Source organism: Pagrus major, chromosome 15, assembly GCF_040436345.1.
Source record: "Pagrus major chromosome 15, Pma_NU_1.0".
Taxonomy (NCBI): Eukaryota; Metazoa; Chordata; class Actinopteri; order Spariformes; family Sparidae; genus Pagrus; species Pagrus major.
In genome coordinates, this window is record NC_133229.1 from 1,578,069 (window position 1) to 1,639,016 (window position 60,948).

General features: G+C 42.6%; 4 protein-coding genes across 6 annotated transcripts; 1 reads left to right on the forward strand and 3 right to left on the reverse strand.

The window, feature by feature from the left end:
- The first annotated feature begins 18,904 nt into the window (after window positions 1-18,904).
- On the forward strand, window positions 18,905-22,041 carry cart4 (cocaine- and amphetamine-regulated transcript 4). The gene is made up of 3 exons (XM_073481679.1): window positions 18,905-19,051; window positions 20,778-20,861; window positions 21,934-22,041. Exons 1-3 carry the CDS (start codon window positions 18,911-18,913, stop codon window positions 22,039-22,041), a joined length of 333 nt encoding a protein of 110 aa, XP_073337780.1. The 5' UTR covers window positions 18,905-18,910.
- A 2,448-nt stretch (window positions 22,042-24,489) lies between these two features.
- On the reverse strand, window positions 24,490-30,387 carry LOC141009203 (uncharacterized). Of its 3 annotated transcripts, XM_073481673.1 has the most exons (10): window positions 29,896-30,387; window positions 29,258-29,572; window positions 28,874-28,939; window positions 28,465-28,633; window positions 28,001-28,136; window positions 27,688-27,781; window positions 27,133-27,349; window positions 26,732-26,906; window positions 26,501-26,622; window positions 24,490-26,254 (listed from the first exon to the last, which is right to left on the reverse strand). In XM_073481673.1, the coding sequence occupies exons 7-10, from the start codon at window positions 27,187-27,189 to the stop codon at window positions 25,940-25,942; spliced, it is 669 nt and encodes a 222-aa protein (XP_073337774.1). In that variant the 5' UTR covers window positions 27,190-27,349; window positions 27,688-27,781; window positions 28,001-28,136; window positions 28,465-28,633; window positions 28,874-28,939; window positions 29,258-29,572; window positions 29,896-30,387; the 3' UTR covers window positions 24,490-25,939. The 3 variants fall into 3 exon arrangements, with proteins under 3 accessions (XP_073337774.1, XP_073337776.1, XP_073337775.1); XM_073481675.1 differs by having other exon boundaries at window positions 26,732-27,349; XM_073481674.1 differs by lacking the exon at window positions 29,896-30,387 and having other exon boundaries at window positions 29,258-29,662.
- Window positions 30,388-31,481: 1,094 nt separating this feature from the next.
- On the reverse strand, window positions 31,482-37,140 carry LOC141009197 (uncharacterized). The gene is made up of 2 exons (XM_073481666.1): window positions 36,458-37,140; window positions 31,482-33,553 (listed from the first exon to the last, which is right to left on the reverse strand). The coding sequence occupies exons 1-2, from the start codon at window positions 36,648-36,650 to the stop codon at window positions 32,592-32,594; spliced, it is 1,155 nt and encodes a 384-aa protein (XP_073337767.1). The 5' UTR covers window positions 36,651-37,140; the 3' UTR covers window positions 31,482-32,591.
- A 3,523-nt stretch (window positions 37,141-40,663) lies between these two features.
- Window positions 40,664-60,371, reverse strand: LOC141009660 (uncharacterized). The gene is made up of 8 exons (XM_073482347.1): window positions 59,722-60,371; window positions 54,205-54,994; window positions 53,746-53,782; window positions 51,195-51,426; window positions 48,240-49,072; window positions 46,681-46,763; window positions 45,292-45,734; window positions 40,664-44,047 (listed from the first exon to the last, which is right to left on the reverse strand). The coding sequence occupies exons 1-8, from the start codon at window positions 59,912-59,914 to the stop codon at window positions 43,086-43,088; spliced, it is 3,573 nt and encodes a 1,190-aa protein (XP_073338448.1). The 5' UTR covers window positions 59,915-60,371; the 3' UTR covers window positions 40,664-43,085.
- Between the last annotated feature and the right edge of the window lie 577 nt (window positions 60,372-60,948).

Consider the following 60,948-nt stretch of genomic DNA (forward strand, 5'->3'; position numbering starts at 1 on the left):
ATCATCTCCTCCTGATGATATAAAGTCAGGCTCAGCCATCATCTCCTCCTGATGATATAAAGTCAGGCTCAGCCATCATCTCCTCCTGATGATATAAAGTCAGGCTCAGCCATCATCTCCTCCATGATGATATAAAGTCAGGCTCAGCCATCATCTCCTCCTGATGATATAAAGTCAGGCTCAGCCATCATCTCCTCCTGATGATATAAAGTCAGGCTCAGCCATCATCTCCTCCTGATGATATAAAGTCAGGCTCAGCCATCATCTCCTCCTGATGATATAAAGTCAGGCTCAGCCATCATCTCCTCCTGATGATATAAAGTCAGGCTCAGTCATCATCTCCTCCTGATGATATAAAGGGGTTCTGTGGTGTTTTCAGGTAACGCCAGCAGCGAGGACCTCGACAAGTTCAGTGAGCGATTCATCGACCAGGAGGACGGCGGAGAGGACGAGTCAGGGGGACGGCAGGAGGAAGAGGCCACTGTTACCATGACGACCACCGGACAACCCACAGAGAAGGGGAAGGTCGAAGTTCATAGTGCCGCATCACTTCCTGTTTCTCTGGTAAGAACGTCATCTTAAACCAAAGTTAAACCAGGTTTACAGCGACACACACAGTGACACACAGCGACACACACAGTGACACACAGCGACATACACAGTGACACACAGCGACATACACAGTGACACACAGTGACACACAGTGACACACACAGCGACGCACAGCGACACACACAATGTTTCATTAGTTTCAGCAGAACAAACGTGGATCAGAACCTGAAGATGAGTTCTGTCGGGTCAGGACTATTTATAAACCTGCTGATTCGACACATTATAGCTGAGAGCAGTGTGTGTGTGTGTGTGTGTGTGTGTGTGTGTGTGTGTGTGTGTGTGTGTGTGTGCGCGCGCGCATCTGCTTTCTATAAATGTGAAGCTGATCTCTGCCAGCAACAACAAACACACACACACTCTTTAAATCAAACACTGATTCAGACGCTGTTATGTGTGTGTGTGTGTGTGTGTGTGTGTGTGTGTGTTTGTGTGTGTGTGTGTGTGATACAGAATCAAACATAAATACAACAGTAATTAAAAGCAGGTGGAGAACAGACCTGTGGTTTGTGGTTTCATCGTGTTGTTGTGTGGTTGTGTTGTTGTGTTGTTGTGTGGTTGTGTTGTTGTGTGGTTGTGTAGTTGTGTTGTTGTGTTGTTGTGTGGTTGTGTTGTTGTGTGGTTGTGTTGTTGTGTAGTTCTGCTGTTGTGTAGTTGTGTTGTTGTGTGGTTGTGTTGTTGTGTGGTTGTGTTGTTGTGTAGTTGTGTAGTTGTGTAGTTCTGCTGTTGTGTAGTTGTGTAGTTCTGCTGTTGTGTAGTTGTGTAGTTCTGCTGTTGTGTAGTTGTGTTGTTGTGTGGTTGTGTTGTTGTGTTGTTGTGTAGTTGTGTTGTTGTGTGGTTGTGTGGTTGTGTTGTTGTGTAGTTGTGTAGTTGTGTAGTTCTGCTGTTGTGTAGTTCTGCTGTTGTGTAGTTGTGTTGTTGTGTGGTTGTGTAGTTGTGTTGTGTGGTTGTGTGGTTGTGTTGTTGTGTAGTTGTGTTGTTGTGTGGTTGTGTTGTTGTGTAGTTGTGTAGTTCTGCTGTTGTGTAGTTGTGTAGTTCTGCCGTTGTGTAGTTGTGTAGTTCTGTTGTTCTGCTGTTGTGTAGTTGTGTAGTTCTGTTGTTGTGTTGTTGTGTTGTTGTGTGGTTCTGCTGTTGTGTTGTTGTGTAGTTGTGTTGTTCTGCTGTTGTGTTGTTGTGTAGTTGTGTTGTTCTGCTGTTGTGTAGTTCTGCTGTTGTGTTGTTGTGTAGTTGTGTGGTTGTGTAGTTGTGTAGTTGTGTTGTTGTGTAGTTCTGCTGTTGTGTAGTTGTGTAGTTCTGTTGTTGTGTAGTTCTGTTGTTGTGTAGTTGTGTAGTTCTGCTGTTGTGTAGTTGTGTAGTTCTGTTGTTGTGTAGTTGTGTAGTTCTGCTGTTGTGTAGTTGTGAAGTTCTGTAGTTGTGAAGTTCTGTTGTTGTGTAGTTGTGTTGTTCTGCTGTTGTGTAGTTGTGTATCCAGTAACAGGCGACATGTTGGGTCAGAACCTCCGGTGACCTGGAAGCGAAGGGTCTTCTGGTGCAGTTGCCGGGGCGACCTCACACTCCTGCGATGTTCCTGAGCTGCTGAATGGACCCAGACGGGTTCCATCTGCTGCAGTTCTGCTTTAACGATGTGTTCACTGTCTGCAGGACATCAGGACGCTGCTCTGGACTCTGTTGATCCTGATCAGCCTGAACACGCAGCAGCTACCACGCACACTATGAGATGGACACACACTCAGCAGGTGAGACACACACACACACACACACACACACTCAGCAGGTGAGACACACACACACACACACACACACTCAGCAGGTGAGACACACACACACACACACACACTCAGCAGGTGAGACACACACACACACACACACTCAGCAGACAGATGAATGAGTGTTGTTGTGTCTTCAGTGTCCAGCAGGAGGCACTGCAGCCTCACAGCTTGTTCTGACCCGATTCTGTGAGACAACGAGTTTATTTTAGTTCAGATTTCTGTTCTGGACATTTACACAAATAAGCTAATTAATTAAAAAGCCTCATTTGCATATTGAAACATAAAACATGAGAGCCGATGGAGTGAACTAAACTCAACTGATCAGTGAAGGAAGAGAAACTCGACTCCGTCTGCAGACGTCCTGATAAAGTTAATGTCACGTCACACATTAATGAGCTCATTTTATTCTGAAAGGTTGTTCCTGTAGTCAGAAAACACACGCAGAGTTTGGACAGATTCACTTTTAGGATTTAATCACAAATGATTTTAATAACTTGGTGGCATTTAGAAACAGATGTCAGATAAAAGCTGCTGAAGGAAAAGTGACTCACACACAAGTTTTATTTCTCAGAGCTGAAAATGAAACCGAATCACATTTGGACCTGAACAGATGATCACACACTGCCTGGTTCTGACTGATGGCAGAAATCATAAACTGTGATTTAATATAAAAGTATAAGATGTTCTGTTCTGGAGAATGAAACACAGAACGTTTTGTGTTTTATTGTGACTGTTCAAACATTTCAAAGTATTTAAGTTTATTAAATCATTTATATTTAGATGATTTCAGACGAGTGAGAAACAAAAAGCTTTAATATCAATATTTTAATATCAACCAGGTCAAAATAGACTTTATTAAACCGGCTCAGAGGTCCAGAGGAAGAATCCTGCAGCGCCACCATCAGGTGTGTGTGTGTGTGTGTGTGTGTGTGTGTGTGTGTGTGTGTGTGGTGACCTTCCTCACATTAATACAGTCAACCGACAGAACCGTCTGATTCTATCAGTTCTTCACAGTTTTAACTTTGACTTTAACAAAGTCGTCTGGTTCTGTTGTCGTCTGGTTCTGTTGTCATCTGGTTCTGTTGTCGTCTGGTTCTGTTGTCATCTGGTTCTGTTGTCGTCTGCTTCTGTTGTCGTCTGGTTCTGTTGTCGTCTGGTTCTGTTGTTGTCCTCTGTTTATCTCCATCAACCAATCACCTCACACAACAGCAGACAAACATTCAGGTTTCATTTGGATGATTTTCTGGATATTCAGTTAAAGTTGAGTTAAACGTAGCTGGAAACTTCCCTTCAGAGCAGAGCGGCCCAGACGTCTTCCCCTGCAGGGTCAGAACTGAACATGAAGTCTGTCACAGCTTTGTGTTGAGGTGCGGTCACACTTCATGTTACAGGTGTGTAAACGTCTTGGGTTGCAGGTGTTAATAACAAAACTAACATGTTTATTTCAAATTAGCCGAAAATGACCACGATAACATCGAGACCTGCAACATGAAGTCGTAGCCGAGCGGTGCGACACAGAACCACTTTGTGACGATCCAAACTAACGTGTCCTCTGGTTGGTCCGTCATCAGTGTCTCCATCTGTCAGACCGTCTCCATGACAACAGTTCATAACGAGCTTTAATTCATATTTTATTTTGACCATTTTCTGTAGATTCAGTTAAATTTGAGTGAAGTTTGGTTGAAACGTGACGACCGATGTGTTACAGAACCCTTCTTCTCTAATCTGTGTTCTTATTGGCTTGTTTGTGTTTTGCAGCTGATGTCGGATCAGTTCCAAACCAGCGCGGGTCAGCTGATCAGAGGCGGGAGGGGTCGCCGTCACCTCTGTGGCCTTTGACCTCTGCTGAGTGTGACACCTCCCGAGAACGTCCGAGGAGCCACAGTTTCCCTCAGCGCGGGTTTACAGGTGTCCACCTGTAATCACCCATCAGCCAATCACAAAGCTTTATCAGCACCGCAGTTCACAGAGCTATGACGTCTTCCCGTCACCATCACAGTCCTTCACTGTTTGTCTGAAGTGACCCAACAGAAGCCAGAACTTCTCTAAATACTCAGAGTTTATTTTTTTTATTTGGTGGAAATCTGAACAAGTACGGAAGTTTATTATTGCCTGAAGAAGAGACGCCGAACACAAAGTTCACACAGGAAACAAAATGATGCCGGCACAACAATGAAATGTTTGAACATGAGACACGAAAATATTAAAAATATCCAAAATATCAACTCTTCATTAGAAACTACAGGGAAAAAAAACAGTCAGGAGTTTTTATTATTTTGTTTTTTTTTCCCTCCACAAGATTTTTTTGAAATGTTAATTTCTCAGTTTCTTGAGAATTTGTAAAACGATATTTAAATTTTTTTTATCTGGAAAATTAAATCCGGAAAACAAACTAAATTTGTTTGTTTTGTTTTTTATCTAGTCAAAATGTTTTTTCTTTATGTGTGAAACCAGGTGGAAAAAAATGTTAAGAGAATGTTTTAATTTTCCTGAAAATATCTCCTGAAAATTTCTGTTGATATTTTCCCTGAGATTTTTTCCAGTTGGTTTCACACGTCCAAAAAAATCCAAATGTTTGTTCAGGAGAGATTTATATATATATATTCTCCTTGTTTGTTGTCTTTGTTGTTGACACATTCTTAATGAAACTGTTTAATTTCTAACAAAACAAAATATTTTATGAAAAATCCATGAAAACTTTGTTTCTTAGACTCTCAGCTTCTCATTAATGAACTTCCTACATGTTCGGGTTTATTTAGAACTTTTTTAATGGTGCTGAAAAATGTTAAACTTCAGAACAGCAGCGCCCCCTAACGTGTGAAACACAGAAACACAGAGTATATTTTCTGATATATCTGATGATGAAACATGTTAAAGTATAACAGAGAAATAAAGACGGCTCATATTATAAATCGTCAAACAGCAGCACTTTGTCAACACGCAGCACTTATCGGACTCTTGTTCTCTGTGATCGATTGTTCTGACGACTCAGTGAAGATGTTTTGTCACCAAACCAGCTAAAGTTCATATTTTTAAGGTTTTGATTCTCCAAAGTGTCCAAACGGGTCAGCAGTCTAAAGAAATACGGCTGAAAAAAATAAGGTAAAGATTTTAAATATTAAAGTCATTAACAGAAGTTCTGTTTCATCACAACACATGGATCATTCGAGGACTTCCAGAACAATCCAGAACAGATTTTTTATTTGTTTGTGTTTTGCAATAAAACGTTTGAAAGTTCTGAGCAGCTTCGTGTTGATCATTTAACTTAATGTAGTTTTTATCTTTTAAGAGATCCGTCCGAGGTTCATGATTTCAGTTGTTTTTGTGGAATCCTGCTGACAAACTGACAAACCAACAAACGGACCGGTACCTCCTCGACAGACGGAATAATACACAGGGATTACATGTAACTAAGTACATTTATTCAGTATGATACATCAGGAAAGTACAAGTTGCTCAAAATTGTACTTGAGTATTTCCAGTGTTTACACTCCACCACATACTTTTTACTCCACTATATCGATTGGATAACTTTAGTTACTAGTTACTTTGAAGACTACATGTGAGAGACAAAGTAGCTAATTTTATGATTGAAGTGGAATTCACTTTGACTTGTACTTTTGATACCTAAGTACATTTAATATCAGATACTTTAAGACTTTTACTCGAGTACTGTTCATATGGGTGACTTTCACTTTTGCCAAAGTAATATTTTAACACCATATCTTTACTTTTACTCGAGTATGACTGTTGGGTACTTTTTCCAACACTGAGAAACACTCATCATTTAAAAGTTGATTATATTTTAATAATGTGAATCTGTAAAGTAACTGAAGTTATCAAATAAATGTAGTGAAATGAAAAGTGACAAACTGCCCTCTGAAATGTAGTGGAGTATAAATATTAGTACAAATACCTCAAATTTGTACTTGAATACAGTCGTTTCTGGCGGTTGTTACTCTCCACCAGAAACCTTAATAAAGTCCAGATGTGTCCGGACCTCGTCTCACTGAGCTCCTCTGAATGTTGACAGCTGTTTGAATCTTTATATTTCCAGATGAAAACAGAGTGCAGACAGCAGAGAGCCCTCAGGCTTCACATTGTCGATTTATTTCTGGTGTGCGGCAGAGTTTTGATCGTGATCGGAGACGAACTCCAACAGTGTTACCAACTCACAGCAAGTGTTGACGGAGTGATGGACGCCTTGGGCTCCACGTTTATTTCAGTTCGGGAAGATCTGCACGACACGCCGACAGAAACCCACCGACTGACTGCTGGACTTCAACATCCTCGACAGATTCACGCCCACATTGTTTTGTTTTTAGAGGTTTTTATGATCTGAACACAGAGAGGAGTCAGAACATGTCAATAGTAATGAGGATCAGTCTGAAAATGAGTCTTTTTCTTTCTGTTGGGTTTCTGGTGAGTCTATCTATCCATCTTTCTTTCTTTCTGAAAAAAAATTCTCCTGAAATGTTTTTTTCTTTCAGTTTCACACATTAAATAAACAAAACAATCCTAAAAAATGTTTTCACACATGAAAGAGAACGAAAAAAATTTCAGGCCTTACAATTTCCCCTGAAATTTTTTTTTCACTTTGCGAAAAAATACATCCAATCAAATTAATTTTTTCTCTTTCATGTGTGAAAACAATCCACCATGGCCATTTCAAATTTTATCCGCCACAAAAAGTGTTTTGGAGGCAGTTCAGTGTTGATAAAAACCCAACAGAAAGAAAGACTCATTTTCAGACTGACCCTCATTACTGTTGACATGTTTTGAGTCCGAGGACAATGTCAGGGGGAAAATTTCGGGAAAATTCCCGGAAATCTTTGGGAAATTTCGAAATTCCTGAATTTTTTTCAGGAAACATTTTCATGTGAGGTTTTCCTTTTGCCTTACAAAAAATTGGTTTTGTTATGCCAAAACTTTTGCAGGAAAAAAGAATTCTCCTAATGTTGTTTTGCTCAGTTTCTCACAAGAAAAAAGTAATAAAGGGATTAAAGATGATGATGAAGGTTCTCAGTCATCCAGGTCATGGTAATTCTAAGTCCTGTATCATAGGTAGCTGGACTTGTTTCAGTTTGTTGAAGACGTTTCACATGTCATCCAAGAGGCTTCTTCAGTTCTAACTACCTGGAGGAGTTGCAGGCTTTTAAACTCTGAGTGTCCTTACAGTCATTAAGGACTCTGAGTTTCAGAGTCATTAGGGCCACCTGTGGGTCGTTGGTCAGACCGGCCTTCATGCTAGGTGAGCTCAGATGTGAATGATTGTTAAGTTGTCTGGGAGCATCAAATGTGATGCATCAAGTTGTTTTTTCCTTGTCAAAACTGGCATTGCTGTACCAGTCTGTCTGCTTCCGTGTCTTTTTTCTAACTGCTGACCAACAGGCTGACTTAACCCAGTTAGAAACTGATTTTTAAAAAAAAAAAAAAAAAATTCTGGGGGAAATTTCGGGAAACTTTCCGAAAAATTCGGAAACTTTCCGAGAACATCCGAGAAAGTTTCCGGGGAAAGTTTCCGGCAATTTTCCAGGACTTTTGCGGGAAAGTTTCCGGCAATTTTCCAGGACTTTTGCGGGAAATTTTCAGATAAAATTTGGGAACATTCCTCGGAACTTTCTGGGGAAATTATTATTTTTTTCCCACTTGAGTTATTTTAAATTATCAGGAAAACACATAAAACTCTCATTGCTGTACCAGCCTTTCTGCGTTTGTGTTTTTTTTCTAACTGCTGACCAATTATAAACTGGATTAACACACACAGGCACACAAAATGATGAAATTTCATTTTAACAGGTCATTTATTTTGACCACAAAAAAGGTTTTGTCAGGAGAATTTTTTTTCTTTGACAGCTCAAGAAAGCAGAAACTCAGGGAAACTTTCGGAAAAATCCCGGGAAACTTTCAGGGAATTTTCTTATTCAAGTTTTTTCAAGCCTTACAAAAATTTGTTTTTGTCCTGCCAAAACTTTTTCAGGAGGGAAAAAAGAATGTTTGTTGTTTTTTTGCTCAGTTTCTCATGAGAATTCTCCTGCTGTTGTTTTACTCAGTTTCTCACAAGAAAAAGGTAATGAAGGCATTAAATGATGCATCAGGTTGTTTCTTCCTTCCTTTTTGACCACAAATCTTTTTTTCTCAATCAGTTTCACACAAACAAAAGTGATTTCCTTTTTAAAAAAACTTGAATGAAAAGTAATTGAGGAAAATTAATATAGAAATTATTTGGGAAATTTTCTGGGAAATTCCGGGAAATTTCCGGGGAAATTCTGGGAAACTTTATTTATTTAAGTTTATTTAAGCCTTACAGAAAAATAGCATTTTTTGTCTTGCCAAAACTTTTGCAGGGGGAAAAAAAAATTCTCGTAATGTTTTTGTTGTTTTTTGCTTAAAAGTTTCCCGGAAAGTTTCCCGGAAAGTTTCCCGGATGTTCCCGGAAAGTTTCCCGGAATTTTTCGGAAAGTGTGAAGTTATTTCTTCTTTCCTTTTTGACCACAAAAAAAATCTCAATCAGTTTCACACATCAAACAAAAGTGATTTCTTTTTTTTTTCTATTTTAATTAAACATAGTGAAAACAAATTCAGGAACATTTGGGGGAAAATTCAGGGGAAATTTCGGGAAAATTCCGGAGCACAGTTTTGGTAAACTTCCATGAAAAATTGTTGAAAAGTGAATTCTTTTTCATTTTTTTGTTGGGCTTATAAGCCCAACAAAAAAATGAAAAAGAATTCTCCTAATGTTTGTTGTCTTTGCTCAGTTTCTCATGAAAAAAGTTGTTTTTTCCCTGTCAAAAGCATCGGTGTACCAGTGTGTGTTTTTGTACCTGCTATAAACTGGATGAACACACATACACACATAGAATGATGAACTGATGATGATGATTTTCTTATTCAAGTTTTTTCAAGCCTTACAAAAATTTGTTTTTGTCCTGCCAAAACTTTTTCAGGAGGGAAAAAAGAATGTTTGTTGTTGTTTTTTTGCTCAGTTTCTCATGAGACAAAAAGTAATAAAGGCATTAAATGTGATGCATCAAGTTGTTTCTTCCTTGTCCAAAGTGTCATTGCTGCACCAGTCTGTCTGCTTCTGTCTTTTTTTCTAACTGCTAACCAGTTATAAACTGAATTAACACACAGACACACAACATGATGCAATTTTATTTTAACAAGTCAATCATTTTTGACCACAAAGAAAGTTTTGTGAGATTTATTTTCTTTTGAAAGCTCAGAAAAAGCATCTCCTGCCAAAAACTTTTTTCACTGTTTCACAAATTGCAACACATTTGTGATCATCTCCTGAAAAGTCTCAGAAAAAAAATCTGCAATTTTTTTTCCCAAGTCAGTTTCAAACATCAAACAAAATGAATATTTTGGGGAAAATTTCGGAATTTCCCCCGGGAAACTCCGAAGATTTTCCGGAAAATTCCGGGAAATTTTCACGAAAATTAAGGGAAAATTTCCGGGAAAATTGCAGGAAACTTTCCGGGAAAATTACGGGAAACTTTCCGAAAATTTCCGGGAAAGTTTCCGGGAAAGTTTCCGGGAAAGTTTCCAAAACTTTCCGGCAATTTTTCAGGACTTTTGCGGGAAATTTTCAGATAAGATTTCTGGGGAAATTATTTTTTTCCCACTTGAGTTATTTTAAATTATCAGGAAAACACATAAAACTCTCATTGCTGTACCAGCCTTTCTGCTTTTGTGTCTTTTTTCCGGGAAATTCCGGAAATTTTCCAGGACTTTTGCGGGAAAATCTCAGATAAAATTCGGCAACATTCCTCGGAACTTTCTGGGGAAAACTTTTTTTTTCACTTGAGTTATTTTAAGCTTTACAAAAAATGTTTTTGTCTTGCCAAAATATTTGCATGGGGAAGAAAAGAATTCTCCTGCTGTTGTTTTACTCAGTTTCTCACAAGAAAAAGGTAATGAAGGCATTAAATGATGCATCAGGTTGTTTCTTCCTTCCTTTTTGACCACAAATCTTTTTTTCTCAATCAGTTTCACACAACAAACAAAAGTGATTTCCTTTTTAAAAAAACTTGAATGAAAAGTAATTGAGGAAAATTAATATAGAAATTATTTGGGAAATTTCCAGGGAAATTCTGGGAAACTTCTGGGAAACTTTCCAGGGACTTTTTAATGTGTTAATTTAAGCCTTACAGAAAAATAGCGTTTTTTGTCTTGCCAAAACTTTTGCAGGGGAAAAAAAAATTCTCCTAATGTTTTTGTTGGTTTTTTGCTCAAAAGTTTCCCGGAAAGTTTCCCGGATGTTCCCGGTAAGTTTCCCGGAATTTTTCGGAAAGTGTGAAGTTATTTCTTTTCCTTTTTGACCACAAAAAAATTCTCAATCAGTTTCACACATCAAACAAAAGCGATTTCTTTTTTTTCTATTTTAATTAAACATAGTGAAAACGAATTCAGGAACATTTGGGGGAAAATTCAGGGGAAATTTCGGGAAAATTCCGGAGCACAGTTTTGGTAAACTTCCATGAAAAATTGTTGAAAAGTGTATTTATAAGCCCAACAAAAAAATGAAAAAGAATTCTCCTAATGTTTGTTGCTGTATCTTTGCTCAGTTTCTCATGAAAAAAGTTGTTTTTTCCCTGTCAAAAGCATCATCGGTGTACCAGTGTGTGTTTTTGTACCTGCTATAAACTGGATGAACACACATACACACATAGAATGATGAACTTTCATTTTAACAATTTATTTTGACCACAAAAAAGGTTTTTTCAGTAGTTTTTTTTTAAATGACAGCTCAAGAAAGCTGGGAAACTTTCGGGAAACTTTCGGGCAATTATCGGGAAAAATCCTGGTAACTATCTGGGGATTCTTCTTTTCATACAAGTTTTTTTTTAAGCATTAAAAAATAATTTGTTTTTGTCCTGCCAAACTTTTGCAGGAAGAAAAATGAATTCTAATACTTCTTGCAAATTTTTTCAATCGCTTTCAATCACCAAACAAAAGTGATTTCTTTAAAAACGTATTTTTCCTTTTTTTAGTTCATTTCTTTTAACAAAAAGAATTCAGAAATTTTTCAGAACATTTCGGAGAAATTTTCGCTAAAAAATCTGGGAAAATTCCGGGAAACTTTCCTGTAATATTCCGAAAAATTTCCTGGAAAATTCCGGGAAATTTTCACGAAAATTAAGGGAAAATTTCCGGAATTCCAGGGGAAACTTTCCGGGGAACTTTTGGAAACTTTCGGAAAGTTTCCCGGAAAGTTTCCCGGAAAGTTTCCCGGAAAGTTTCCCGGAAAGTTTCCCGGATTTTCCCGGTAAATTCTGGAAATTTTCCAGGACTTTTGCTGGAAAATTTCAGATAAAATTTGGGAACATTCTTCGGAACTTTCTGGGGAAATTATTATTTTTTTCCCACTTGAGTTATTTTAAATTATCAGGAAAACACATAAAACTCTCATTGCTGTACCAGCCTTTCTGCTTTTGTGTCTTTTTTCTAACTGCTGACCAATTATAAACTGGATTAACACACACAGGCACACAAAATGATGAAATTTCATTTTAACAGGTCATTTATTTTGACCACAAAAAAGGTTTTGTCAGGAGAATTTTTTTTCTTTGACAGCTCAAAAAAGCAGAAACTCAGGGAAACTTTCGGAAAAATCCAGGGAAACTTTCAGGGAACTTTCTTATTCAAGTTTTTTCAAGCCTTACAAAAATTTGTTTTTGTCCTGCCAAAACTTTTTCAGGAGGGAAAAAAGAATGTTTGTTGTTTTTTTGCTCAGTTTCTCATGAGACAAAAAGTAATAAAGGCATTAAATGTGATGCATCAAGTTGTTTCTTCCTTGTCCAAAGTGTCATCGCTGCACCAGTCTGTCTGCTTCTGTCTTTTTTCTAACTGCTGACCAGTTATGAACTGGATGAACACACAGACACACAACATGATGCAATTTCATTTTAACAAGTCAATCATTTTTGACCACAAAGAAAGTTGTCAGATTCTTTCCTTTTGACAGCTCAGAAAAAAAATTTCCTGCCAAAATCTTTTTTCACTGTGTTTCAAAAATTGCACCACATTTGTGATCATCTCCTGAAAAGTGTCGGGAAAAAATCAAATTCGGCAATTTTTTTCTGAATCAGTTTCATACATCAAACAAAATGGATATTTCGGGAAAATTCTGGGAAATTACCGGGAATATTCCAGAAAAATCAGGAGAAAATCCAGAAAATTTCCGAGACATTTGCAGAAAAATTCCGGGTAAGATTCGGGGAAAATTCCTGGAAACTTTCTGTGGATATTTTTTTCAGGTGAGTTTTTTTAAGCTTTTAACTGCTGACCAGTTATGAACTGAATTAACACACATAGACAGACAACATGATGAAATTTCACTTTAATAAATAATTAATTTTTTACCACAAATAAAGTTTTGTGAGATTTATTTTCTTTTGACAGCTCAGAAAAAGCATCTCCTGCCAAAAACTTTTTTCACTGTTTCACAAATTGCAACACATTTGTGATCATCTCCTGAAAAGTCTCAGAAAAAAAACTGCAATTCTTTTTCTCAAGTCAGTTTCAAACATCAAACAAAATGAATATTTTGGGGAAAATTTCCGAAATTTTCCCGGGAAACTCCGGAAAATTCCGGAAAATTTTCACAAAAATTTCCGGAAATCACGGGGAAAATTCCGGGAAAATTCCGGGAAACTTTCCGGGAAACTTTCCGGGAAACTTTCCGGGAAACTTTGGGAAACTTTCCGGGAAACTTTCCGAGGAAACTTTCTGGAAAACTTTCGGGAAAGTTACGGGAAAGTTTCCGGGAAAATTACGGGAAACTTTCCGGAAACTTTGCCAGAAATTCCTGGGAAATTTCAGGGACTTTTCATGGTTTTTCCCTGGAAATTCCGGAAATTTTCCAGGACTTTTGTGGGAAAATCTCAGATAAAATTCGGGAACATTCCTCGGAACTTTCTGGGGATTTTTTTTTTTTTCACGAGTTATTTTAAACTTTACAAAAAAAATGTTTTTGTCTTGCCAAAATCTTTGCACGGGGAAGAAAAGAATTCTCCTGCTGTTGTTTTACTGTTTCTCACAAGAAAAAGGTAATAAAGGCATTAAATGTGATGCATCAAGTTGTTTCTTCCTTCCTTTTTGACCACAAATCATCAGTTTCACACATCAAACAAAAGTGATTTCTCTTTTATTAAATTTGAAAATGAGAAAAAGAATTCAGGAAATTTTCGGGAAAATTACGGGAAATGTTCAGGAAAATTCCGGGAATTTCTGGGAAATTTTCCAGGGATTTTTTTTATGTGAGTTTTTTTAAGCCTTACAAAAAAAATTTTTTGTCTTGCCAAAGTTTTTACAGGAGGGGAAAATAATTCTCCTGTTTTTGTTGTTTTTAATTTGCTCAGTTTCTCACAAGACAAAAAGTAACAGATGTTGATGTGATGCATCAAGTTGTTTCTTCCTTCTTTTTTGACCACAACATTTTTTTTCTCAATCAGTTTCACACATCAAACAGAAGTGATTTCTTTTTTCTTTTTAATTAAACATAGTGAAAACGAATTCAGGAAAATTTCAGGAAAATTCAGGGGAAATTTCAGGAAAATTCCGGGACAGTTTTGGGAAACTTACAGGGGAATTTTTTTAAGGAAACAATTTCATGTGTTTTTTTTATAAGCCTTACAAAAAATGAAAAAGAATTCTCCTAATGTTTGTTGCTGTTTTTTTGCTCAGTTTCTCACAAGAAAAAAAAGTAATAAAGGCTTTAAATGTGATGCATCAAGTTGTGTCTTCTTTGTCAAAAGTGTCATCGCTGTACCAGTCTGTCTGCTTCTGTGTCCTTTTTCTAACTGCTGACGAACATGCTGACTTGACTCAGTTATAAACTGGATTAACACACAGACACACAGAATGATGAAAGGCATGTTTGATGTCTGATAGTGTGAAATGGGTTTGAGTTGGTTGTGACTTCAGTCTATGAGTGAAACTCTGCTGTCAGCAGACAACAGACACACAACACTGCACAAAAATGCACTTGTATTACAACATAATCATAAATGTAGGGCTCAGTGGCGCTCCTAAAGTCTGTTTTCTTTTCTAAAAACAGAGTTTTCAGTTTTTTTAATTTTAAATATTTCATCATTCTTATGCAGCAATTGTTATTGTCTTTATTGTTCCAAGCTACAGAAACTGACTTATCAAACATTTTTAAACTGGAATTGATAAGAGTCTCACAGCGAGGATCTCAACACATTTCAACACTGAAACATTGATATTTTCAGTATCAGTATCAGTGAAGGCGGCAGTTTCTCCTCCTCACAGGATCATTTCTCTTCTGAAGGTCATTGAAGCGTAGAAGTTACAGAGACTGAAGAGGACGAGGTCATCCTCTGTCTTCTTCTTCTGTGGTTTTTCTGAATAAACAGCGACTGTGTGACGTCACCTTCAGCCTCGACTGTCGACTCCGTCTTTGACGTCTCCGACTGGAAATTTATCTTCACCTGTTGTTTATACAGAGAGAACAGAGGTGCAGATTTATAGTGATTCAAACACTTTGTGTGGAGGCTCAAGAACCAAAGTAAATACAGTCAGAAGTAAAATCTGAGCAGCATCACAATCACAGCCCCATAGTATCATGATGTTTGGATTTTTCTTTGTTTTTAAAGATAATAAAAGTATTTTCCTAACCCTAACCCGGTCCTGTTCTGGTCTATTTGTCTCCTGTTTTCTTAAATATTTCTTTATAATAATTGTATTATAAAGAGGCTCAAAACAACCACAAATAGGCACAAACTGAGTACAAAAGGACGCAAAATGAACACAAAGATATGCACAACAACCACAAATAGACACAAACTGACAAGAGTGGGAAGCAAAATGCCCACAGAGACTCAAAACAACCACAAAGAGATGATTAACTGAAAAGATGCTGGGAAACTACAGAGAAATCTCTTTGAATCATGTCAAGTTATACACATTTGTCTTTCAGCTCGGGTACATTTACTCAAGTCCTGCACATCAGTACAATTTTAAAGAACTTAACTGGAGCGTATATTTCTTGTGGTACTCGACTACAATTCAGAATGAAATATTCTACTTTTGTACTTCCAGACGGTGGTCAGTGAAATGTTGCAGCTGCAGTTTGACATTTGGCTGTTAATGAGAGAGGAGATGAAAGCAGCAGACACTGAACTCTCTCTGAGCTGCAGGTCACCTCATGATGCAAATCAGATGAAGAAAAGGGCACAAACTGTTTCCCCTGCGTCATCATTAACACCTTCCTGATCTGAGGTCGGTCGGGTGAAATCAGACCTGCTGCCTGCAGCTCAGGTGGATGATGGGAAATATCTCAACAAACGACAGTCAAATAAAACAAAAACAGAATTGCCCGAGGTCTTCACCTCTGACACGAGGCAGCCGTACTTTAATCAGCAGGTGGAGAGTGACGGCGTTAATGAATCAGTCTGATCCTCTGAGTCACTCTGCTTTTACCAACTGGAAATCCTCACAGTCCTCATGAGGATTTCTGCAGCAGGTCAACAGTCATTAGACCAAACTCACAGGCAGTATACTGCCCATATGAAGCAACGTGTTGCTTCAGGTCTGTGTTCACCTCTGCATGAGATGTTATTGTGAATCATTGACACCACCAACAGGAGCTGCATGAAACAATTGGAGAAGCTTTGCTTTTTAAAAATAAATTGCAATTTTAAAAATACATAAATGTATTTTGTTGAGAGAAATCAGAAAGCAAACTAACACAAAGAGACTCAAAACTAACACAAAGAGCGTCAAAACTAACACAAAGAGACTCAAAACGACCACAAAGAGATTCAAAACGATGACAAAGAGACACAAAACGACCACAAAGATACACAAAACTACCACAAAGAGACACAAAACGACCACAAAGAGACACAAAACTACCACAAAGAGACACAAAACGACGACAAAGAGACACAAAACGACCACAAAGAGACCACAAAGAGACACAAAACTACCACAAAGAGACACAAAACTACCACAAAGAGACACAAAATGACCACAAAGAGACACAAAACGATGACAAAGAGACTCAAAACGACGACAAAGAGACACAAAACGACCACAAAGAGACACAAAACGACCACAAAGAGACACAAAACGATGACAAAGAGACTCAAAACTAACACAAAGAGACTCAAAACTAACACAAAGAGACTCAAAACTAACACAAAGAGACTCAAAACGACCACAAAGAGATTCAAAACGATGACAAAGAGACACAAAACGATGACAAAGAGACTCAAAACGACCACAAAGATACACAAAACTACCACAAAGAGACACAAAACGACCACAAAGAGACACAAAACTACCACAAAGAGACACAAAACGACGACAAAGAGACACAAAACGACCACAAAGAGACACAAAACGACCACAAAGAGACACAAAACTACCACAAAGAGACACAAAACGACCACAAAGAGATTCAAAACGATGACAAAGAGACACAAAACGACCACAAAGATACACAAAACTACCACAAAGAGACACAAAACGACCACAAAGAGACACAAAACTACCACAAAGAGACACAAAACGACGACAAAGAGACACAAAACGACCACAAAGAGACCACAAAGAGACACAAAACTACCACAAAGAGACACAAAACTACCACAAAGAGACACAAAATGACCACAAAGAGACACAAAACGATGACAAAGAGACTCAAAACGACGACAAAGAGACACAAAACGACCACAAAGAGACACAAAACGACCACAAAGAGACACAAAACGATGACAAAGAGACTCAAAACTAACACAAAGAGACTCAAAACTAACACAAAGAGACTCAAAACTAACACAAAGAGACTCAAAACGACCACAAAGAGATTCAAAACGATGACAAAGAGACACAAAACGATGACAAAGAGACTCAAAACGACCACAAAGATACACAAAACTACCACAAAGAGACACAAAACGACCACAAAGAGACACAAAACTACCACAAAGAGACACAAAACGACGACAAAGAGACACAAAACGACCACAAAGAGACACAAAACGACCACAAAGAGACACAAAACTACCACAAAGAGACACAAAACGACGACAAAGAGACACAAAATGACCACAAAGAGACACAAAACGATGACAAAGAGACTCAAAACGACGACAAAGAGACACAAAACGACGACAAAGAGACACAAAACGACCACAAAGAGACACAAAACGATGACAAAGAGACTCAAAACGACGACAAAGAGACACAAAACGACCAAAGAGATACAAAACGATGACAAAGAGATACAAAACGACCAAAGAGATACAAAACGACGACAAAGAGACACAAAATGACGACAAAGAGACTCAAAACGACCAAAGAGACACAAAACGACCACAAAGAGACACAAAACAACCACAAAGAGACACAAAACGACCAAAGAGACACAAAACAACCACAAAGAGACACAAAACGACCTCAAAGAGACACAAAACGACCACAAAGAGACTCAAAACGACCTCAAAGAGACACAAAACAACCACAAAGAGACACAAAACGACCTCAAAGAGACACAAAACAACCACAAAGAGACACAAAACGACCTCAAAGAGACACAAAACGACCACAAAGAGACACAAAACAACCACAAAGAGACACAAAACAACCACAAAGAGACACAAAACGACCTCAAAGAGACACAAAACGACCACAAAGAGACTGAACTACTCTTTGTTTGTTGTGTTCAGTCTGGATGTGTCACTGTTCTGTAGGGGGCGCTGTTAGATTTAAAGCAGAGAGCAGATTTAAATTCTCACTTTGTGATCAGAGTAATCTAAAACCGATCTGTTATCTGAATGAGATCTTTATAAAAGAAGATGATTCTACATAATGAAGTGACGGCTCGTCTCTCTGCTCCTCTGAGGTTAATCTAACCTTCAGCTGTGAGTCACAGTCTGACCTTTGACCTCTACACAACAACACACAGGGCTGCAGGGTATTTACATGTAAACACTCAGCATCGACCTCTTTAATATTAACCACGCAGATACATCATCAGTGACAGGAGAAAACACGTCCGCACGCTTTTATCTGACGCACTGAATACATGAATAAAATGTGAGCGAGCGGCTGACAGCAGGAGGAGGAGGAGACGAGTATAAATACAGGAGGAGGAGAGACCAGAGCGCACATGTGAGGAGGAGGAAGAAGAAGACGAAGAAGAAGACGAAGAAGAAGACGAAGACGAAGAAGAAGAAGAAGAAGAAGACGAAGACGAAGAAGAAGAAGAAGAAGAAGAAGAGCTCACGAGAGAAAAACAAGAAATCGTTCCCCTCAGAAAGAAGCAGCTGGAGGAGGAAGCGGCTCTGGGATTAGTCACCAACGAAGAAAAGAAACAGAATATTTGTAGAATATTTCTGTCAGATCTTTCATAATTTCCCCTGTGAGTTCACGTCTGTCTAACAGAACTTCATTAAGTTTTTAATGATTTTAACAATAGTTCTGAAACTGATTATTTGTGGAAGAATATATGCTGTTATGTGTTTACATTTTTTAGGCTTTTAAAAGTATTTTTGGTGATGGAGAGCGTTCGAGCCGTCGTCTACCTGTCCGTCTGTCTGTCCGTGCTGACATCACTCTGTCAGGGTCAGAGGTCGACCGACAGCCGTCTGCCGTCCGCACCGGACGAGCCCATCATGGGACTCACAGCCAAAGACCTGGTGAGTCATCCGTCCTCATAGAGGATCTCTGAAACATATTTAGGTTTTATTATGAAACAGTCATTAAAGATGGAAAATGTTATTCGATTAATAACTGAAGAACTGAAACGTGTCCAAACCTCAACTAATGATTCAATTACAACTAATGAAGGTGGTCAAAATAAATGAATTGTAATAATAAAAACTAATCAAGAAAGATGGTTTAATTATAATGTAGCTGCTGAAGGAGTAAAAGCTGTTTGTGTTATTAAATGATGGAGAAAACAACCTAATGAAGTTTGAATTATGATCAAATTAGAAACAATAATTTAGCTGTAAGATCATTAAAATAACAGCATAATTAGATAAATGGAACTAGTTAAGGTGCAAACGTCTTCAAATTAAAAGTAATTAAGGTGTTAAATGAGGAATTTGATTTAAATTAAAAGCATAAAATGGATGATTAATTATAATTAGTGTAATTAAAGTTAAATGACTCAGGAGGTTCTGAGATTATCATATTAAAGGATCCTGAAAGTTGAACTGATGTTTTCAGATTTTAAATAATTAAAGCGTTCATTAAGGTTCAAATGAAAACTAATAAAGATGACAAATAATTAATAAACAATAAAAAATACTGAAGTGGTTAAAAATGACGAAGATGTTTTCATGTTTGTAGTAGTGAAGGTGGAAAATTGTTTAGTTAAATTATTTAATTTTATTTTCACAAACAAAATTCAATAAAATCAGATCATTAAAGACACGATGATGACATCACTGACTAATTATCGCTGATTAAGATCATCAAAGTAAAATAATGTTGAAAGAGAAACAATCATTTAAACTAACGAAGGTGACGAGAGGATCCAATTAAACAATCAGCGGTCGTTAAGACTAATCAATGTGATCGAGCTGCTTCATTAACAAACTGAACTGTGATCAGTTTAAACTGTCGCAAGTTTTCAGACGTTAAAAGAAATTAAATGTTGACCGAACTCAGTTTGAATGTTTTGTTTCATGGTGCATTTTTCTCAACAGCAACAACATCAATCAATCAATCAATCAATCAATCAATCAATCAATCAATCACATGTGCAGCTGTAGAGTGCAGCACAAAATATGAGTTATTTTAAATAACTCATAAATTATTATTACAATAAACTTTACTGATGCAGAAGTTTTAAAACATCTGGAGCTGAAAGCTTCCTGACGACACGTTCGCTCAGATTTCATTATTGTCAAACACATATTATTGGTTAAATGCAAAAAATGGATTTACTGAAAAATTTAAATAAAAAGTAAATATAGAAGACAAAAGTAGAAAAATAAAAATAAAAAAAGGGGAATTAAAGTAATAAAGTCATAAAGTCATGTCAACAGTGGGATTAGATCTGATCTTAATAAGTACATTTCAGGATCAGCCGAGAAAGATAAATAAACAATGAAGTGCAACACGTCGTCACAAACGGCCAAACTCTCTCAAGTCTCACGTCTGAGTCCTGAAACCAGAACCACCAGAACCACCTGAGAGATTTAACCGTTTACCTGTTGGCGAGCTCAGCGCTGATCACAGGACCGGAGACAAACCCTCCTCCCTCCGACTGTGACCCGGAACAAACTCGTCACCGCTGGAATAAACAGCAAATATAAACCACGACGCTGTCAAACTTCACAAGCTGATATCTGTGTGTGTGTGTGTGTGTGTGTGTGTGTGTGTGTGTGTGTGTGTGCGTGCGTGTGTGTGCAGGCTGAAGCTCTGCAGGGTTTCCTGGACGAGGCTGACAGCAGCGTCGGTCTCTCTGTGGAGAAGAAGGCCAGCGTCATCCCGCGGGTGAGAACATGACGGACAGCTGTCAATCAAACGCCAACTCACCTCCTTTTTCTCTTTCAGTTCAGTGTGTGTGTGTGTGTGTGTGAGTCCTGATGTGTCTGTGTGAGTCCCGGTGTGTGTCTGTGTGAGTCCTTGTGTGTGTGTGTGTGAGTCCTGGTGTGTGTGTGTGTGTGTGTGAGTCCTGGTGTGTGTGTGAGTCCTGGTGTGTGTGTGTGTGTGAGTCCTGGTGTGTGTGTGTGTGTGAGTCCTGGTGTGTGTGTGAGTCCTGGTGTGTGTGTGTGTGTGTGTGAGTCCTGGTGTGTGTGTGTGTGTGTGTGAGTCCTGGTGTGTGTGTGAGTCCTGGTGTGTGTGTGTGTGTGTGTGAGTCCTGGTGTGTGTGTGTGTGAGTCCTGGTGTGTCTGTGTGTGAGTCCTGGTGTGTGTGTGAGTCCTGGTGTGTGTGTGTGTGTGTGTGAGTCCTGGTGTGTGTGTGTGTGAGTCCTTGTGTGTGTGTGTGAGTCCTTGTGTGTGTGTGTGAGTCCTGGTGTGTGTGTGAGTCCTGGTGTGTGTGTGTGTGTGTGTGAGTCCTGGTGTGTGTGTGTGTGTGTGAGTCCTGGTGTGTGTGTGTGTGAGTCCTGGTGTGTGTGTGTGTGTGTGTGAGTGGGCTGACTCATCCGTCACACGGGCGTCTCCTGATGTGACGGGTGGACCAGCAGCGCAGCGCTCACACCTGAACCTGGTCCAGACGACGTGTCGGCTGCAGAGGAGCTCTGAATCTTAAAGGAACAGTTCACCCAAACATGAGCTTCAGTCAGTCAGGCGATCGCAGCCTGCTGAGGAGGCCGTGTAACCTTTGATTAACATGAAGTCTTCATGTAGCTGCTGAGCTAACAGTGTTAGCATGCGCCTCATCTGAAGTGTGTGTAGCTAACGTCTCCTCAGATCCGTTTGTGATTTCGCGGCTTCTTCTTCTTTTGTCTGAAACTTCAGCTGACTCTCCACGAGCATGTGGGGGGAGAAATGAGTGAACTGTTCCTTTAATATAAAGTTTGGCTGTTTATCGCTCAGCTGACTCTTCTCTCTCTCTCTCTCAGTGTGACGTGGGCGAGCGCTGTGCGATGAAACATGGACCTCGAATCGGTCGACTGTGCGACTGTCTGAGAGGAACAGCCTGCAACACCTTCTTCCTGCGCTGCTACTGAACACACACACGCACACACACACACACACACACACACACACCTGTCTCACCTGGCTGTCTCTGCATGTTTCTGTCTTTGTTTTCAGGTTTCTGTGTCCGTCCCTCAGATTCATTTATTTTTGTTAAATAAAGATTGTTCATAAAGCTGCTCGGCTCCGATGACCTCATGATTCAATCGTGACTTTGTGTCCTGAGTTTTGTCTGTCAGGCGGGTCTCCTTCTAAGTCGTCTGATTGGTGGGGCGTCACGTCACACGTGGCTGATGATTGGTTCACTTTGGGTCTCACTGTTTAACTGAATGTTTGCCTTCAGAGACGAACCCGACAGGAGAAGGAGATGATTTTTACCTTCAGTTGTTTTCACACGCGTCTCTGTTGGTTTGTCACCATGATTATAAAAACAGCTCAACAGATTTCCACTAGACTGTGATGGACGATGAGTCTCGGCCCAGAATAATGTTGTTGATTCAGATAAAGAGACGGATCCGGGAATTCTTACCTTGAGGGACATGTTTCCACATTTTCATTTTGTTGTCAGGGAATAATTCCTGGATGTTGATGGAAACAATCAGTCGGCTGATATCTACCAAATAAAACTCTGGATCCTGGATCTGGATTCAAGGGGCTGTTGGGCCTCAGCTGAGTGTGGTTCTAGCTTACACTGCAGAAACAGCAACCGGACTTCCCTGTATGTTTCTAGACGACTGTCGATAAATGAACCATCGTGAGGCGACCCGACCCAGAGGAGCAGGAGGCACCGGAGGAGCAGGAGGCACCGGAGGAGCAGGAGGCACCGGAGGAGCAGGAGACACCGGAGGAGCAGGAGACACCGGAGGAGCAGGAGACACCGGAGGAGCAGGAGACACCGGAGGAGCAGGAGACACCGTAGGAGCAGGAGGCACCGGAGGAGCAGGAGACACCGGAGGAGCAGGAGGCACCGGGGGAGCAGGAGGCACCGGAGGAGGGACTGAAAACTTTTAAAGAGTTAATTTGGCTGAAGAAGGAAAATGTTCTCAACACACAAAGAAAAAACACTTCATCCTTCAAACATTCAACATCAGGAGCATCGGGAGATACAAGGTTTCACTTCACAGAGAAGTACTAAAGTAACTACGGCTGTCAGATAAATGTAGTGGAGTAAAAGTATCAGGCTGAATAAACGTACTTACAGTCCAACAGCGCTCTGTTTCATTTTTAAGTTTCAGTTTAGATTCAGTCTGAACTTCCTGTCAGTTTCCTGTCACGGCGTCGAGCTAAAAATATGTTTCACAAACACGATCATCAATCACCTCTGATCGATCAGTCCTAGTGATCAGCCCGAGGCCAGCAGGCCTCAGTCTGCTAAAACAGATGGGACAGCAGCAGCATGTCGCCGCCGCATCAGCCGCTCTGAGACACGGACGCTGAGGACAGCAGCGACGCTCCGTCCGTCTACATGTGGAGCAGAGAGCAGCGGGACGCGTCACCACTGCTCTTCTTTTCTCTATTTGTCACCTGATGAAGGAAAAACTGAATTTCTGGTGATTTTCATTTTTCCTTCTCTGCTGCCGAGCGTGATCGTCCAATCAGAGACGAGCTGCGTCGATCAGACGGACGGAGTTTATCGCCGAGGATCACAGAGACGGGATGACATTCAGCTCCCAGCATCCAGCCGACAGATAACACATGCTAATTACAGCAGCTAACACACACACACACACACTCACACACTCACACACAGACACACACACACACACACTCACTCACTCACACACACACGCACACACACACACACGCACACACACGCACACACACACACACACACACACACGCACACACACACACACACACACACACACACGCACACACACACACACACGCACACACACGCACACACACACAGGTGGGGGGTCTGTGTGTGATTAAATGAGGTGCTGTGAGTCAGTTCAGATTAAAGTCTTGATCAGCTGATGTCGGGTGTTTTGTCTGACATGTTGAAAACAGGACGATGCAGTAAACACTGTTAGTTCACCTCAGTGCTAAATTTAACTTTTTCTGAGTTTATATAATTCTCACGGATTCTGAGTTGAAATGACACTTCGAACAGTGTTAATATTTTAACTGTTTAATAGTGTTAATTATTTGACACCCTCGGTGTTGTTTTATGACATCACATAAGTGCACTTTTAACTCGAAATTGTGTTATTTTATGACACAAAGTGTATTTTTAACACTAAAATGGTGTCATTTCCTTTCACTAGTGTGTTCATTAACATTCGTTGTTTTGTTTTACGATACATTAAAAGTGTAATTGTGTGTTTACTAGCCTGACACACGTCACCAAATCTGGAAATTCTTGTAGTCACCTGCAAGAAAGTTAACATACACAACACACTCTTTACTGTTACATCACAAGTTCAAATGTGTTGCCCAGCAACAGTGATCAAGTAATAAAATCATTCAAACAAACATCTGATCTTCTTTTTATTCAAAAAATAAAAAACTTCCCAGCACCATAGGAATCAGCACAATAATGAGATCAGGCACAACTGAAACATTTAGAGAAAATAATGGCACAATATATTGGCTCTCATCTCCACCAGAAGCACTCTGTCAGTCGAAGGGCTTATAAATCACAAGACTGTCTGCTTCAACATCTTTGTCATTACTTTCAAATACTTTGTAAGCATGAAAATGTTCATTGAAATGGTCAACCATAAGCTTGTTCACAAGGAAGCAGATAACAGTGTCAACAACAATTATTATTTCTATTCTGCAAAACACAGTTCAATCTCACTGCACAGGATGGATCCTGCCCTGCACTCTGTCCCACTGACTGTGACCCAGTTAGTTGCAGGGATGTCTACATCACTATAGTCCTCATTGTCCACATTAATAGATTTCATAGGTCCATACTCAATACATTTTGAACGTGATGTCTCCCAATGACGTGAGAGATTTTGTGATGTTTTGAAAATCCTGTGTTTTGCCTCAAATCTCATTCTCCACATATGTATTAGTGGTCCAATTCTTCGGATACAGGATGGATAGTGTATCATAAAGTGATGTTTCGGGATCAGGTTTCTATCGGGATACAGCTCTTTGAACAACTCATGGTGTTTCATTATCAAATGCTTAAGAAGTACAGTCATGCCAAGTGTAACAGATGGAGAAAATATAATGTTAATTATCTGCAGTAAAAGCAGCAGCAAAAACCAGTTTCGGTTTCCTTTGGTATGTAAACAAATGCATCGTTCACTGGGACTTGATCAGAAGTACCTGTTTGTTTATTTCGCCTTGTATCAAATCGAATTCCTAGAAATGTTTCTACTGGCTCCACAACACCCCGTTTCTTGTTGAAATAATTCAGTCTTTTACTTTCAGTATTGAAGTTAACAATGTCGCTCTTACAGGATTATCTTTAGGCCCAGCAGACAGTACTCGCTGCTTAACCTGAGCGTGCAGTCCACTAGCAAGTTCTTCCAAATCACCAACAACTGGTGAAACAACACTATTTGCTACGCCACTTCCTTGTAGTTTAGCAATAATTGAAGCACAAATATTTTCTGTATTTTCTTTGTTCCTTTGACCTGATTGTCCCTTAAAACACTCGGACTCTGGGTTCTGCATGGCACTTGTTCCAGAAGCTTCTGAGGTATCTTGGGGCGTGTGGAAATGAGTTTGAGATGACTCTGGCCTTGCTGCATCTGCACTTTGACAAGAATCCTTCTCATGAGAACTAATTAAATGTTTTTTGAAACCTGAATATGTTGAAAACTGACGCCTACAACGATCTTGTGCACAAACTAACTTAAACCTGGTGCTAGGATAAAAACTGTGATCAGGTCTTAGATGAGAGATCAAGGACTGGCAGGGGACATGCACCGCTTGACAAATGAAACACTTAAACATTTAAGTACTTCAGTTGAAGACTTTAGCACGAAACTCTCGAACTCTGGGAGACTCATTTGTTGTTGCTACATCAATATTGAAAACTGTTGTTTGCACGAAGGTGAAGAGCTGGCCCAGGCACTCATCGTACGACAGGTTGAACACGTAGTGGGATTTAAACAGTTCGTCAAATGCACCCAACGAGCTAGTGGCTTGGCAGGGGATGAGCTGTTTGTCCACGACAATGTAGAAAGTGTCAATCCTGTTCCTGGTTCGACCAACAGCAAGGATGTATGGTTGTCTACCATCTCTTCTCCGGAGGAGTTCATCCAAGCTGCAGCGTGACTAAACACAGAGCGGTAACATCAGCACCTCACACTGTCAAGTTTCAACTGCTCACCGGTCTGTTGAGAGTTGAGTTGTTAAACAAGCCATGACAAACTGTGTGTGTGTGTGTGTCTGTGTGTGTGTGTAGCCAACGTGAAGGCGTTCAGTTTAGTCCTTTTGTTTGACTTTGCCTTCCCAACTCATTTCTAATTGAGCTCATACATATAAAATTCTGGCTAACTGGACAAAGAACGACATGCATACCTTGTGAAAGTGCAACATTTTGTCCACTGCATCACTGGGGCTCATCTTGGTCCTCTTCCGTCCAGCTGTGGGTGGCAGGAGACGGAGAAGGAGCAGCAGAGAAGCCATGTCACCGTCCCAGGCTATCGGGAGGATAATGAGGGGAAACGAGCCATTAGCATCGAGCTGGAATGCACAAAGTAACCAGCACTTGCTGTTAGGAATAAAAATCCATCATGGCGATTAGCTCACTGGTGTCATCGTTCTCTGTCAGTTTCTCAGCAGCTTTTAGAAGTCGGCACAGCTCAATTGACTGAGTCAGGTGTCTGGCCCCATTGATAACTTTGGGCCTGAAAGTTGTGTCCCACTTCTCAAGCATCCTGGAGGCTGTTTCAGCTCCAAACAGCAGAAGGAAGTCTTGATTCAGCTGTTGATCACACGAGCAAATAAATACACAAAATTCAAAAAGGTCAGAGTATTGTACTTACATTCAAGCAACAAAACAATGAAGTGTAAATAAATGAAATGGACAGCTCAGCAGCCCTCTGACATCTAAAAAGCGTGGGAATGTTTTAAAGACATCTGTGGTTTCTGTGGGTCATGCACTAGGTCTTGGCGATATTGAAAGGTCATCTTCATCTTCTGAAACACACTTGCTTCATCATGAGAGTGAATGAGAAATGATATGGCTTCCCTGCAGGCATCTCCATCAAGCTGCTCGGGCAAAGTGGCTGCCAATCTTCGGCGCTTTGGTCCTTGTGCTTGAGCCACTGCAGCTGCCTTGGCCGGTCTTTTTACCGCATTCCTGGACATGGTCTTAAGGCGCCATGCTAAATATCCAGTGCCTTTCTCCGCATCATAGAAGTGCTCCTGTTAAGATATTTAGAAAACATCATTACAAAAGTCTTATTATTCCTTGATTTTACAAAAAATGTGGTAACAGTATTAATGAAAGGATAATCACTCTCATGTGTAGCATCCTAATGACAATCTTTATGGCAGAGTTGAACTTTTTGTAGCATACTCAAGTTTAAAATATTTTGTTAGACTTAGGTGGTGTCAATTATTTTTTACAAATACAAGAATGTAGAAATGTCAACACTATTTTGATTCGTATCTGTGATGCATCAATCATTTTAACTAAAATCATAAAACCACTGTCAGTAAAACTGCTGTGTTTTCTGGAAGTAATGATTTTTTAACCTTACATAGCCCTTTGGAGAAAAAGGATCCTTCAGTGAAGGAAGGAGTGTTATAATTCCCAGGGCACACTTCTCCTTATGTTCACGGGAAGGCATCCTCCTTTAGAAACAAATCAGTTTATACTGCGTCAAAGCCCGACAGATGTTATCTGATGACACTGCTCATATAAACAGGTCAAGACCATATTCTTAAAATACAAAAACATACAACTGAAAAATGCCCCACTTGCTATGTTAATTCAATGCAATGTATTTTGAAAATTCATGATAATCTTTCTTAATATAATGTTTACAACCTAACAATTCACTGAACACTTACCCATGCCTCTCAGTCATATGGCGAGCCAATATGTTGACAAGCTGTCTCCGGGTGCGGTGAGTGAGTGACTTTTCTGCCTCGTACTCGCCGATGACATCCTCACCCCAGGTTTGCAAAGCAAGGCATTTTTTACCATCTATTTGTGTCAAAGAAAATAAAGTTTTCAGTGTACAAATCAGTCTTTCAGGATAAAATCATTTTAACAATATACCACAAGAGTAAGAGTTAAAATCACTGATTCAGGAGGGTTTCTCACACACAAAAATGGATCAGCAATTTCAGCTAAAAAATGGAACCAATTGTTTAACTGATTATGCTGAAACTGAAACGTTAGCTTACTAAGTACAGAGCTGTTAGCCGAACCCAATCATTCTAAATGTCACAAACGCTCTGATGAGAAACTCATTTAGTTTGACACTTTATGATGGTCAACAATGTAAACTACATCTGCTGCCCTTGACTACCTCTTTTGCAGCCTCTGACTCAGAAAGCTCTGTGGTAGGCCTGGTGTGACTTCAGAGCTGGACGTACGTCTGCCTGTGGGAACCCCATGTTCTGTTGGACTGGAGTGGTCACTGTCACTTGAAGAAAGTGATGTGTTCGTATCCGTGAGGGAGGATGGTGTTGAATGATCTAAAGGAGAGAAGTGTAAAAGAAATAAAACGTAACTGTGACATGCCTGGTTAAAAATCACACTTGAGCCCACATTTTCAAACTGTTTTTGCAATTAGACACAGATCTTTCTTTTAAATATATTTTTCTATAATCTACTTTGTTACAGTAGTCAAGGCAGAGACATGAGATCTCAACTGATATTTGTGAAGCAGAAAAACCCTGAACATTGATTACAACTGATTTTATAATGAGACATACCTTCCTCTGGTGTTGGACCAGGATCGATCTGTATCTCAAGAACGATGTCTTCCTCCAGTGTCTGAGCTGGGTAGTTAATAGATTTCATGTGTTCAGAATCAGGTTACAAAAAAAAACTACACGCTTTTTCAAATATAAGATGGAGCAAAGATTACAGTTAGATTATAAAGGACTACACTTCATTTTAAAACACAGCTATTGTCAAGGAATGAAAAGGTATAATCATAGACAGCAGTTGTTTTCATACCTCATTGATTTGGTCAATTTTAAATGATGATTATGTTCTAATGAATATCAAAGTAAGTTACTACTCACTTTTCACTGATGGTGACTTAACCAATATCTGATTTTTTAACGATTTATGGATAACAGAAATGTACCTACCTGCATCAGGAGTCCTGTCACGTACTGTCAGGCATAAATCCGGACTGGCCTCTATCGGTTCAGAAAAGATGTCTTCCTCAACTACTGTGTTGGTTTCATCAAAAGCATCAAGTTCAGTAGCATCAGGAAGCCCAAACTTGTATTTGACTGTAGGAAGATAATCATGAAAACAGATTAAAAAATACATGATGCTGATCTTAAGGTGCAGTAAGTGATTTGCATTTGTGAATTTAAGTGTTGAATAGCTCTACTTCCCGACAGCCGTCAGTGCTTTAGGGTGTTTGTCAGTAACATGGATCTCCCAGTATCTCTGCTCTGCAGCAAACAGAAAATCAGTCACAGTGTAGACGACAATGCTAACACTTTTTGGGGGGATAGATGCAATTACTTACACCACCTTTAAACTGCACTTTAAGGATGCCTGATCAAACTTTTCTCTTTACGATCTCTGAAACTACATAATGCTTTCACTGCAGTAACTGCAGCGTCAGAATGCTGCACTTTGGTCAGGACCAACACCAGTGTGTACAATACAAAAAGCTTTCCTTTTTTGCAAATTGAAAACCAAAAGTGCCATCCTAAATACATAAATCCTTGTCTTTATTTGTTGTGAGGGCAACTATGAGATGGCTACTCACCTTGAGCGATGAAATCCAAAAAGGTGAACCCTGACAGTAATCGGATGTACTTCTTGATATTCTGGTACTTCACCTTGAGCAACATTGCCACAATTTTAAACTGCACCTGGTAGAATAAGTGGAGAAATGTGGCTGTTAAACTTCATCAGGTGCAAGGGATTAATTTTTGAGACTAAGATGGAACCAATGTGGTCCCTGTAGGAAAGTGATGCAACGGACAGCACTCAAGCAGAAAAAACTGAGTCTCTTCTATGAATTGTAACGTTTTTTAACGTCCAGACGGGAGCAGGCGGCGAGATGTCCGCTGCATAATTTCTGCATCCTGCTAGTGATGTTACGTTCACGAACGATCCGATTCTTTTGAACAGCTCTTTGGTATGAACGAGGGGAACCGACTTATTTGAGAGCCGTATATTTAACCTCTTATCTTGAATAGCCATTCGTGGCTATTCATCATCTTTGCATTGACTATAAAAATAAATAAATTAAAGGGCTCTTGGAAAGGAACGGAGCCATGAGATCTCCCTTCAAAGAGCCGTAAATCTCATCACTTCTGCCTGTTGCATGCGCCTTGCCTTGCCTGGTTCAAACGGTATATTTTCAGTGAGTGTGAACACGTATATCACAGACAATGTGTAGTTGTGTTTGTGTGAATGAGTATAAACGGGTGATGTCCGTGCCTGATTAAACAGAAATTGTCTGAAAAGGGCAACAATTTCACTACGACAACGACGCCACCCCTCCCCCACATTGATGCGCAGATTTAAATTTGACAAAACACTCACCATCATTTGACTTAAAAAACGCTAATTCATCCACCACTGGTCACCTTAGTACATCTTAACACATTTATTTTAGCTTAACACTTGATATTTGGCCGGATAAATAAGTTACCGCTCAATAACTTTGTTTTAAACAACCACTTGTTGTCAGCAAACGTGAACGTATTTAACAGCTTGTCTCAACCAGGTCAATGACAATTCAGTCGCTTCACACCCCATGATATGTTAACACTTCATACAGCGATCACCATCCCGTAGAAGTAAATATATTCGGTTCTTACCTTATTTAAGCCGTTTAATCCACACAGGGTCTTTGCCCGCTTCTCCTATTACCAACCGACGTGAGTGAAAAAGGCGCGCACGTCCAAACCGGATGTTGTGATCAACTCTGCCGGGAGTGAATGTAACTCAGTCACAGGTGTTAACGTTAAACTCGCTTGATTGACAACGCTCGCAGAGCTATTTGATCACTACAAGTGTTGAAACAACACCAAAATCAACTCAACATGATGTACAGTGAAAAAACAACACTACAGATTCTGCTGTGCAGCTGCGAGTCGGTCTGAGATTCTCATGAACCCAAAACGATCCAGAAGCTGCGAGGAAGCGAAGAGTTGTTTGTTTTCTACGTCTCATCTAAACTGTTTTCTCTCCAGTTTATGACGCAAGAACTTATGAACATCGTTTCTAAAACAATAAACTTCACTTCCATCTGTGAAATCCTGAAATAAAAATTTTAGAAGAATTTTTTATTATTTGTGAAACCAAGGAGACAAAAAGTATTTAAGGAGAAAAAAAAGATCATGAATGAAACCACGTGCATTTATTTTCCTTTTCTAAAAACATTTCTTTGTTGGTTGTTTTTTCTCTCTCCTGTTTATGATGCGAGAACTGGTGGAAAAAACAGTTTCCGTCCTTGAAAACACGTTAGTAACTGAGTTAACAAAGATTTACGGGGAAAAAAGATTTGGTTTCAAACATAAAAACCAAAACATCTGAAAACAGAAATCCTGAAACAAGTGGAAAAAGTTTTGGCAGGAGAAAAAATTATTATTTTTCTGAACAGGTCCAAAAGTGTCTGAACGAAGCCGCAGAGACTCAAACTGTCCTCAGGACAGGTGTCTCATGACTGCAGCTCCCCCTGCTGGAGCCGCCTGGTAACTACTGCTGGTGTTATAATGGCACTTTGTACTGAACTCTAACTGCTGCAACTGACGATAACCATAACAACCACGAACTAAACATAAAGAGGCTCATGTATCAGAACAGCTTCATCTGACTCACACACACACACACACACACAACAGTAACGTTACACAACCTGCTAAGACACAACACATGTACACGCAGGTTGTTTATTGTGCACGCAGAGATTCACACTCTCCTGGAGGAACATGAGGTCGTCGTGCACTTCAGCCTCTTCTGGTCAAAATGAGTATTACAAAAATAAACACTTAGAAAAATGAGCCTCACTAAAAGAATATTTTATTCTCCTGCCAAAACTTTTTTTCATTTGGTTTCACTCATGAAAAAAAATCTCCTGAAAATAATTTTTTCACCTGATTTCTCTGTCCTCTGAATTTGTGTTTTTTTGTATGAAACAAAATGTTTTCCTCCTTAAATCTTTGATGAACTCAGTTACAAACATGAGGAAAGAAAGTCGCATGTTTTCCAGGACGGGAACGTCCTGATTTTCCTGGTAAAACTATTTTTTCCACCAGTTCTCGCATCATAATCAGGAGAGAAAACATTTTAGATCAGACTTAGAAAATGTTTCACCAGAAGTCTTCACTCTGCCCTCAGGACTTCTGTAAATTGTTCAGATTTATCAGCAGAGCTTTAGTCAACCCATTAATAACGTCAGTCGGGTCATCTACCAGTTCCTGATAAATGTAGATGTGTTATTATCCAGAGTTACTGACACTGTGAGGACTCTCCACCACACACGTGGTTTTTGAACTGATAACGCCAGGTGAACCTCTCGTTACAAACGCTGCAGCTGAACGGTTTCTCTCCTGTGTGGGTTCTCATGTGAGCCTGTAAATCTGAATAACGGGTGAAGCGTTTGCTGCAGAAGGAACAGCTGTGGGGTTTCTCTCCTGTGTGGGATCGTATGTGAATCTGTAAATCTGCGTTCCATAAGTAACATTTATTACAGTGAGAGCAGCGGTACGGTTTCTCTCCCGTGTGGTTCTTCAGGTGGTTCTGCAGAGTGTTCTTACGGCCGAACCCTTTACCACAAACTGTGCACCTGAACGGTTTCTCTCCGGTGTGGGTTCTCTGGTGGTAGTCCAGACCTCCTTTTTGAGCGAAGCTTTTACCACACAAAGTGCAGCTGTAGGGTTTCTCTCCTGTGTGCATCCTCATGTGTGTCTTCAGACTCGACTTCCCACAAAATATTTTACCACATTCAGAGCAGAGAAACGGTTTCTTGCCAGTTTTACACCTCATGTTACTTACAGGGACTTGTTTTTTCAAAAAGCTCAGTCCTGACTGAGGTTCTCTGCACTCCTTCCTGTTTTCAGTCTCAGGTTCAGAAGAGTCGTCAGTGTCGTCACTCTCAGGTTGTAAACGTTGATCTGGGTCTGAGGTCCTGGCTGGTTCTGGTCCTCCACAGTCCTCTCCATCAGCTTCTGTCTCCATCTGTTCAGTTAGTCTTTGATGGAGCTGTGAGGGCTGAGGTTTTCCTTCATCTTCATCTTCACTCTTCACAGTGAAGGTGAACCTGGTGACGTCATCCTCCTCCTGATTGGTCCAGAGTTCCTCCTGTTCCTCTTTAATGTGTGGCGGTTCTGGTTCCTCCTGGTCCAGACTGGAGCTGCACTCCTGCTGCTCAGGGGGAACCTCTTCTTCACTCACCGACAGCTGCTGGACGTCTGCAGGAAAAACAGTGAAATACAAACACACATTGAGGATTTCATGTTAACGAGGAGTGTAACAGGATCAGAGCCTGAGAACAATCTGCCTGACACCGAGAGTTCAAGCTGTAGATACTGACAATTACATCTTGAGGTGGACAGGCAGTCCAGTGTCAAACTGTGTACAGTCTGAAGTCAGTCCAATTAAAGGGTTCATACAAATCTTCCATTTCACAAGTCAAGTTCAGAGTCAGGAGATTTATTCAGACCAGATTTGGTGAACTGGCAGATGGAGGAGTTAGGTGTAGATCCAGACCTTCTGGTCGAATAAACATCTGCAGCCGAATGTATAAAGCTCTGTGTATTCAGCGTAGAAATCTGTGTTCATACACAGACGTATTAAACCCTCGTACGGCTGTTCCCACGCTTCTTTTCCTCAAACATCTCAATCATCTGACCATCAACACAGTTCACTGAACGGCCCGAATCACCTGGTTTACATATAAATGTCAGAAGCAAAGGAGCAGCTGAAGAACAGGAAGTGTAGTTTGACTGGGAACTTGAAGTGATGATGATCAGACTGACAGAAGAGTTTTATTTACAGGCTGCAGTTCTGACAGAGGAGCTGAACGCTGTGAGTTCAGAACGGCCCACTTTTAAAAGTGATCTGAGGAGGATCCCCTCGCTCTCTCTGCCTGATGATGTCATCATCGTGGGCCAGAACATCAGAACGGTCCCTGAACACTGGCTCCGGTCCAAACTGCTCATTGGTACCGCCCTCTAACACCAACACAGCTGTTGTGTCATGCGGCTACAGCCCTTATAGTGCCGCTGACACCTGGATGTGTTCTCACTCCTCAATAATACAGGAAATAATCTTTGTTTACGTTTAGAAAGATCATGTGTTTGTTTATTTACATAAAGATCATTATAATTACTGACACACATGTTTACAGAAGACAGTAAACGCATCACAGTGAAGGTTTTAAACTATAGATGTGATCCTCAAACATGATTTAGTGAAAATAAACAGCTGTAAATAAAACGTCACCTGATTCACACTTTTCTCCTCATTTTTACAAACTCACAATGTCCCAGTGCTCAGACACGACTGTGTTCATGTTACACGTGCTGAGCAACACGGATCAGTACAAACTGTCTCTGTGTGGACGCTTATACATTTAGAAACCTGGTGGAAAAAGGTGGAAGTACGCGTGATTTATACGTTTGGCTCCTGGAGTCTCATCAGATTCTGTTCTGATCCGGAGCCATTTACAGACGGGAGGAGAGCTCAGAGATTACTTCTGAACTTCTGGGATTAAAAAGTGGATTTATCTTCACTCCTGTTGATCAACCTGACTGCAGCAGTGATCCGGAGGTGACCTCCATGTTCTGTAATGTTGACTGCTGATTGAAGCTGGAGGGGAAATGTACTTTACTTCATGAACGTTACAGAGAGGAGAGAGAGAACCAGAACCAGAGTCTCTGCTGAGTGCTGACTTCACTCAGAGCTTCAGCTCAACTCAAACACAGACTCGTTCTGTCTTAATTTAAACAAACATGTGCGATGTGTTCTCAACTGATGTTCACTGCCAGCTGATCTATCACTCTCAGACATGCAGGCCAAACAAACCCTGTCCCCCGCTGCTGAAGAAAATCTGAGGACACACAGCTCTTATATACTACATCCAAAAATTAAAGGCCCGGGACGTGACGAATATACAACAGGAGTAGGTAAAACACTCTTCTGCACACTGGCAGCAAAGCTAGTTTGCAACACGGCTATATTATCACATTAAAATGATCGCCAACAGGTAGAGAAAGGTGACATTGACTGGATTCATCTAAGCTGCCCGGATGTGTTATTACATTAAAACACCAAAGTTACAAACAAACGGACCGACAGAGGCAGCGATGGACCAGCAACACCCAAGTTCTGAGAGGTGAAATGATTACTTTAATACATTACATTTATCAAAGTAGTCTGGCGGATGTGAGGAGAGCACAGATGGATACAACAGCTCCAGTTCCTCACATACACAGCAGCATCTAATCATCCCACATCACCTTTGTCTTCTTCTGTAACCTTTTGTCTAATTTAACGTCCGTTGTCATGAAATACAGGACGATGATATACATAAACAGTTACCTGTGACGTGACGTCCATTTGCACATTATGATTGGTTGACAGCTTCATTCACTGTGTCAAAGCTCAGAAACATGTCCCTTAGTCTGAGAAACACTGTTACTTTTTTGCCACATAATATTCACGTAGACAAAAACAGTTTGATTAAAAAAACTGACGTGTGAATTAATCGTACAAAACCCCTCCTGGTGTGTACAGGCTGTTTGTTTAAATCATTTCTACGCATCTACGGTGTCTGAGATGATCGTCTAAACGTGTTCAGTGTAAATATTCTTCATGCTGTCAATATTTTACACATCACATCCTCTTTGTTTCAAACTCTTTACAAATCGTTTCATATCAAAAAACTGTTTTCAAAGTTCATATTACACATTTTTATATTTCACTTATGATCCGACACTTCTGCAGTACTTGTCTTTGTCTCTTACTACGATTATTGTTACGCAGCAACACGGAAATTAAATCACGTTACTTTTATTTTGAAATCCGGATGCAGTAAACACAGTGGCTGTGCTTCATTTAAAACGAGGCTGCTGACGTCACAAACAACTGAGCGATGACGTAACAGCGTGTACCAATCAGTAAACACGTGACAGGTTGTTTACTCTAACAGCTGATCGTTGGGTGAAAATGACGTCACAGACAGCAGACACACCGAACCGCGTCAGCGCCGTTAAGTTACCGTAAAGTTGAGAATACAGACGCCCTCCTGTTGGAGCGGCGGCTGCTGTGACGTCAGTATAACCACCACAGAAGAAGAAGTGAACGGAACCGACCTGCTCTGTGTAACCGGACCTGAGGCTTGAAAACAGCGTCCAGTAGTTTCCGCTGCCGCTCGTTCTCCTCTTTGGAGCGACTCAGCTCCTCCTCGTACTCTGCTATCGCTCTTTCCAACAGCCCAGATATCTCTTCAGCAGCCGCAGCCAGCCGCTGCTGCACCAGCGCGCGCAGCATCTGGACTTTAGACATTTTCACAGTCACACAAACTCCGTCACACACACTGCTGCTCTCCGTCACACACACTGCTGCTCTCCGTCACACGCACTGCCTGCTCTCCGTCACACACACTGCCTGCTCTCCGTCACACACACTGCTGCTCTCCGTCACACACACTGCTGCTCTCCGTCACACACACTGCCTGCTCTCCGTCACACACACTGCTGCTCTCCGTCACACACACTGCTGCTCTCCGTCACACGCACTGCCTGCTCTCCGTCACACGCACTGCTGCTCTCCGTCACACGCACTGCCTGCTCTCCGTCACACGCACTGCCTGCTCTCCGTCACACACACTGCTGCTCTCCGTCACACGCACTGCTGCTCTCCGTCACACACACTGCTGCTCTCCGTCACACACACTGCTGCTCTCCGTCACACACACTGCCTGCTCTCCGTCACACGCACTGCCTGCTCTCCGTCACACACACTGCTGCTCTCCGTCACACGCACTGCTGCTCTCCGTCACACACACTGCCTGCTCTCCGTCACACACACTGCTGCTCTCCGTCACACACACTGCCTGCTCTCCGTCACACACACTGCTGCTCTCCGTCACACACACTGCTGCTCTCCGTCACACACACTGCCTGCTCTCCGTCACACGCACTGCCTGCTCTCCGTCACACACACTGCTGCTCTCCGTCACACACACTGCCTGCTCTCCGTCACACGCACTGCCTGCTCTCCGTCACACACACTGCTGCTCTCCGTCACACACACTGCAGCTCTCCGTCACACAGCCGCTGTTTACAGCTAGCATGCTAAGCTAACGTGTGTAGCTTTGTAGGCTACCATTCAGAACAAAGGTGAACAGCACAAAGTCCATTCACACACGCTGATCAGAACACAGAGGTTCTGGTGGGGCAGCGCTGTTCGGCTCACACACTCTGGACACAAAGACCGGCACTCTGCTGCCGTGTTGTTACTGGGCGCCATCTTGGTCAGAAGCGTGAAGTTCGCGGCAATAGAGAAGAGAACTTCCGGGGCACGTTGGTGCCTGAACTTCAAAATAAAAGCCAACATGTTACCAAAAGGACAGGCTTACTACAAATAACAAAAGGCAGGACCATATATGTATGTATGTGTATATATATATCTATATATATAGATAGATAGATATATACACATAAATACAAATATTCGTACATATATACGTATATTTGTATTTTGTATAGAAAACAAAGTAGTTTCCTCACATATATATGTATATATGTATATATATATACATATATACATATATGTATATATGTATATATATATATACATATATATATATATATATATATATATATATATACATATATATATATATATATATATATATATATATATATATATACACACAGTTGAAATATTCAGTTATATTCAGTTGAAATCTGATATATTGCCAAACAGGCACTTTGACAACAGGTCGTCCTGCATCGTCTCATCAGTCAGCTGTCTTTACTCTCATCATGTTACTGAAATGTGACTCCTGCCACTCTGCTGCTGGCGCTGCTGCACAGAAGCCTGCAGCAGTTTGTAACTGTAGCGTCCATAATCAAACTAAGTTTTGATTTTTTAAGAAGCAAGACAACAGTGGGCAAGTAATGTTGGTGATCATCAACGTTTGGCCTAAAGTGGTCTGGTACCGAGTACACTTATGAACCAGCTTATTTACATCTAGAGCATTTAGCAGACGCTTTTGTCCAAAGTGACTTACAATGAGTGCATTTGTCACGAGATAGAAACACAACATATCACCGTCGATAAAGTAAGAATGAAAGAAATAGAAACAATTTTCAAGCCCTAGTCTGAGCAAAGTAGCTGCTATTTATCAAGGATACCTTAAGTACGTAAGTGCTGAGGCTCAGAACACACGTGCATATCCTTTTTTATCTGTTTATCTGTTTTTTTTTTATTTTATTTTGGGGGGGGTCATGCTCTGCGGGGTCGAGGTGAAGTCTGAACAAGTGAGTCTTGAGTCTTTTGTGGAAGATGGCGAGTGACTCTGCTGTCTTGACGTTGGTCAGGAGGCGCCAGAACAGAGAAGAGTCGGGACTTCGCTGGGCGGCCTTTGTTTGCTCTCAGCGATGGCGGTACCAGCCGGACAGCTGACGAAGTAGAGCGAAGTGCTGGCGCTAATAAGTAATATATTACTCTACACAGACAGTAATATTGTATTGTAATATATTACTTTAAAATGAAGGTAACTGGTAATTCATATCAGCTCTGTGCGCTACGGTAGTTATATATGTCGATGTATTGTGTATTAAAGTACTTTGGGTGTTATCAGGTTGTATCTGACTGCAGCTAGCATGCTAAGCTAACGTGTGTAGAATCGCCATGTGAACACAACGACCGGACTCTGCAACAAAATCACAATTCAATTCAAAGGGGCTTTGTTGGCATGAAAGTTTAACAGCAATGTTGCCAAAGCATCTGTCCAAACACTCGACGCCATTTCGCTAGCGACAGTAAGTATGATCACTTCCGGGTGTCACTTCCGCTCGCCTGTCAAAATAAAACCTCCTGAACTTTAATCACGACAGATTGTTTATTGATCCGCAGGGAAATGTAGCTCATAGGACACACAAGAATATATAACAATAAAATGACTCGACGCCATCTTTTCCCACGTTGACTACGTTGATCCCCGGTGTCGTCCCCGGTGTCGTCCCCGGTGTCGTCCCCACACACTGAAGTGAAACATCAGACATGGTGATGATTTCTCCACCAGTGTAAATCCTTGATGCTGAACGGAGTCTCATTCTGGTTTATTGTTCCTTATTCGGTTTTGGTAATTAAAAAAGGCTGAAGTAGACTTTCTGTTGAGATGTGATTCTGATCGTAGTTCATCAGCAGGTCAGCTGTCTGCCCTCCATCAGCAGGCCTCCTCTACTGGAGGTTAACTGATAACATATTGTTACACCACAGAACAATGTGTGGAACAACAGATCCAGTCTGTGGAGCAGAACATCTGGATATGGAGGAAAAGGGAGTCCAAAGGGATCTGCAGCCTGTTTTATAGATGACTGTGGGAATCTGTTACAGCACGAAGAGTTGAGTGAGAAATATTCTGTTCAATGTAAAGAAGTGTAGGACGATAAACGGTCATCAGCAGCGACAGAAGACATTCTGTACTCAAATATCTCTCCGCTGGACTGAGACGGCTCTGCTTCGAAGGAATTGATTTGCGTGACAGTAAATAAACTAACAAGGTTATCAGAATATTCTGGTACAAGAATGTTTCCAGAGCCCCATCAGAAGAAATGATGTTCTCAGGGACTTTAAAGCCGGTGAGGTTGAGACAACATGGAGGAGATGCATTTCATTCACTTCAACATTGAAAATGAGATTTTTCCAACAAACCAGCTGTTGAGACTGAGGTTGAACTCTGATGTGAATAACTGTGTTTTCAGTCAAAGTGTAGTTGAAAGTTTAGTTTGACTGTGAGTCAGTGACATGCAGCGCCGGCCACAGTCCGAGCCGTCACCACTGACGGAGAAAACACTCAGATTTAGTATTTCTGCTAGAAATCTGGATCTGGATTTTGTTGGCGGCGTCCGGCCCGACCGGCAGTCCAAAGCGTTTGTATTTGACGAGTTGGGAATGAGACGTAAAAAACAACTTTTCTTACAAACAGCACCTTTAATATTGTAAATATTAAAATACAGAGTTTGAATCCTCCACAAAACGACAAAGTGCCCCTTTAAGTACATTTATTATCAGATACTTTGAGACTTTTACTCGAGTACTCTTCATATGGGTGACTTCACCGTTACCATAGTAATATTTTAACACCATATCTTTACTTTTACTCGAGTACGACTGTTCTGTGGGTGTTCTGACAACATTAAGTACTTTTCCCATTTTATCATCTGCAGCTCAGATGCGATCCACTGAAACACGCTGCTCATTTAAAATAACGATTGATCGAAACAATTAAACACGTCGTTTGTGTTTCTGGTCAAATCTGACAAACAGAAAACAAAAAGTACAAACTCATTTATCAATGAACATTTATTTTGCATACATATCAACTCAGTACATCTGAAACAGTGAAAACAGCGAGGTCGCTCGTCAACGAGTGCTCGTTAGTTCAGGACATTAATCAACAAGTCGTACAACAAGCGCGCCAATTCATTCAACGATGTGTTTTCAGGGCCATGATGTATGGGTCCCTTGTCATATATAATCAAGTCATATAAGTTGAAACCTGTCTGGAAACACACAGTATCGATGGACGCTGGCGCCCCCTGCTGGGCGGCTGGTTGGCCTACATTTTCATGTGGAAGCGACTGAACCATCGACTGATTGTTGGATTCATTTTGGACGTCATGAGGATCAAAATGTGTAGAATAATTTATAACATCCGACTCTCGCTGAGATAATCTGTTATCATTCTGCAGATCAGTTCCAGGTGGATTAAATCGATTGTCTCTGAGGTTAAGTGACAAGACGTCCAGAAAATTCTGGACGGGCCTGAATCCTGCTGAATTGAGACCAAACCAGAGCTGTGATTGGTTACAGCCTAATAAAAAACTAAATAATGATCAGTGTGAAACGCTTCGTCACCTGAAAGCAGCAGTTCGTATCCTACATGACTTAAACCCGTGAGGACGACGTTATGATGTCGTAACATCAGCCGGGACTAAAACATCACAGTCGGCGTTTTCCTTCCTGATGACAGGAAGCTGAATTCATGAATAATTTAATTTTAGTGTTGACTTTTGACTCTCGCCCACAAACAAACTGTCCTGAACGTCACCTGTTCTCCTCTGGTCTCCCTCCTCTGAGGATGACATGAAGCACAGTGTCCAGACTGGACTTTTGCCCGCAGGTGACAGGTGTGTTCGCTCCTTTCAAACATCTGCTCAGAAGTTCAGATGGTCATTAAACTGTCGGAGAAGAGTGAGCTGCCCTCTGCTGGTTTACAACGGGTGGAAAGACATTTATCTCATCGGTGCAACAATAACTCGCACATATTAACAAAAAACAAACAGGATATATTTTATCGTTTAAAGCAGAAATTAAAACCTTCAGAAGTGATTTCATCAGATTCAGACAGTAGAGACGCTTCTGATCACACAGACTCATTTATGATTTAATGAACGCGACTTTGTCTCCTTTTCACTCTGACAGCAGCAGTTTGTTGAGTGCATCTCTCTCATGTTGTTAGTCATTCACAGTACGGCTGCACAATTAATCACAAAATAACTGAAATTGCAACGTGATCGTAAGAACTGCAGCTATTTAATAAAAAGGTCAAATGTGTCATACAACAGAGTTTTAATGACACGTAGAGCTGCAGAGACGCTCTGGTCTACAGAGTTTGTTCTCCAGGCTGTTCTCTGTTTGTCAGAGACGAAACGTCACATCGTCATGACTTTACTAGTTTTTCAATTGTTATCATCTATAAAAGTGTTCAGAGCAGCGTTTCTTGATAAAACTGTGTCACTGCGTCGCTCATCAGAAAGCTTCTCGTCCTCTTTTACTGCTGATTTTCAGGAGAAACTGGACCGGATCCTGGATTTACTCATAATTCAGAACAGTCCTGAATTTTTCTGGTGGTCTGCTCACCTGAGTGCTGAGCCACAACAAGGTGCTCTCCTCGTCATCAGACAGTCAGCTGCACATTCTCATCACTATTTTATTAAAACATGGCTGCCTGGTGTCTTCGTATGCAACTGTGCAGTCCAAAGGAACCGCTCTGCTCGTCTCGCTTTGTTCAGTCTCCTTGTTTAAAATCATTAAACACACTAAAAGTATCGTGATCGTATTCAATCGAGAGATAAACTCATCGGCCTTGTTTCATATAATGGTCTTATTCTTTATAAAAAGCCTGAAACAATCACAACTACATGCTAATGCCTCTGCAGCTAACTAGCTAGCACGCTAAAGTTACATCGTTATTGCTGACTCGTGTGAGAGTCGTGCATTGTGACATTTTTTGATAAAGCCGGTACGAAAGGTGACGAAGCAGCGTTGTTTTCCATTTGATGATTTACTGACAGCGTGAAGTTGAGGATGAATTGCGAGCGGCCACGTACCGTGACAGTAGCAGGGTTGCCACGGTAACACAAGAGCTATCACCACAGCTGAAGATGGCGTACTGGAAATTTCGATTTTTGTCTGTTTACATAAACGCCATCGACGTCGCCTGATGACATGCGAGTGGATTTCAACCTCCAACCCTTTAACTCTCTGTTGGACCTGCAGGAGGCAGCTCGACACCTCAGTACCATCACATCTCTGCAGCACTGTCAGCTGTTACCGTCAGCTCATTAAGCTGCAGCGCAGAGATCACTGTAGTCGCCAATATTTTTGAGATGTACTCATCTTATATTCATTTGTGACTCCCTAAACCACCTGAGGTGAGATATAAGATCTTTCTGTCTATGGTTAGGGTTAGGGGTTAGCTGATCAGCTGGTGCTGCTGCTCTCACCGACACACTTGTGGCTTTTGACCTGCGACTGCCACGTGAACCTTCTGCCACAAACGCTGCAGCTGAACTGTTTCTGTCCTGTGTGCACTGAGAAGTGGTACGTCAGGTTTGCCTTTTGAGAAAAGCTTTTGTCGCACACCGGACAGCTGTATGGTTTCTCTCCTGTGTGGACCGTCATGTGTTTCTTCAGACCTCCTTTCTGAGTAAAGCTTTTGTCACAATATAAGCAACTAAACGGTTTCTCCCCGGTGTGGATTCTCATGTGATTCACCAAAGCGCTGCGCACCGCAAAACTTGTGTCACAGAACGAGCAGCTGAAAGGTTTTTCTCCAGAGTGACATCTCATGTGTCGGATTAAGTTCGGCCTCTGAGAGAATCTTTTCCCACAAACTGAGCAGCTGTAAGGTTTCTCTCCCGTGTGAAACCTCATGTGTCTCCGCAGACTGTCCTTACGACCAAACTTCCTGCCACACTCACAGCAGACGAAGGACTTTTTCACAGCCTCACATTTGGCTTCACTCACAGGGACGTCCGCAGAGCTCAACCCTGACGGAGCTTCTCTGCTCTCCTGACACTCGTCATCACTGACATCAGTTTCAGGTTCAGAAGAGTTTGACGCCTTCTCACAAACTGGATGTAAATGTCGATCTGGATCTGAGGTCCTGTCTGGTTCTGGTCCTCCACAGTCCTCTCCATCAGCTTCTGTCTCCATCTGTTCAGTTTGTCTTTGATGAAGCTGTGAGGACTGAGGTTTCTCCCCATCTTCCTCCTCCTTCACCTCACTCAGCCCTTGAAGCTGCTCTCCCTCCTGATTGGTCCAGAGTTCCTCCTGTTCCTCTTTAATGTGTGGCGGTTCTGGTTCCTCCTGGTCCAGACTGGAACTGCACTCCTGCTGCTCAGGGGGAACCTCTTCTTCACTCACCGACAGCTGCTGGACGTCTGCAGGAAACAGTGACAGACAAGAAAAGTGTATATTAGCCGCTGCTGGACGTTATCACCTCATCACAGGTAAATACATTCATCTCAGTTCTTCACACGCAGATTTGCTTCCTCCTTATTTCTGCGGTACGTTCATAGTTTTAAAAACAGACAGATAAGCTGGTTGCTGTATTTTTAAGATGAAGTGACTTATCACCGGCCATCATGCAGATATCCTTCCATCATTACTGTAGTCCTCGCTGCCTGACTGCCAGAAACCATCTAACAAACACTGCTGCAGTTTCCTCATTGTGAAGCTTCGTCCCGCCTCCTCATCTGTCCCTCCTGTTTCCTTCCACCCTCATTACTTTGTCTCTGCTGAATGCTTCTGGGTACGGCTGTTTGTAACGGCGTTATTAGATCTACTCAGTAACTGGTTGTTAACTGGTAACGACCTCCACAGGATCAGTCGTTCTGCAGGATGTTCACGACAGTAAATAACACCAGGCACGTTCCACCAGGCGGAGCAGCAGCTTCATACAGCAGACCGACCGGACGCCCGGACGCCCCGAACGCCCGGACGCCCCGAACGCCTGTGTGTGTGAGAGAGTGTGTGTGTGAGTGTGTGTGAGTGTGTGTGAGAGAGAGTGTGTGTGAGTGTGTGTGAGAGTGTGTGTGAGAGAGTGTGTGTGTGAGTGTGTGTGAGAGAGTGTGTGTGTGAGTGTGTGTGAGAGTGTGTGTGAGAGAGTGTGTGTGTGAGTGTGTGTGAGAGAGTGTGTGAGAGTGTGTGTGAGAGAGAGTGTGTGTGTGTGAGTGTGTGTGAGAGAGAGTGTGTGTGTGTGAGTGTGTGTGAGAGAGTGTGTGTGTGAGTGTGTGTGAGTGTGTGTGAGAGAGAGTGTGTGTGTGAGTGTGTGTGAGAGAGTGTGTGTGTGAGTGTGTGTGAGAGAGTGTGTGTGTGTGAGTGTGTGTGTGAGTGTGTGTGAGAGTGTGTGTGAGTGAGTGTGTGTGAGAGCGTGTGTGTCCTCTGAGTGTGACGTGAGTGTCTGATCTCCAGAACAGAGCTGATGACGTCAGTATTAAACATGATAAACACTTCCGGTGTGTTCTGGTGTCACAGGTAAACGCGCTCGGCAGGTCACCTGTTGCTCTTTAGCAGGAGCTAGCTGCGGCTAACAGGCTGTGTACGGACAGTGTAGCTAACGTTAGCTTAGCACAGCCCCTTGACTCGATCAGTTCGTGTTTGTAGCAGCATGAAGAGAGCCTACCTGCTCTCCTCTGCTTCACTTCAGGTATCAGAACCTCGTCCAGCAGTTTGCGGTGACGTCGGTCCATCTCCCGCTCGTACTCCGTGATGGTTCTCTCAACATGGCCGAAGATCTCCTCCAGCGCCGCGGAGAGCCGCCGGCTGACGAACTGCCTCAGACCCTGAAGGCCGGACATCTTAGAGAGCCGGGAGAGAGCCGGGAGAGAGCCGGGAGCGGGCCGGGAGCGAGCCGGGAGAGAGCCGGGAGAGAGCCGGGAGCGAGCCGGGAGCGGGCCGGGAGCGAGCCGGGAGAGAGCCGGGAGAGAGCCGGGAGAGAGCCGGGAGCGGGCCGGGAGAGAGCCGGGAGAGAGCCGGGAGAGAGCCGGGAGCGAGCCGGGAGAGAGCCGGGAGCGGACCAACTCTCGCTCCTCTTTCCTGTGACTACAGTGTGAAGATGAGACGCAGCTGCCGCCGGAGGAAACACGTCACACTCCAGCGATAACTTCCGGGTCACGTTTAAAAAAATAAAAGCTTCTTGTTGTGAGAACGTCTCTACACTCACCTGTTAACTTGTCATAAACGTATCTGTAGATGTTTGTTGAATAATACTTTGCGTAACTCTGAACTTTTACTAGAAAATGTGTTTTTTGGTTTGTCAGCTTCAGATGAAGAATATCTTCTCATCAAACTCATTATTGATTTTTTACTTTTACATTGATGTTTATAATGTTCCAGGTTTTCCAGAGGAGCTCTTTATCATATTGTCATGATTTAACCTGAATGTATTTTATGTCTCAGGCTTCTTAACCTTCAAACATCATGTTGTTTGAAAATTGTCCCCAAATTATTCTGTTCATTTTTTTAAAATTATGCTTTGACGCAAAAGTCCTGATCGTCACCACAAACCTTTAACAAAGTGAAATAAAGAAATTATAGAAATCATCAATCAATACATACACACACACACACACACACTCAATATCAGTGATGAGTAAACGACACAAAATGTTATTTTCACGACAAAATCAAAAGTTCAATGTGTCCATTTTCATCCTAACGATGTTTTTCATCATTGATTATTTGAAAGAACTCAATTTTTCGTTTCCTAATAGAAACTAAACTGAGATGAAGATGAATAGATTCACAAGCTTTTATTGTTTTAATAAAATAATAATAAAGTAACTCTCCATCACAGACGAACAACACAACAGTTTGATGCTGCCTTCAGGTGTCATCGTAAACAACACGTTCACACTCAGGTCGACACGATCAATCAAACATGAACACAAACGTCTGTCGTTCATGTTTGATGATCATCGTTTTGAGAACCGCTCTGATCTGAATGCAGCATGAATCCTGGTGTCTGATTGGCTGTTCCTCTGTGACTAATCATGACATCACTCACGTTTACATCAGAACCACACTGACAGACGTGTTGGTTTGTTTGTGACAAAGTGACTTCATGTTAGATGATGTGGGTTCTACAGAACTGATCTAAAACATTACACAAAGTTAGTTCAGTCTGAGTCAGAACCATCAGCTGATTCACGTCCGTTCACCTCTGTGAGCAGCAGAAAGTTAAAAAGTTCTGCTGGTCCAGTTACAGCTGCTCTGATTTTAACAGTTTGAGCCTCACGTGAGAAACTCAGCCAGTATTTTCTGTTCAGAACCGGATCAGAAGTTTCTTCACGACTATTTGAATCAAACGTTCACATTTGAAACAGAGTTTCAGTTTTGACTTTCAGATGAGGAACTTGGTTCTGGCTCTGAGATGATGATATGTTCTTATGTTCACATTACAGATGATGAATAATTATATTTAAATTATTTAAATGTATGTAAACTTTCCTGTTTTCTTCTGTAACAGAGTTGAATCCTGATGAAGCGTCGACGGATTCAGGAGCTGAAAGTTTGATTCTGTTTTATCATCAACATTTATTATTACAGAGATAATTCTTTATATATATGATGAGACGCGTCTCTGATGTCTCTGATGTCTCGTTTGAACTCTTTTTCCTCAAGAACGAAACAAATAAGAAACATGACTGAATGTTCATCTGGACCAGAACCCACTGAAACTGTTGTGGTCCGATTCATTTTACATGAAGTCACATTAAAATTTATTATAGAAATAAACAAAAAAAAAAACAACAAACAGCTGAATAACAAAAACACGTCGTGTTTCGTTGACGAACAAACGTTTCGTGTCGTTTGATGAGTCATTAAAATTCTTATTTAAAGAAACAACACAAAATTCTTCCGTCCTAAGTGAAATGAGAATCATTGATCGTGTTAAAAAGCTCATTGTTCATTTTCCGAGTGAAAGTTTAGATTTTTAATTCAGAGAAAATAAAATACAAATAAATCAGATCACAGCAGAAAAACACATCACAGAAATGATTCAACTGTGTAACTGAGTGTAAAAGATGGAGATGAAGTCACGCTGTCGTCAATGAGACGAAACACAAACAATTTCTTTAACAAAAAACTAAAATCAGGAGGAAACAGAACCAACAGAAGCCCAGTGGGTTCAGACTCTCAGACACTGTCAGCGTCCAACAGAGCAACGAGACGACTTCTGCCACAGTTATATAATCTGATATTTATTATTACAAAGTATGAAAAATAAATGAATATTATGTGTTATTATAACAAAATGTAGATAAAAAACAACAACAGAGCTTTTTTGTTTCTGTTTATCAAATTCTTGTATTTTAAAACAAAAATCTAATTATCGCTCGTTTTTAGTCTTAAAATCGTTTCTGAGATGTTAAGTTTGTGACGTTCGTCTGCTGCCTCCAGTGTTGATTGGCTGTTGCTCGTGACGTGGAGCCAATCAGAGAACGCTGTGGGCGGGACCTCCAGACAGAGCTGAAGTCACTGATTCTTAAACTCGTTTATGTTTCTGATAAAAACACAATGAATCATTTGAAGTGTTGACTCTCAGAAGTGATGATCAGCTCAGTCCACTCCTGCCGACTCTGACGTCCTCGTGTCCAACTCGTCCCGTCGTGTTTCTTTCTGCTCCACAGTCTCATCAGCAGTTTTACATTTATGCCTCGTGACATGTGAGCGTCTGCTGAATCTTCTGTGACAAACGCTGCAGCTGAACGCTCTCTCCTGCGTGTGAAGAGGCATGTGATGCTTCAGACTGAGTTTATGTGTGAAACTTTTCCCACACACGGAGCAGCTGAAGGGTTTCTCCCCCGTGTGGATCCTCATGTGAGTCACGGCGTGGTCGCTCCGGGTGAACTGTTTCTTACAAAACGAGCAGCTGAACGGTTTTTCTCCGGAGTGAAACCTCATGTGACGAACCAAGTTCTCCTTGCGAGGGAATCTTTTCCCGCACACGGAGCAGCTGAAGGGTTTCTCTCCTGTGTGACACCTCAGGTGTATCTGCAGGTGTCCCCTGTGGCGAAATCGTCTATCACATTCAGAGCAGCCGAATGGTTTCTCACCAGGACCGAGTCCCACATCAGTCAGAGAGACATCAGTATTCATCCTGACTTCAGTCTCAGGATCTGGATCAGAGGTCCTGGCTGGTTCTGGTCCTCCACAGTCCTCTCCATCAGCTTCTGTCTCCATCTGTGAGGACTGAGGTTTCTCTTCATCATCGTCTTCACTCTTCACAGGGACAGGAGTGAAGGTGAACCTGGTGACGTCATCCTCCTCCTGATTGGTCCAGAGTTCCTCCTGTTCCTCTTTAATGTGTGGGGGTTCTGGTTCCTCCTGGTCCAGACTGGAGCTCCACTCCTGCTGCTCAGGGGGAACCTCTTCTTTACTCACCGACAGCTGCTGGACGTCTGCAGGAAACACAAACATTAACACTGACACCTCTGCTTCATCTCACCGTCTCCATTAGGAAAATGTGACTGTTGTTTTCACGTTTACTTGGTTTTAATGTGTTTTATTAAATAAATATTAGGGGTGTAACGGTACACACAAGTCACGGTTCGGTACGTACCTCGGTATGGGGGTCACGGTTCGGTACAATGGGAAGAAAAAAAAAAAGACTAGCTTTTTTCATTTATTTTTAACAGACACCAATTGACTGCAAAATAAAAAAACATCTCCGCTTATAAAAGTAAAAAATGAATAGAATAAAACATAAAACAAATGTATTGGGAGGGTTCTCATGATGCGCCGATGTGCGCGGGATGGGACACTGTAGCGTGGCTCAAGCACCTTTAATAAATACTTGAAGCGGGGCTCCTCTACTACGGCATATGGGCGCATAGATGTTGATATGTAGCTATATGCCAGTTGCTTCTGTGATGTTTGTGGCCCTGTCAGTGTTAATGTCAAGAGGTGGCTTAAAAGCAGCGGGGATAAGTTGTTGCACCTCGCACCAGTGGCGGATGTGCCGGGGTGATGCCGTCTTATGTGGGTTAGCATGTTTGAGGTGTTGCCAGCGACATGCCGCACCTCCGTGAGACATCGTCGGGAGACAGTCTTTGTCCGGTCCTCCACTCGCGTGCCATCACCATTATATTGTACTGGGAAGCCAAAGTGCTCCCAAACAGCTGATTTAAATGAAGCCGGCGGCTCCTCCAACTCCACACTTTCCATCACTTTCCTTCTTCGTCCTTTTTTGTACCTACTTCTTCTTCTTCTTCTGTAATGACTGTTCCCGTCAGCTTTTAGGCTCATTACCGCCACCTGTAGTAAAGTGAAGACTCCACTTTTTTTTAAACTCACTCAGACGTATTCGTCGTATGACTGCGTGCACCGAACCGTGACGCCCGTACCGTGACGGGTCGGGACGAATACAAATGCCGTTACACACCTAATAAATATATACACGTATATATAATTATAACTTAACTAAATAAAACTACACACAGGGTCAAAGGTCAGAGATGACCGCTCACATCCTCAGACACACCAAACATCTGTATTTCTCCATCTTAACTGTTATAAACAGTTTAAAGAACCAACAATGTTCAGTTTTATTTTGAAGGAAAATCAGTTTTCAGAGGAAAAGACGGACGCACAAAAAAAAGACTGCCGAAGATGAATAAACTAACAAACTCCTCTTTGACGTTTGAGTCGCCTCAGAACCATCGAGGGAGAATTTCTGCTCCGTGTGAACAGACGTGGAGCCACGAGCTCAACGCCCGCTCTCTGATCAGGTCCAGTTCTGAGACAAGTGAGGCGGGTTCAATAAACTCTGCGAGCTTTGTTTTGTTACGAGATAAAAATAAAACGGACGACGTCGTCTCCTAACTGAAACACTGTAGAGCTGCTCCTGTATATCAGCAGCTCACAGAACTGAACCAGAACCAGAACTGCAGTTGTCACTATGAGCAGATTTATTGTGATGTTCATCTTGTTTACGAGCTGTTCTGAGCCCAGTTGGCTCCATGTTGGTGTTGGTTCTGGTGCTGATGAGACGATGTAGTTCACTGAGCGCTTCAACACAAAACTACACGAGGTTTGACTTTAACACAACAAACTGACAAACATCATGTGACTCATGACCCAGTTCAACTGGATCATGAATATTATTTATCTCTCTTTATTGAACAGAACAAGTTTTTTCTGAAATAAGGCCCCAAAGGCTCCACCGGAGGGGGCGGGGCTTCGGCTTTCTATGACGTACAAATTAAAAGTATTTTTTTAATCAGGGTTATTTTATTTTGAAAACCGGATGTACAGGCTGAGCCTGTCGTGTTTCCAAAAGGCTGCTGACGTCACAAACAACTGAGCGATGACAGCGTGTGCCAATCAGTAAACACGTGACAGGTTGTTTACTCTAACAGCTGATCGTTGGGTGAAAATGACGTCACAGACAGCCGACACGCCGAACCGCGTCAGCGCCGTTAAGTTACCGTAAAGTTGAGAATACAGACGCCCTCCTGTTGGAGCGGCGGCTGCTGTGACGTCACTATAACCACCACAGAAGAAGAAGTGAACGGAACCGACCTGCTCTGTGTAACCGGACCTGAGGCTTGAAAACAGCGTCCAGTAGTTTCCGCTGCCGCTCGTTCTCCTCTTTGGAGCGACTCAGCTCCTCCTCGTACTCTGCTATCGCTCTTTCCAACAGCCCAGATATCTCTTCAGCAGCCGCAGCCAGCCGCTGCTGCACCAGCGCGCGCAGCATCTGGACTTTAGACATTTTCACAGTCACACAAACTCCGTCACACACACTGCTGCTCTCCGTCACACACACTGCTGCTCTCCGTCACACACACTGCTGCTCTCCGTCACACACACTGCCTGCTCTCCGTCACACACACTGCTGCTCTCCGTCACACGCACTGCCTGCTCTCCGTCACACGCACTGCTGCTCTCCGTCACACACACTGCCTGCTCTCCGTCACACACACTGCCTGCTCTCCGTCACACACACTGCCTGCTCTCCGTCACACGCACTGCCTGCTCTCCGTCACACGCACTGCTGCTCTCCGTCACACACACTGCCTGCTCTCCGTCACACACACTGCCTGCTCTCCGTCACACGCACTGCCTGCTCTCCGTCACACACACTGCAGCTCTCCGTCACACGCACTGCTGCTCTCCGTCACACGCACTGCCTGCTCTCCGTCACACACACTGCAGCTCTCCGTCACACGCACTGCTGCTCTCCGTCACACACACTGCAGCTCTCCGTCACACGCACTGCTGCTCTCCGTCACACACACTGCTGCTCTCCGTCACACACACTGCTGCTCTCCGTCACACGCACTGCCTGCTCTCCGTCACACGCACTGCCTGCTCTCCGTCACACACACTGCTGCTCTCCGTCACACACACTGCCTGCTCTCCGTCACACAGCCGCTCTGTTTACAGCTAGCATGCTAAGCTAACGTGTGTAGCTTTGTAGGCTACCATTCAGAACAAAGGTGAACAGCACAAAGTCCATTCACACACGCTGATCAGAACACAGAGGTTCTGGTGGGGCAGCGCTGTTCGGCTCACACACTCTGTGGACACACGCTCGGCACTGACACGACAACCGGACTCTGCCAAAGTAAACAAACTCGACTCCATTTTGCCAGCGATCACTTCCGGGTGTCACTTCCGCTCGCCTGTCAAAATAAAACCTCCTGAACTTTAATCACGACAGATTCTTTATTGATCCGGAGGGAAAAGTAGCTCATAGGACACACAAGAATATATAACAATAAAATGAAAACAGGAGTATGAGGATAGAACCTGCAGTGAAGTGTCGCCACTAGAACAAAGAACCGTTGTAATAATAATAATAATAATAATAATAATAATAATAATAATAATAATGATGCTGTCAACGTTATTCAGATGACACATCAGATCTGACCGGCAGTCTGTACGACGCACTTCCTGTCCTCAGACGAGAGGAAACACACCGAGGGCGTTTAATATAACACATTCCTTCATCAGGTGACACTTCAGTAGAAAACAAGTCATAAAATACAGTCGAGTCAAAATTAATACAAATATAAATTTAATAAAGGGAATTATTTCACTTTCAAAATAAATGAACTGAATGGAGACAACAGACGTCCTCAGAGCTGCCACGTCTCTGTGAGCTCATCAGATCAGATCAGTTCATCTTCGTTAATAAATAATTGCAGGAGTTTATATTTAAATTAAAGCCAGCGGACTTTCTGCAGCAGCAACAGGAGTGTTGTGTTTATCTCTCTGAAGACATCTGTCCTCTGTCCTCCTCCCTCTGCTCAGGTGTCCCGCAGCTGATAGAGGACATGCTGCTCCGTCTCATTCAGCTGCAGATTAGATTTATATTGATGATATTTATAATAAGACAGACAGCTTCAGTCGAAGACATTAAACATCTCTTCTCTACGTGTTTTTGTTAGTTGAACAGGTGAGTTGATGAAGTCCTGTCTCTTTCACACTGTCTCAGTCTGTGTGAAGGCTACAGAGCTGTAACAGGAGAGACCACGTCTGTGTGTCCTCCTGTCCGTCGTCCTGTCTGTCCTACAGACTCTTCATCACACTTCAGCCTGATAAACAGCGTCTGTCCCCGGCAGCTCCTGCTGTGACTGGAGGTGATAATGTGACGTGATTCATTCAGACTCGCACGTCTTTGTCTTCTTCACTGTTGTGTTGTTGTAGTTTCTGTCTCTGGGGACAGTCAGCGTGACGCTCAGCCCTCCTGACCGCGTCTTCAGTGAACTTCCTCCTGAAAACAGCCTCGTTCTCTGGGAGTGAGAGTCAGACAGCATCCTGTTTACTGATGGTGATGATGTGATGAGGTCCAACTTGTGTGTCTCTCTCCAGGATGTTTGGTGGGTCAGAACCACAACACATTATAACAGCATCACAATGATTATAGTGTGATGTGAACCGTCACGGCTCGTTTGGTTCCACATCTGCACGGTTCAGTGTGAACAAACGAAGACGGTGTGGAGCCGAGACTTTGTTGCAGAATCTGTGTGAGGAACTCTGACGTTAAAATGCAAACAGGTCTGCATTTACTTAAAACAATCGTGTGACAGCTGCTGTCATTGATTCGTTAGGATCTGAGTACTTTGAGCGTCCTGACAACAACAGAGTCAAACTCTGGACTGAAACAGAGAACACATCCTCCCTCCACACTCAGAACAGACAACCTGAACATGTAAGCAGCAGAAACATCTCTTTGTTCTCCAGGCCACGCCTCCTAACACCTGTGATCCTGGGACAGCAGGTGACCTGACCAGTGTTAGCTACATGAAACCATACATGGCAAACAAGTGAAGGCCTGATGAGGAGGTCAGAGGTCACCTACGATCTAAAACAGTTACCGCTAATCTAACTAAACTGACCAGCTAACTGACATGCTAATATTCCTGCAAACTGTTTAGCTAACTGAGAAATGCTACCTGACACAATAACCCATCCAGACTCCTCCTGGGACCCTGAGGCGATGAGATAAACAGTATCATCCATCCAGTGAGTTCTGGGTCTGGTCCCATCTGGACCTGGCTGCAGAACATCATCCTGCTGCTAGATGATCGGGAGTTCATGAAACTGTGAGGAATCACCGACACATTTGTGATATTTGAGCTGACATCTCCAGGTGAATCTTTGTCCACAGACTCTGCAGCTGAGCGGTTTCTCCCCCGTGTGCGTTCTCATGTGAAGCTGGAGATGTTCCATACGTGTGAAACGTTTGTCACAGAGCGAACAGCTGAAAGGTTTTTCTCCCGTGTGTCGTTTCAGGTGGTTCTGCAGATGAACCTTCTGACCAAATCTTTTACCACAAACTGAGCAGCCGAACGGTTTCTCTCCGGTGTGAGTCCTCATGTGCGTCTTCATGTTTGAGTTCTGACTGAATCGTTTCCCGCACACGGAGCAGCAGAACGGCTTCTCACAGGAATCAAATCCGTCAGGTCTCTGAAAGTTAAAACCTAAATAAGCTTCTGTGCTCCTGACATCAAAACTGAACTGAGGTCCAGGTTCAAAATGGACTTCAGTCTGAGGGTGTAAATGTTGATCTGGTTCTGAGGTCCTGTCTGGTTCTGGTCCTCCACAGTCCTCTCCATCAGCTCCTGTCTCCATCTGTTCAGGTTGTCTTTGATGAAGCTGTGAGGACTGAGGTTTCTCTTCACCTTCATCATCATCAAATGTGAACCTGGTGACATCATCCTCCTCCTGATTGGTCCAGAGTTCCTCCTGTTCCTCTTTAATGTGTGGGGGTTCTGGTTCCTCCTGGTCCAGACTGGAACTGCACTCCTGCTGCTCAGGGGGAACCTCTTCTTTACTCACCGACAGCTGCTGGACGTCTGCAGGAAACACTGAAACACAAACACACACATTGAGGAAAACTGAAGTATTTGTTTCTGAGAAGAGTGTCGGCACACTAACTTCCACACTTAGAACTCAAGCTGTAAGAACATCTAGAGAACTTGAGGTGGACCGGCCGTCCAGTCTCTCTGGGTTTACAACAAGCTTCAGAGGTCTGGATGTCACTACAGACAGACTGACTCAGAGAGGACCCAGTTGGTTTGCATTGCTGAACTGGACTGATGGTCTGCCTCAACCAACAACTGCTGATGGACTGATAGCTTTACTTGTTGCTAAAGAAACCGCTATCTGCTGCTAACTGTAGCTCCCATTGGCACAAATTAACTCATATAGCCGTGTAGCTAGCGGCCCAATTAGCTGACTGTCGTAGGCCTGGGTGATAAAATGATAGCACTGTGTATCGGTGGTTAGTGCTGGGCGGTATACCGGTTCACACCAAATACCGGTGTATATTTTCGTAATGATATGAATTTTTAATGTACCGCCATACCGGTGTATTCGATTACACAACGTTCGGAACGCTACGCTGTGCCGCGCGACACTGTTTCAGACCGGACCCTTTTCAATGTTGCGCTTCTAAACACGCATGGTGCGACTGCGAGGCGTGGTGAGGGTAAACAGTAGTGCTCTGGTGTTACGTTACGGTGAAGATGGGTAGGATAGACATTAGCCTCATTCACACTGCCATTGGTACGCGGGGATCCTGCGCCAATTCTCCGCATCCGCCTCTGTGTGAAAGTTTCAGATGCGGTGAGGGGTGAAATTTCCCTCCGCCTCTGATGCGGCTCCAGAGGTATCAGAGGTAGAGTCAGAGGTAGAGTCAGAGGTAGTATCAGAGGTAGTATCAGAGGTAGAGTCAGAGGTAGAGTCAGAGGTAGTGTCAGAGGCGTAGTATCAGAGGTAGAGTCAGAGGTAGAGTCAGAGGTAGTATCAGAGGTAGTATCAGAGGTAGAGTCAGAGGTAGAGTCAGAGGTAGTGTCAGAGGTAGAGTCAGAGGTAGAGTCAGAGGTAGAGTCAGAGGTAGTATCAGAGGTAGTGTCAGAGGTAGTGTCAGAGGTAGAGTCAGAGGTAGAGTCAGAGGTAGTATCAGAGGTAGTATCAGACGTAGAGTCAGAGGTAGAGTCAGAGGTAGAGTCAGAGGTAGTATCAGAGGTAGTGTCAGAGGTAGAGTCAGAGGTAGAGTCAGAGGTAGTATCAGAGGTAGTATCAGAGGTAGAGTCAGAGGTAGTATCAGAGGTAGTATCAGAGGTAGAGTCAGAGGTAGTATCAGAGGTAGTGTCAGAGGTAGTATCAGAGGTAGAGTCAGAGGTAGAGTCAGAGGTAGTATCAGAGGTAGTATCAGAGGTAGAGTCAGAGGTAGAGTCAGAGGTAGTGTCAGAGGTAGAGTCAGAGGTAGAGTCAGAGGTAGTATCAGAGGTAGTATCAGAGGCGCAGTATTGGCAAACTGAACCAGTGTGAACGGATAAGCCAGCGGCGCAGAGCGAAGACGTGTCGGTCTGATGGTGTTCACTGTCTGATAACTGTACAGATCCTTCACTCAACAACATATAGATAAATGTCCCACAAAGCAACGTTACAGGACCAAACAACAGTAACGTAGTAACTGGATGTGTCTTTGGCAACTTATGTGAGGAAAAAAATACTGCAGTTATTCGTGGAGAAGTGTCTGTCCGACCAACTATTTCTGCCCGAAAAACAGCGTGTGTCCCCGGCAAAAAACTTTAACTCACCAACTGTATGTTGCGGTGGAAAAAATCACCACGATGGTCAGCCCTCCCGACCGAGACTCAGTGAACTTTCCCCCATAAACAGCCTCCCTCCCCGCGAGTGACAGAGTCAGACAGTGTCCCATTTACTGATGGTGATTATGTAATTATGTAATTAAGAGAAAAACGGGGAGGACACCGGGAAACACACACGTCATCATCATGACGTACCGTCACGCCTCCTTTGGAGCCGCAGCCTCTTCACTAAGTCGCTCTTGTTTTATATTTCCTTTTTAGATTTACTTGAATACTGTGTAATGTACCTGGGCTTGAACTTGAAGCAAAAGTATAATTATTGCAAGTTGCACTACTTTCTGTATTGGTTTTATAAAAGATGTTTGTGAAATTTGCACAGTAAAAGTTTGTATTTTGGCTGCAGTTGTCTTTGCATTCTGATTCCTCACTTCATTAGAGTCATGAGTGGCTCTTCTTTGTAAACAGCATCATTTCCTGCGGCCATGCAACCCTGTTTTACTACTAGTGTGGAATTATTCTACAATACTCACTCATCATGACAGTAAAATAGACCATCCTGTCAATCTACTGCAGTAATTCCTCTCTCAGCCAGTAGAAAATGCTGTGAACACCTGATTATGCATGAAAAAAAATACTGTCATATACCGTGAAACCGTCAGAATTTTGAAAAATACCGTGATATACATGTTTGGTCATACCGCCCAGCACTGCCGGTGGTAGTGTCGATACAATGTTGGACAGTTTCATGTGTGTTTCATGCAAACCAAAGCCTGTAACAGGCGGACACACCGGATGTGTGTGCAGCGCTGCTGTTACCTCTCACGTTTTAATTCAGCCTCGTGTTAACAGGGCAGTCCGTTCACACAGGAGCCTGACACGTGCTTCTCACGTGCGTGTCAAGCGCAGCTGCGACCCGCGAGGTCCTATAATCAACATGAAACCCACCTGTAGACATCGTCCATCGTCACACGGACAGAGTTTCACCAGGTTTAATGTCTGGTGTGTAGAGTATGTCACAGGCGTGAATACAAACACCAGGTGAGCGGAAGCGTCTGTCTTTCACCTCCTTTCTCCCCCTCGTGCTTTCTCCCCGTTTCAGCGAGGTAAAGGAAAATCACGTCATCATACTTATTGCTAATGATCACAGCCAGGCTCCGTGTTTAACGCCAGCAGGCAGGAGCATCCCGTGTGTCCAGCCTGTCAGGATAAACAGCCTGTCAGGTTAAACAGCCTGTCATACTCTTGATAATGGATCGAGCTACATGCAGTTTGACGGCTGCTTCATGTTATTATCGATCCGACAGCGGGTCAGACGGCTCGACTGCGCCTGGAAATCTATTAACTCACGAAGGAGCCATTTCTGCTTTCTGACACGACGACTCCTTCAGCCTCTCCCGGACAGGTCATTAAAAATGATCAGTAAGTATCGATATCCACCGATATGAATCTTCAGTATCCAGTTAGACTCTTCAGAACCAGCTCGTCCAGGCCTCTGTGGAGTCCAAGTGTGCGCAGCTGGTGCTGCCTGGAAACTTTAGCTGTTATGTGAAGTCTCAGTCCGGTGACTGTCTGTGTTTCTGTGTTTAACAGTTTGTTCACAGCTGACTGCTGGAATAAATCATTGTTGTTACATTTTACCTGCATCATTTAAATTCGACCCGGTGTGCTGCGTGTTTTTAAACAGGAACTTCAACACGCACATCACAGCTGGCAGCAGACATATCACTTATTTTCATTGTCAATTAATCTGATGATGATTTTCACAGTTGGTTGTTTAAAAACGATCATCACAACTTCCCAGAGCTCAAAGTGATGTTTAAAAATGTTTCCTTCTGTCCGACCAGCACCACGACCCAAAAACTCTTCAACTGTCATGAAAGTGTGAGAGATGGAGCTCACAGTCTGTGTGGCAGCGATGATTATTCAACACAATCAGTGACACACGATTATAAATCTGACATAACAACACGTCTGCATATTTCTGTCTGTGTTCACAGGTTCAGTCCACTCAGAGCTTGTACACCTGGTCCGATCGGCACCAGCATGTGTTCACTCCGTGTATGAATAGCCGTTTTTACTGGACAGCAAGCCGCCAACTTGGCCTCCTCTCTGCGGCTAGGCCCGCGCATTCAGACAGCGTGCGGCATACCGGGTCCGCCCAGGAGGGTACACTTCCTGCCGCCTCCATTGCTATGTAAATCCAAGGCGTCGATGTGCCGGCAATTGCGTGACGTGGGCGGAGGTGTCGATGACGTGCGCTGTTGTGCGAGCCACAGCCGGGAAAGCAGGAAACAGCTGATCGCAGCGGTCAGTCCATCACTTCATCCGCGGACGTCAAGATGAGCAACCGGAAAGCCGCTGAGATCCGGGAGGTGCTAACCATCACAGCCGAGCGAATCGCCAATAACCAGGTCACTCGTCACTGCTCACGCCCGACGTCGTGCTTCACGTCACGTCACATGTTTACGCCTCCCCCAGTGGCGGCTTTTGGAAAAGGAGGAATATTACGCCTCCGTTTCACAGAGACAAGGCGGCAGATTGCAGCCTTTACCCAGCTGCACATGTGGCGCATTGTCTAACTAAAAGCGGCTCCTGTGTGTTAATGAGGCATAAAGCCTGTAGACCAGAAACCAAACCCGCCACTGCTCTCCATTTACCACCTAATTAGAGATGACTTTTATTTTGAAAACCGGATGTACAGACTGAACCTCTGTCGTGTTTCCAAAAGGCTGCTGACGTCACAAACATCTGAGCGATGACGTAACAGCGTGTACCAATCAGTAAACACGTGACAGGTTGTTTACTCTAACAGCTGATCGTTGGGTGAAAATGACGTCACAGACAGCCGACACGCCGAACCGCGTCAGCGCCGTTAAGTTACCGTAAAGTTGAGAATACAGACGCCCTCCTGTTGGAGCGGCGGCTGCTGTGACGTCAGTATAACCACCACAGAAGAAGAAGTAAACGGAACCGACCTGCTCTGTGTAACCGGACCTGAGGCTTGAAAACAGCGTCCAGTAGTTTCCGCTGCCGCTCGTTCTCCTCTTTGGAGCGACTCAGCTCCTCCTCGTACTCTGCTATCGCTCTTTCCAACAGCCCAGATATCTCTTCAGCAGCCGCAGCCAGCCGCTGCTGCACCAGCGCGCGCAGCATCTGGACTTTAGACATTTTCACAGTCACACAAACTCCGTCACACACACTGCTGCTCTCCGTCACACACACTGCTGCTCTCCGTCACACACACTGCCTGCTCTCCGTCACACACACTGCTGCTCTCCGTCACACGCACTGCTGCTCTCCGTCACACACACTGCCTGCTCTCCGTCACACACACTGCTGCTCTCCGTCACACACACTGCCTGCTCTCCGTCACACACACTGCCTGCTCTCCGTCACACACACTGCTGCTCTCCGTCACACAGCCGCTGTTTACAGCTAGCATGCTAAGCTAACGTGTGTAGCTTTGTAGGCTACCGGGAGATGAGTCCGAGGAAACATTCAGAACAAAGGTGAACAGCACAAAGTCCATTCACACACGCTGATCAGAACACAGAGGTTCTGGTGGAGCAGCGCTGTTCGGGTTGGTTCTGAAGAAAAGGCTCCGAACAAAAGAGCCGCGGCTCGGTGCTGCTGCGGCTGCTGCGGCTGCTTCTGGAGGTTTTATGGCGGTTGACAAACAGCGCTTTGGTGCTTTACCGCCCCCTGCTGGTGTGGATGTGCATCGGGACATTCTCTCTGTCAGGTTTGTTCTCCTCAGATACTGAAACAGAAACACTTCCCCCCAGAGCGTCTCTGTAAAAATCCGTAAATCATAATTCAGCTTCATTTCTTTGAGATTCAGTATCAGTTCCTTCTGTCAGCATCATGTTTTGGACAGTAAAGCATAACATGCTCTAAAGTTTCTTCTGGTTACAAAACTCACATCTTCCCGAATTGTGTTTTCCTATTTTAAATAATGTTCTGTTTAATGTTGTGTAAAGCGTACCCTGGATATTACTGTGTCCTCTCTCCGGGTTCTCTCCGGGTTCTCATCACACCTACTTTCCTTTGAATTCTGTATAACCACCTTCCTGTTCTCTCTTCTTCCCTCTGCTTTTGCCACCTTTCTTTCAATTTATACTTGATTGTAGTTTTCATTTCCTTTGATTCCTATATGTGCTGGTATCCATACAAGTATTATATTTAGTCCCATCATTTGAATT

What these genes read in the sequence shown, in the direction of transcription:
- cart4 (XM_073481679.1), top strand. Translation starts at nt 18,911, where the DNA reads ATGGAGAGCGTTCGAGCCGTCGTCTACCTGTCCGTCTGTCTGTCCGTG. An exon ending in GACTCACAGCCAAAGACCTG is followed by an intron (nt 19,052 to 20,777) that starts GTGAGTCATCCG and finishes GTGTGTGTGCAG; the next exon opens with GCTGAAGCTCTGCAGGGTTT. An exon ending in AGGCCAGCGTCATCCCGCGG is followed by an intron (nt 20,862 to 21,933) that starts GTGAGAACATGA and finishes TCTCTCTCTCAG; the next exon opens with TGTGACGTGGGCGAGCGCTG.
- LOC141009203 (XM_073481673.1), bottom strand. Translation starts at nt 27,189, where the DNA reads ATGGAGATGCCTGCAGGGAAGCCATATCATTTCTCATTCACTCTCATG. An exon ending in TCACTCTCATGATGAAGCAA is followed by an intron (nt 26,907 to 27,132) that starts GTGTGTTTCAGA and finishes TGTGATCAACAG; the next exon opens with CTGAATCAAGACTTCCTTCT. An exon ending in GACAGAGAACGATGACACCA is followed by an intron (nt 26,623 to 26,731) that starts GTGAGCTAATCG and finishes TCCTCCCGATAG; the next exon opens with CCTGGGACGGTGACATGGCT.
- LOC141009197 (XM_073481666.1), bottom strand. Translation starts at nt 36,650, where the DNA reads ATGTCTAAAGTCCAGATGCTGCGCGCGCTGGTGCAGCAGCGGCTGGCT. An exon ending in GGTCCGGTTACACAGAGCAG is followed by an intron (nt 33,554 to 36,457) that starts GTCGGTTCCGTT and finishes TTTTTCCTGCAG; the next exon opens with ACGTCCAGCAGCTGTCGGTG.
- LOC141009660 (XM_073482347.1), bottom strand. Translation starts at nt 59,914, where the DNA reads ATGTCTAAAGTCCAGATGCTGCGCGCGCTGGTGCAGCAGCGGCTGGCT. An exon ending in TTGTTGTCAGGACGCTCAAA is followed by an intron (nt 51,427 to 53,745) that starts GTACTCAGATCC and finishes TGTGTGACGGAG; the next exon opens with AGCAGCAGTGTGTGTGACGG. An exon ending in TCTGTCAGTGTGGTTCTGAT is followed by an intron (nt 45,735 to 46,680) that starts GTAAACGTGAGT and finishes CTCCGGCGGCAG; the next exon opens with CTGCGTCTCATCTTCACACT.